The sequence below is a fragment of the Akebia trifoliata genome, chromosome 6 (assembly GCF_017979445.1).
Source record: "Akebia trifoliata isolate Shusen 1 chromosome 6, ASM1797944v1, whole genome shotgun sequence".
NCBI lineage: Eukaryota > Viridiplantae > Streptophyta > Magnoliopsida > Ranunculales > Lardizabalaceae > Akebia > Akebia trifoliata.
Genome location: NC_141380.1, coordinates 11,603,117 through 11,675,205, shown reverse-complemented (window position 1 = coordinate 11,675,205; position 72,089 = coordinate 11,603,117). Strand labels below are relative to the sequence as shown.

The window sequence follows — 72,089 nt, the reverse complement described above, 5'->3', positions numbered from 1 at the left end:
ACCAGAAGAGGTTATAACAAAGATAATAGAAAATTTAATGTAGTTGTGTTCCACAACAATGTTGACTTCCCTTAAAGGATCTTCAGCATCCATTGAAGTTCAAGAGTTCACCATACTCATACCAGCAGAGTTTAAACTAAGATGCTAGAAATTTCAATGAGATAAGCAGAATAACAAATGGCCATATCATTTATTTGGTTAACTGAGCAAATTAAACTATCACGATTCACGACGCAAAGATACAGTTGAAAATTTAGTGAAAAATTTAAAACTCACATCATCATCGGAATCACTTGATGTTGATGGTTCAGCCAAGTCCTCTGTAGCTCCAAATTTCACAGAAGGAACAGATGGCCAAGTCGCCTGAGCATGAACAGTCGAAGAACCCTTTCCTGCCATCCGAGCTTCAAGCTTCGCGAGCTTTGTTGGCAGAGATGGATCCGATTGATTTGAAGAATTCGACGAGAAATGGATGAGCAAATCATCCGACATCGCGAACCCAATGAGAGAAACACAGTTTAAACTTCAAATAAAATAAAAACCGTAATTCAGGTCGTCTTCAGCTCTACTATACTGCAGAAATCGTTCAAAAACATCGCAAACTTCCCATTTTCTTTGCAAACAGAAGCAACACCACTCCACGAACCCTAATCTAATTCTAGATTCAAAATGGACCCTAATAACATGAGCTTTCGTGAAGAATAATTCGTTTAAAGTGCACCTGTTTTGTTACAATGCGCCCTAGACATGATCAAGCAAGAGACAACAACAAAAAAAGTTAAGAGAGGGAGAGAGATTAAAAAAATGAGAATTTTAGGGTTTTGAGAAAGAGAAAATTGGGGGTTTTCTATGATGAAATCATAGCGGGGAAGGATTGAAAGAGAGAGATTCCCAGTTCTGAATCACAGAAAGAGGAACTCAAAAATGATGGAAACAAAGGTTGTGTTTTTCTTTTGTTTTTTTTGAGTTTCAATTTTGGGCTTGTATCACAATAACAACATCAACAACAAAATTAAAAGACTTCAAATCTAGTGCTTTGTTTTGTAAGTATGTTTCATCCACATAACAAAAGACACAATCTCACAAAGGGCACAAGGGATAACTTGGGAGAATGTGGGAGGTTTGTGATTTGCCCCAAGGACACAAAGTGGACAAGGGATGACTTAGGAGAATGGGGAAACTTTGTGATTTGCCCTAAAATCTTTTGTTGTAGAGTGGGGGATATGAAAAAGATGTGAGATGTGATGGATTTTGACTTCTTTATTTTATTTATTTTTTTGTCTGATTTTGAAAGGAGGTGCCCTTGATCCTAAGGGGGTAGGGGTAGGGGGTGAAAAGGTCTATGGAGTTGTGATATTGTATTTGCCTTTAATACTAATGAAATGAGGTATGGTCTTGCCCAAATTTTGTTATTTGCACTTTAGAACATATGAGTGTGTTAATAGAAATAAATATTCTTATACCAAGATGAAAGAATTCCCTTTAAAAGGGTAATTACACTCTAAAACATGTCTTGTGAGACAAGTGATTCTACTTAAAAGTGGGTTTATGAATCATTAAGAAAAGAGGAAAATATTGCCAAAGGAGAAGAAGATAGATTATTTTATGAGTTTAGATCAAAACAATGAATTTCATGTTATTTTTGTTTTCTATCCTTAAGGAGGATGTTCAACACTAATTTATATGATTGTATTGCCAAGCTCTTTTATTTCTATTTAATAACTTTAAAAAAATATAATACATCAAAACCATGAATTTAAAGAGGAATATGTCAAGCCATGACACTTTGTCAATCAAATTATTCAACAATTGACGCTCAAGATCATAGCAGTTCTAGAAAAAGTTGATCACTTTTTAATTTATTAAAGTCAATCTATTTTTTATTTTGTTGAGATAACAAACCGTCTATGCATATAATTTACACAAAACAAGTTCAATGTCAAACGGTTACAGTGCATCAATAATTTATCTTTATATTTTTGTACAACATTGATTTCATTGGGTAGTTCTCTAATGGATGTTAGGTTATTTCTAAGTTCAACAGCACCTTGATACCTCCCTGAAGGCATCATCAAAAACTATCTCACGCTACTATTTTTACGTTAGTTGGCTTTATATTTTTTATTTTCAATGTGAGTCATTACAGTAATATTGCATTAACTACCTAAAATGCATAAATTAGATGTTTTTAGTAACATAATTAGGCTAATGACGCAAATAGTTAATTTTCAGTCAAACTATTTAGCAATTGATCGTGGTAATAATCCAAAACTGTAAACAATTTATCTCAAAATTTTCATGGTTATTATGTTAGAAAGCCCATGGATTGGTTGCATTTTTTTTTTCCTTATTCTTCTTCGTTGTTTTTTTTTTTTTTTAATCCTAATGGTATATAGTAAAAGTTATTCAATTGAGTTACTTATCCCACATCAACGCATATATATAATCATACATCTTATGTTGAAAAATCACTAATTATCCTTCTATAATATATAAAATGCATTACCTAAAGAAAAAACATATAACTGGAATATCCATTCAGTTCAATTATTTAAATTTGGTTCACAGTAAATATATATTTATATAATTATTTTCTTTTATATTGGCACTATTTACATTCACAGCTAAATCATTGATGACAAATATAAGATGATGGTATAGCAGTGAAAGTGGTTTGTCTTGCTTAATGGTGAATAGTGAATTTGAAAGATGATATTCACAATTGCATGTAAATGACTCAAATGACTAAATTTGTCATCTTTATTTCCAAGTGATAATGGAAATATACATTTTTCATGCGAGCAAGACTTTCATCATGGTGGTGGCTGCAAACAGACACCCAATTACCCATTATGTCTTTATTTCTATCTACTAAGTTTAAGATAAATGGATTTAGTTTATTTATTTTCTAATGACTAAAATATAAGACTTGCCCATGAAAGATAGGGTTCTTCGTCATTTTTAAACTATAAATTTATGCTTCAAATTTAATAATGGAGAAATTGTGCTAGGGACCCAATATTAAGTGAGTACAATATTATAATTTCTTCTACAAAACTTTCATAATAGATTATTATAGGCAAATGTCATTAACATTGTATATCATTCATTATTCAATAACCCCTAAGCCAAATTATTTTATAAAGTTACATTGTTAGCTACCATGAATTATACTATTTATGACCATGATATAATATTTGATGATCATCTTTGAAATATTATTAGTTTACCTTTCTCTTTAATTAAGTTGTAGGAAAAATATCTAATTTTTAATACATGTTAATATCACATTCAATTCAATAAAAATATTTTATATATCAAATATATGGTTACTTGCCCCGGTATTCAAAAAATTATGTGTTCTATAAATGCTCATTCCTCGTTACTTCTATCAACTCCTTTTTTATCCCTCTCTCCTTAAAAAAAATTATTTTATCTTAATATAAATCAAAGTTTTTTTGTTAACTTCTAGAGTGTAAAAAAGCTCTCACTTATCAATTATAGTTTCATAGATGAAAAATTTTAAATAAATTTTATTGTTCTTAAACTATAATTGTATCATTATCATTCATCAATTATTCCAAAGTTGTGATTAACAAATATATAAAATTATGTCTTTTATTAAAACATGTGTCTTCACGTTTTTTTTTTTTGTAATTCACATAAATTTTTTGCATTCACTTATTTTTAAAAACCCTCAATTTGAATAAATGAACCTCTCATTATTATAATCATTGGTTTTCATTTATTTATAGACTAATATAAAATTCATTAGTTGATCACTAGTGACAAATAATAAGTTGTGTGATTTTTCTATCACCATTCACCACAAGAGTATTTTCAAGCTGAGAAGTCACAAACTATAAAATTTTCTATATTACTCATTTAGTATTTAAATTTTTAACATTTTTTTTATTTATTAATAATTTATACAAATTAAAAATTAAAAATGACTTTTATTTTTATCCATGTGAATCTATTCAAACTCATTGTTTAAACTTTAAATTACATCTTTGCCATTTTAAAATTGCTACTTTTGAAATTTTCTCAAATACGAATACTTTAGTGACTTTATATATATATATTCCTTCTTTATTGTCGTATTGTGATTTTTTAGACATTGATGTTCTTTAAAACACTATAAATATTGTTGATTTTTTTTTCTTGAGGGTTGACCAATGGAGAAAATTTAGTTGAGTGATTAAAAGAAAATTACAGTTCTTGACTAATTTGATGTAGCAAAAGCAATAGAAAGTTGATTGAAGACTCGTTCAAAAGTCTACTTCTATCACTATTAAAAGCATTTATTTAACAATACTATGTCCCATGACTACATTGCTTCGAAAGTCTATTTATTTCTAAAAATATTCTATTTCACATTCAGAAATTATATTTTATGTTTGGGTATATATATATATATCAAGGGAGGCGTTCGGCGCCTCACTATTTAACAGACGGTTTAACAAACAAATTTCGATCGTTGGATATGATACAAGTGGACGAACGAGATTGAAAACAACATCGTTGCATTTAAGTTATAAATTATACATTTATTAGAAGTGTCATCCCTCAAATTATTTCTATTTAGTGCTACCTCACTGTTCTCTTAAATCGAGAACAAAGAGTTTCTCTATTGACAAAACTAAAACTCATTTTTCTAAAATCGCTGAAACCTTTTCTCTCACTCTCATTCTCTCTCGCTCTTGCTGCAACTAGCTCCTTCTTACCCTCTCTCTCACTCTCTCATTCTCTCTCACATTTTCTTCATATTGCTCACTGCAACTCCATCTCACGAACACGAATGGTTGCAACACTCTTTCTCGCTGCAACTCCATCTCCCTCGCACGAACGACTGCAACTACTTATCGACGAAGACAGGTACTCTCTCTGATTCTAATCATGTTATGATTTTAATTAATACAAATCTAGTTCAGAAATTATGATTTTCATGATACATTTGTTTCAAATCTAGATACCTATTTCAGAAATTTTTGATTTTTGATTTTGGTAGCTAAAAAAATCCTATTTTTCTGATGAATTGAATCGAAATTGAGACTTAAGGCATTAAAAATAAGTATGTAAGTTATGAGGTGTTTTCCTTCTTCAAAACCTGTAGATCTGTAATATGCCAGAAAGTATTCTATGCATTTTGAAATAAGATGCTTTTATTCACCAATGTTTCTTCTCTTTTATTGTTTGAATCATCAATTTTGTTTGATTTTCATAGGAAGCAAACGAAACTAATGCATTACGCTTGGAAAATAATAAGCTTGAGAAGCTGTGGCGCCCCGTCAAACACTAACACAAAACCCCATGTCAAAACTCGAGATACTAGGTGGTACCTCAAAATTTCGGCATGATCTCCTCTGTTTATGTTAGCATTCCAATGCGTTTAACCTGCACCTGATAAACGACATACAATCCTGCATATAAACAAATAATATATAGTACTAACGGAAGTCTATATACATCTAATAACGTACAAAAATCAGAGTGCGGAAGAAGAAGTTTATATACATGATTATACAGAATTCCTCACTCTAACAAAATTCCTAACGCTCAAAATAGAATCCACAAAACTACCTGGAGGAACTAACACCACTAGGGGTAATAACCCCAATACTCACCAGGTAATGAACTTTGGTCGTCTATCTGACCCACCAGATGGTCCTCACTCACTGGTTCTATGCCCACCTCGCCAACTGCAGGCTCTGAAGCTAAAAAAAATAGGAAGGAATGGGTGAGTAACAATGGTTACCTAGTAAGGAAACAAACAATTTCTGCCAATAACATCTTCTAGCATGAACGAGTAAACATACTAACTCATTTTAACACATGCAAAGTTTTACAGAATAAGCTACGATTAACTGGTACATATAGCTAGGGATGAGCAACTAAACATTTTAAAACTGACATCACATCAATCAACAGTACTTACTATAGTATTTTCTTTATATACCAATCTAATTGATCAAATGGAGACAATAAACATGGATTTCATTTTATATATCAAAGTAAAGCAACAGATACATAATACACTATGGTGGAGTATTGGAATTAGAGAGTTGGGATTCACGACTGGATCGCTCCTAGTCGGGACATGGTACAATTCTTCTCTAGCTTTTAGTTCCTGATTTTGTGGCCAGTCGCTACACTTACCACGCTTGGTTGACCATTTATCCGGCTCAGGCTGGCGTTTGACGTGACCGTAAGCAATGGATCTCTTTTCGATGTGTCAGAACGTTCGACTACTATAGATTGTTAGTGATCACTGACTAATCATCTTCGTCTATGCCTATCAGGCGTGCATGTGATTCTCAAATATACAAACCATTCGTATACGACCACCTTTACATTACAAGTTCACTGGTAAAGATAGAGAGGAATAAACCTGGATTCCAATTGTGACTCCACACACATACGTGTCACATACCACGTATGAGCTTGGTGGTCTCTACCATACATCCCAGGATAGTACACCACTCCGGATGATATGATGCACTATCCCTTCAGGCATTCACAGACTCTTTAACAACTCACAAAATAGTTACATATATAGATTATTTTCATTTGAAAATAAAAGAGAAATTAACAATACAAGGTAGAGAATGGATATCCAGCTTCCTACTATACAAGTGTGGCCACCCGGTCTAAAATAAATAACATAACGGAAAGGTAAACAGCGCATCGCGCTAACAAAAATTTAAACAAACATGCAACCAACAATATTATCCATGAATATCTATTCACCAACCTACACACAACACAACAACGTAAAATGCAAACATCACCCCTCAGGTGTGACTCTGACATTTTACCGTTTCATACCCTTTTTCTGATTTTTACAGTTTTCAATCTCTTCAATAAAATATTCATTTTCTGATATTCATCAACTCAATATGAGTTCATTGAATATTAAATCACATTTTTCAACTATAGAATTTATTTCTATCAATAATATTGAAAAAGACTACAAATTTCATATCAAAACGGGGTCCGAATAGTGCATAAGACCCAATTTATGGAAATAACCCGCTAAAATACCCTACCCACGTATAATTTGTTAAAAATATAATTAAACATATCAAATATGCAATTTCTGAAGTGAATTTTTGAAATAACAAATAAATCCTATATTTTGGAAATACATCCAAATTTTTTTTGATAAAATCCTAAATGCAATTTTCACAATCTACGATTACTAATAGAAATTGAGAGTTCCTTACAATGTCTAGGCAAAAGGATCGAGGCGTGTGCGCGAAAATCGAGGCGATCGACACAAAAATCGAAATGGACCGAACTTTGAAGCGGTTGATTTTCAAAATCGGCCTAGTGGTTTCGAAGATCTCGACGTGGTCGTCTTTTCTCCCTTCTGCGACGGAGGACAGTTTGACCTCGAAACGGATGAAATCCGAGGTTGAAGTTTCGAAATCCTCGTATATGTATACGACTGATTATTGACGATATGGGGTGAAAGAGAAGATGAAATGAAGGGATCTTGGGTGGGTTTTGTAGATGTCGAAGCTGTAGATCTTTTTTCCTTCTACGACGATCGTCAAAGGTGGATCGTTTGCGATGAATTCGATGTTGAAATTTTGAAGAAAAAACAAAATTTTCGTTAAAATTTTGCGTTGGCTGTATTTTGACGAGTTGGAGAAGATGAGATATATATATAAAAAAAATTAAATTTTATTTATATAAAAGTTGGGATGAAATCGGTATTTCGCCTATTGTTTTGATGGATGATAACTTGGCCATTCGGACTCCAAAACTGACAAATGAATATTCTATTTTACCTAATTTTTCGTTCCAGATCTAATAGTATAGTCAATTTTTACAAATTATGTCTCTATCAAAAGTTTACATTTTTGGCCTGAGGTGATCCCTAAACTTGATGTTGTTTTCATTTTTTACCATAATTCGACTTTCTGATCTCCAAAAATGACAAATAAATAGTCCATGTTCAATAATTTTTCGTTACGAATCCAATGATATAATCGAATCTTAATAATTCTTTCTCTAACAAAAAGTCACTATTTTAGCCTGGTCCTACTCGGTAATCAAGGATTTTGTAATTTTTATATTCGGACTCGCATTTGAGCGTGCTTACAGGCTAAAGTATATTTTTCGATCATTTTGAATCTAATGGTAAGGTCAGATTCCATTAAAAATGATTATAAATATCCTAAAATTTTACCCCTAAGTCCTACTTTCAAGATTTTCTCAAAATTCCACTATTTATTTTTTCTCGAGATACGAATTGAAAATCTGGGATTTTACAGAAGCAGTTGGAAAATCTGACATGGCAATTGCATCTAGAAAAAAGATTGCGGGTATGCCTTTCTGTTGTAAAATTGGTATTCTTGTCAATTTTATAGTAAACTAATTGTTAAAAACATTTGTAAATTTTTTGGGTTGTCAACATGTTACTTTGTGTAGCTCCATATTGATTTCAAACAAAATATATATTGAGGTATACCTCAAGTAATGACTATGAAAGTGATAGTTATATTGTGAAACAACTTGAAGCATGTGGAGTGCAATAATCAATTTTTTTTACTGTTATGAATTTAACATGATCTGTAGTAAACATGTTCTGCAGAGTGGATGATGTATTCAAACCTTACCCTTCACTTTAATTATCTAAATTATTTCATTCTTGTTTTTCTCTTTTTTTTACTAGAAATGATGCTAAATATTATTGCTACATAGTTTCTTGTTATGATTTTATATCCTCGTCACTACTAGTTTAGTTGGGTTATTTTCATATGGTTTGTGACTGCACTTATCTCTAAGTGAAAAATGAAAGAACATTTTGCTATGTAGGTTTCCAATAAAGAAGTTAAGTTAGTAAAAATTTCAATGTTTCAAAATGCATTGGAAGCATTGAATATGGAGTTGGATGCAGTTAAATTGGCAACAACTAGTGAGTGCAATCAGAACACATTGCTTTTAAGTTAGCTTAAATTGTCAATAAAAAAAGAATCAGATTGTCAAAAGGAAAGACAATCCATAGACCATATTCATATTCATAGTATGCATATTCATGAGTTTTATATTACCTATAAAACTACACCCCATATATATGCATCTTCATAATAGTTTGTTACTAGTTAATGTGGCTTGCATGAGTAATGAGCATGATGATTTTTTTAATAAAATGTTTGTTGTCCTAATAAAATGGATGTCTGAAATTTGAATTTTAAAAGTCAACATTTTATGAAAGTTGAATTGTCACAATTTCTTGAGATTGTCTTTGAACATCTTGATTGAGACAGTCAAAATTCTATCTCATGACCAAGACCTTGCCTTGAGACGAGATTTTAAACCTTGACAATCATCTTTATGTTTTTAATATTAATTCCCTTATTTGTGTTGTCGGCATGTGCAAACCACTGTTTTATCTTTCGGTGGACATCTACCTGCTTGGAAAAACATTCTTGCCATACTTTGAGGTCGTGGGTTCAAGGTTGTATATGTTATGTGGAGTGTTCATCATTGGGATTTTGATAAATATGTGTTGAAGGCTACTTCTTTTGAAAAATCACCTTGTTGTGATAAAAAAAAGAAATTTGGGGTTCATAAGAATTTGTAAAGTTTAGTTTACTAATCGATTTTGTTACATTCTTGGAATCACTAATTTTAATTGTATTTCTATCAATTCTTGGATCCACCGTCTACATGTTTGATTTGTTAGTAAATGATTGGGCTTGCTTATCAACAACTTCAGTAGAGTTCTTTGACCTACTTTAGTAGATGTATGAGTTCACTCTAAGTTCCATTTTTAGATCCCCATATAACTCTTGTGATCTTACCAAATTCATTGGGTTATTACAAATGTTTTTGTTTGGCGGAGATGAATGTTGAGATAATGCCTATCCGATGATATTCATACCCCAATTGCGTAACAAAAGACGATAATATCAACGTTTGAGGATCATGTGATGGTGATTGATGAAGACACGAGGAGATGCCAATGCAAGTAACTAGAAATATTGAAGGAAGAACAGGAAAGGGATCCTTTTCGGAATTTATTCAAGAATTGCATAAATTAAGATCTCATTAACTGTATACCATTTTTCAATGGAGCTGAATGTTGAATTGTCAAAAAACATTACTAATTACGATGTTATCCACCAAAAACAAATGTTCATGATGGACTCGAAACGAGTTTGCTACGTTGGCAAAAGAGTGATGTGTTGCACCCAATAACTTTAAGATCGAAATATCAAAGCAATAAAAAATAAAATTTAATACATCCTAATTAATGAAATTAAATAGATGACCAAAACAAAGTTAACCACTACTTTTTTTTATCATCACCCATTAGCATTTTCTTCTTCTCCAAAGGCCTTCAGATGAGAACTCACTATTGAGACTAGCTATCCTACAATGCTTGAGTGGAGTGAATAGGAGACAATAAGAAGCAACCAATTGAACATGATGATAACAAACTACCACCTTCACAAATTCATAATAAACCGAAATCTTAAAGAGAAAAAAAAAACTCAATTTTGAAATTGAAAATTTCAATTATATTAACATCTACAAAGACATAATATATTCCCAATCAAAAGAAATATTCAATTTTCAAATTATAAAAGAGTGAAAGAAAGACCTAAAAAAACATTAATTGAGATGATGAACATAGATTTGAATGCATGAATTAGCTCACCAAATCTTTAGGATAAGGTTTAAAAGATAATAATGATGATTGAAAAATAACAATATAAACCTAAACTAATTGTTAATGTAACTTTTCTTTCACACTTCTAACATAGGTATCAATGAAAAGAAATAAAGATGTCATTTTATTAACAAAAAAACATGAAGAGATAACAAAATGTTAATTTTCATGAAAAATTACATCCAATATATAGAGATCCTCATAATTCCTCACAATAAGCAATGAGTGTGGATAGAACCATCTTCTCCTACAAACTTTCATTTCACACAAGGTTCAGGTAGTCTGCTCTGGCATTGAATGCCAACATTTGGCAGATCAACCAAAGGAGAGATGCATCAAGGGCAAGAAGAGCAACCAAAAAGTCTAGTCTTCGCTGTGGGACATCCATAATCAAGATGGTGATGAACATTATTGATGTAGTGAATGCTTTCAGTTATTGTTGCCCAAAGCATCATTGCTTCACAAAACACATATGCGCCCTTATTTCACAAGTGCACAAAAAATCTGAAAGCGTCAAGAGTCACACATACACAAAGAAACACAGGCTTAGACTTATACCTCAGTTAGTTTGATACAATGCAAAGTAACTTTGAGGTTGTTAAAAAAGAAACACGAAAAAAACATTGGTACGCATATTTTTATAATGAAGTCTTCTAGATTTCAATACATCATTATTAAAGCATCCCCAAATATACATTCATAAATAAGCTAAATATCAAGTAAAACATTTGGATGATTGAATTATTCTATAAAAGTTCAATGATTTTATCCATTCAAATTACCAAAACATGTGTATTTTTAATTGGAATGATAAAAACGTCTCAAGTTGGTGCAGATGCAAACAGGTCCCCACCAACTATTCCATGGATACATAGACAATCTCCTAGGCTAAATATCAGCATAATTTGATAATCTAATCTATTTCATTTTTTTATATGGAAAAAAATCTTGAACCATCCTGATAGAAGTCTACTATTGTATGGCTATAACCTCACCTAGCTGATTTTTTACCTGGGAGATCTCCTAGGTGGAACCAATTGTATGGTTATAACCACACTAACCCACTTTTCCTAGTCCTCCAAGGATAGACCAACATAAAAACAGGTTATAACTTGTAAGTGATAAGTATTCATGGCAAACTAGGCACTACTGCAAAAGAAGTTCATGTGCTAGCACCATCAGAAACTCTGATTAGTGAAGCAGTAATAGCGACTCACTAGTAAATAAATTGGTATTAGAATCGCACATCATCAGACAATGATGGCATATATAGGTACTGAACTATTTTCATGTATATATTCTTTAAAAAAAAATATTTATACCTCAGGGTTGAACACAACGATGAAAACATTTCTTCTAAAATTTGGGGGGGGGGGGGGGGGGCTCAATATGAAAAATAGAACTAATGAGGGCTCCTCAAATGATGAGTAATGCACCTATAGAGAGAAGGCATTCAAGCATCCACGTATATAGTATAAGTTCTCCTATTGGGAATATAAGACATAAATAACGATATATTGACAAATAAATAGCATTAAAGAAATCATTGTAAACATGAGTGAAAGGAATGACATTTGATTACCTTGATCTACTAGACAAAGGATCAGAATCCATTGTAATTCGATGATGCCAACCATTGAAGCTACCTGCGACCTCCACAGTTCCACCACTACCCCAGTAATCAATCTGAACCTAGAATAATCGATAGAAAGCGATCCTATTCAATAAATATAATCAGATACTAGTTTTAGCGTAAAACTATGTACGAGAACAAAAATAAGAGAAAGGCCTGAAAATTGAAAGAATAGATGCACAGCTAACAGGAAATATGATAGATGGAAAAAAAAAAGTTCTAAATAATTCTGGATTTTTTGTCTTCATAAAATCGAAAATCAAATCACAATAAATAATTCTGGATTTTTTTCCTCATAAAATTGGAAATCAAATCACAATAAATAAAATCGAAAATCAAATCACAATAAATAATTTTAGATTTTTTGTCTTTATGAATGAATAAACTATTCATGTTCACAGAATAATTCCATGACAGTGTTTGAGATTTCATAAATTCCAAAATAAATAAATAAATAACTTATAGTTCTGTCAACAACAAAGAAGTTGTAGCAAGGTCGAGTGTTGCAGCCGTTCGTGCGAGGGAGATGGAGTTGTAGCAAAAAATAGGGAGAAAGCAGTGAGAGAGGGAGTTGTAGCCATTCGTACGAGGGAGATGGAGTTGCAGCGAGAGAGAGTGTTGCAGCCGTTTGTGTTCATGAGATAGAGTTGTAGCGAGGAATAGGGAGAAAGTGCCAGAGAGAATGAGTGAGTGAGGAGAGGGTCGAGAATGAGGTAGTTGCAACGAGAACAAGAGAGAATGAGAGTGAGAAAGAGGGTTTCAGCAATAGAGAAAAGGGAGTTTCAGTTCTGTCGATAAGAAACTATATGTTCTCTATTTAAGAGAACAAGGAGGTAGCACTAAATAGAAATAATTTGAGGGATGACACTATAAATAAACGTATAGTTTATAACATAAACACGTCACTGTTGTTTTCAACGATCCATTTGTGTCATATCCAACGATCGAAATTTGTTTGTTAAACCGTCTGTTAAATAGTGAGGCACCGAACGCCTCCCATATATCAATGAATGTTTTACTATTTTTTTTATGATATGTAAGTTGGACTCGAACCCACGACCTCAGTGTGTGTTTGGTAACACTTCTGAAATCTGAATGGAGATGGCCCATACTTTAAATATAGACTTCAAAAGTAAAAAAACTTGTTTATTTAATTTTCAGACTTTAGATTTTAGAAGCTAAACTAGAAGATGTGAATCAGTGTTGGATTTACACTGGACGAAAGTTCTGATTTCTGATTTATATTTCTTTTCCTAAATTACCCCCATCTAATATTTCTTTCCAAGTCTTACCCATTATTTATAGGAACCCTAGAAACCCATTTCGTCATTTTCATATTTTCAACTCCTCTTTCTATTTTTTATCTTCTACTTCACAACTCTTTTAGGTTAATGGTTTATTCTCTCAACTGTAGGTAATCTTCTTTTGCATACTATCAATAAATATAATGATATTGTTTTAGATGTCACAAGTATATTAAATTTATGCATAAATTAATTGGTTAAACTAATTTCTGATCCAAAGAATATCCTTCTTGAGGTCAAAACCTCGTGAATTCATCCATCCTCAATACTCTAAAAATTAAAAATATTAGAGAATTTAGAATTGGATGTTAGCAAAAATGGCAAAATCGAAATTGGATTTTGTGGATTCAATCGAGAACTTTCTAATTGAATATGTGGACAAAAGCTATGTAGTGTCTCTTTTGTACTCTTCCTAGATTTTTATTTTTCCAAACTCCAAAGTAATTCTTACACGAGGTTTCCTAATAACTGACATTACTATTCCAACAAATTTCCAACTTTATTAGTTATATAATATATAATCATTCATCAAACAAAGGGAAAATTATGAAAAAAAACTAAAAAAACTAAAAAAACAAATTATTTCTTAAAAGAAACCAGAATTATTGATAATTATAACGAGGATACTAATTCGGCCATTAAACGGCCGGTCAAATTCTCCCTCTTCACTTTTCTCTCTCCTCTTAATTTAAAAAATAAAAATAACAAAAATTCAGCCCAGTCAAATTCTCTCTCCTCTTTTTTTCTCTTTCCTTCCATTAAAAAAAACGAAAATATTATATTCGGTCATTAAATGGCCGGTCAAATTCTCTCTCCTCTATAAAATTCTCATTCCTCATTTTTTCTCTCTCTTTCCATTTTTTTTTAAAAACGAAAAATATATTCGGCCATTACTTGGCCGGTCAAATTGTATAAACATTCACCACTTCTTTTCATAATATATTCGAACATTTTTTTTCAAAATTTCTCCTATTTTATAAACATCAAGATTTTAAGATGATCTAAGATCTTGATTTTAAGATCTTGATCTTGATCCTAAGATATTGATGTTGATCATGATCATGATCAAGATCATATCGTGATTATGATCAAGATCAATTTTTTTTAATTGATTTTTCTTCACATTTGAATCTATTTAATGTGATATTTGATTTAGTAAGGTTTGTCTAAATATTATTTCAATGATAGATTTAGTGGTTGTATGCAATTTTGTTTAACGGTCGAATAAGTATCCTCATTATAATTATCAATCAATTTAGGTTTTTTTATTATTATTTTTTCCATAATTTCCCTTATATTCAACCATTAAATGGTCGGTCAAATTAGTAAACAAAATCGCATAAAACCACTAAATCTATCATTGAAATAATATTTAGACAAATCTTACTAAACTAAATATCACATTAAATAGATTCAAATATGAAGAAAAATCAATTAAAAAAAATTGATCATCACGATCACGATCATGATCAATATCAATATCTTAGGATTAAGATCATAAGATCAAGATCTTAGATCATCTTAAAATCTGGATGTTTATAAAATAGGAGAAATTATGGAAAAAAATGGTCGAATATATTATGAAAAGAAGTGGTAGATGTTTATAGAATTTGACCGGCCATGTAATGGCCAAATATATTTTTCATTGTTTTTTTTTTAAATGGAAAGAGGGAGAAAATGGAGGAGTGAGAATTTTAAAGAGGAGTGAGAATTTGACCGGCCATTTAATGGCCGAATATAATATTTTCGTTTTTTTAAATGGAAGGAGAGAGAAAAAAGAGGAGAGAGAATTTGACCGGCCATTTAATGGCTGAATATAATATTTTCGTTTTTTTTAAATGGAAGAAAAGAGAAAAAAGGAGGAGAGAGAATTTGACTGGGCTGAATTTTTATTTTTATTTTTTTTTAAATTAAGAGGAGAGAGAAAAGTGAAGAGAGAGAATTTGACCGGCCGTTTAATGGCCGAATTAGTATCCTCGTTATAATTATCAATAATTCTGGTTTTTTTAAAGAAATAATTTGATTTTTTAGTTTTTTTTCATAATTTTCCCTCAAACAAATACAATATGTATACTTGATTTTGCAGAAATTTTAGCCAAGTTATTGACAGAAACTTGGTAGTGTTATTGATTTATATCTATAAAGATTCTTTCTTGGAGCAATTTGAAAATATTTTTATTAATCAGTAAAACCCCATTTTATTGTTTGAGTATAACCTTGTTAGAATATAATTTCTTAAGTATGAATTCAATTTGAAAACAATACTTTTTGGGTGTTGATTTGTCACAAGTCGAAATTAAATGTATGAATGGTTTCATTATACATAACGTGCTATGTTTTTATGTTTTTTTTGTTAATAATTTATTAGAATAAAAAAAGAGTAACATTGTCAAAATGACCATTAATTTTTAAAATTCTGTTTGTAATTAGAAGCTTTTAAAAATGGTAACAAACAACTCTTCCAAAATAAGATTTTAAATTTCAGATTTAAGAAAATAGAAAATATACTTTAGACTTCAAACTTTAGAAGTGTTACGATATATACCTTTAGATTTTCTTTGTAATATGTCAAACCAATTGAGCTACGTGTCTAAGTTCAAATTTCTGGTAGATTTTAGATTCAGTTTACTTGAATTCGTCTTGTTTAACAAAAAATTCATTTTCCAAACAAAATATTTTACTTGATGCAAAAATTTTAAGAATATTGTCATATAATTATTTTGATTTCATCGTCAGTTATCGTTGAATATATATATATATATATATATATAAACAAAATTTTCTAAAAATATTTATTATTTTTTTAATACAAATATTCTATTAGAAAATTATCTAATTTAGAATATAATTTAATTGAACTCGTATAACCAACACTATATATTTAGAACATAAATATTCACATTATAATTAAAAAGTAGTGGTATTATAAAGTGAAATAAATGACGTTGGTAGAATAAGTAGAAATTTTGGGTCTAAAGAGTAAAGAAAGTGATTGATACAATTTTCTAAAGAAAAAAAAACCTATATTGTATAAATAGTATTTCTTTTCATAATTCAAAAGTTTTAGTTTTTTTTCTCACACAAACAAAATTCTAATGTAAAAGGAATATTGTATTATAGAATCCAAGTATTTTCATAAATGAAACAAAATCTTGTTGATTATTAAGGGTTTTTTTTATTGTTGTTATTGCTCAATATACACAATAAAATTTTCTATAAAAAAATATTTATTATTTATTTACTATAAATACTCTATTAGAAAACTATATTTTTTGTAATAAAATTTAATTATAATAGCATAACACAATACAATCTATATATATTATAAATTTAATTTACAAAATAATTGAAATCTATTGGCATTTTTGTAGTGAAATAAGTTGCATTGTTAACAATAGGGTGCTGATGGTGGTTGTAGTAAGAGTGAATAGAGGTTGTTGGTCAAAATAGTAGATGAAGAGAGATAAAAAAATTTTAGAAAAAAAGGTCTATATGGTATTTCTTTTCATATTCAAAGCATTCAGTGTGCAGATTTTTTTTCAAATATGATATTTTAACATTACACACGAGAAATTTTTATATAATAGGAATTTTATTTTAAAAATAAATGTCATAAAAAATAAAAAAATAAAAAAACAAAATATTGGTGACCATACTTTAAAAAAAAAAAAATTCATATTTTTTTCATTTTGTTATCGATTATCAGTAAATACTTTAAACAATTTTTTGAAGAAAAAAATATTCATTGTTTGTCGGAAGTAACTCACTACAATCTATTTCTAAAAATATAAATATTTAACATTACAATTGGACTCTAGTGGTATTGTTGTGGTGAAATAAATGGTGCTGATAACGGTAAGATGATGATGATAACTATAGTAATGATGAATAGAAGTTATTAATATAAAATTCACTTTATTTATGATCTCATCCTGTGAAAAAAAAAATCTCACAAAAAGTATGGTGGTTTTCCTTTAATACACAACCTTCAATATAATTTATAATTAGTTTGTGTCATCCAAAATTATTAGTTAATTCCTTCGTCTTTTCCCAATAAAATATTATTCAAATTTCACTTGATTGGTTGAACAACAAAAGTAAATGGTAAATACAATTTTTCAAAAAAAAATCATATCGTATAAATGATATTTATATTGTACAATAATAAAAATAAACTACAAATATAAAAACTTTTAAACTGTAAACGATTAAAAAAAAAATTAAATTAGTGAGTAAGAAAAAATTTAAGGCATAAAGTAATTTATATAATTGCTTAAATGAGAGATTGTAAGATAGATATTTGTAAACTAATAACAATAAAATAAAGATAAATTTATTAAATTTACTAAAAAAGAATCAAATAATTTTAGTTAGTGATGGAATTAAATAAATAAAAATTAATTATTTTTAAAAATTACATTGAAAACATCATATTTGATTTTGACAAAGATACTAAAATATAAAATTATTATTACATGAATAATAATAGTTTTTTATCTAAGAGAAAAATAAGAAAAAATTTAAGCTCAAATGATTTACTATCAATTTCACAAGTGCATGTGAAAATTTTAGTAGTTCATTTGGTTTATTAAGAAACTAAGAGAAAGGCATTATATTTGAGAAATAATTTGTAAAATATAAATTCTTAATAATAATAAAAAAAGGACATGTGATATTACACTAATTATCATGGGATAATAAAAGTAATATTTCAAGATTTGAAATTGTGAAAAAAATAATTTAAAAAATCTGTAGGTATGATACCATATGTGTAACGACCCAAAATACGGAGGTCCACAAATCAATCCATGACCCAAGAGTCAAGGCAGATATTTGAATCCAAAATGTAAAAGAAAATAAAGGATTTTTTAAAAAAGGGGACACACCAACCATAGCATGAATCGTAAACATAAGGAATTTATTATCATAATACTAATTAAACACTTTTAAACATTTAAAAAAAAATGACTTGAAAGAAACCCTCATTATTTATATTTTAAAAATACATGTCAAAAAGTGTTCAATTTTCAAAATCGACGGTTGAAAAATACTTGAGTTGTTACTGGAATTAGACTATCGGACGGTAGAGAAAGAGATTTTAGCTACAATGATCATACATCAAGGATCTTCGCCGAGCCATACCTTTTTTACATTGATTTAAAATTAAAATCATATAGGAGACATTATAAAGTAATTACTTGAGATAAGTGAGATATTTATACAAGAAATATTTAATACAACTTTGTTTCAAACGCTTCTAAGAATGAAACACTGTTAAGAATAATGGACATTTAATACTAAAGGAACTCAATTTTGCTATTTGATATCAATTTTACATAGAGATGTAGAGAGTGATGAGGATGTGACCCATTAGAGTAGTCCAATTATACTTTAAACAAGTAAATATTGAATAGTTATAAAAAAAAATATTTGTGGCAAAGATGAAAATGTTAGAGATGAATAGATGTGTTACATTAGGAAAGGGGAAAAGAAAAAAAAAAAGGGAATATATTCAAGAAAATTTTGAGGAATATTTCATATATAAGAGATTTTTTATTTTCAAGCCATTTTGGGTTTTTTAACACTTTGCAAAGAAGAGCTCTAAAGGATGAGGAGATGAAAACTAAAACAAAGTAAATAAAATAAAATTAAATAAAACATCTAGACTGAAGATACAATTCATAATAAAACTAAACGACCTACTACGCATCGAAATGGTAATTGGTTTGGAAGAAGCTACAATTTTTTTGATTGAGATGAAGGCCAAGTTTGTGACTCAAAAGAATGCAATAATGAGGTGTTAAATCCAACACTACAACCATTCCTTCAGCATAACAAGAAAGAATTCTAAACCGATATAAATATGAGAAAACAATCATAATACATCAAACCCCAACATTAGTCTAATTCATTATCATATAATGCATTCTTCACATGGGAAGGTATTCTCCAGCTCAAAATTGAACAAGATTAATTTGCAAAATAAAAATCTATGAGAAGTATTTGGATTTTGTTTCATGAGGGCTTCAAGGATCTAAAACATACATATCAATCTATGCATTGAGGCATACATGTTTGACATGCTAAAGAGTATAACCATGCAAACAAAACCAAACTTGAAAAATGTTACAAAATCACACATTGCATGTAAAACATGTATTACAGGTCATTTATTGTTGATTTTTGCAATCAAAGAATCAAAAGATTTTTGGACATGTCAAGCAACAGTACCTGAAACAATAAAATGAGAAGGCTAAAAATAAACATCTAAAACAAAATATTTAGAAGGTTACAACATGTTCTGTGCCCTCTACAAGAAACTAGAAAAACAATTTGAGCTGATAAGAATGCTGAAAATCTTGTATGACAACAACAGTGAGAACAAGTCATTTTTCGTCTTATAATCAGTCAACTTATCCTTGTTACCAATCTTAAGTTCTCCAAAACCCACCGCCACTAGGGTTGCCAAACCATGGTGCCGAATATCCTTGTTGATAAGAATTAGTTGAACCAGGTGAACTGGGAGTTCCAGCAAAATGATTAGGATTTGTCCAAGGAGATTGAGAATTTGAAATATCTCCGCCAGCAGCGAAGGTATAAATTTGGTGAACCTCTTTGGTTGGTGTTGAAGAAGACATCCAAGCATTTGGTAGAGATTTTCTATTTGACAGGTCTCCCATATCACCGGTTATCCACCCATTCCTTTGCTTTAATGTCAATGCAGTCATAAACTCATTTCTTTCATATTGGGTATTTTTCATTTCATGAGTTTTCCTGAGATCATGAGGTAAAGATTGAGATCCCATGGAGTCTCTAGCTTCCTTTGGAAACTGCCAGGCAGGGGTTGACAATTCACCCGTCCTATGTTCACGCTGCAAAAAAACTTAATGGATTATAAACCTCTATGTAACCTAGAAATCGAATAAAGAAAGATCTTGAAGATGATTCAATAGCATCGAAAATCATGTGTAAGCATATGTTGATGTGTACCTTAGCATTTGTCTTGCACGCTCGTTTCAAATGTCCTTCTTCCCCACATTTGTAGCACAAAGTAGCAGTACCAGCACCACTGTTCTGCCTGGGACCCTTTGCAGATGCCTGCATTGATGGACTTTAATAAGAATAGAGTTGACTTATTTGACTTTAAGCCACACAAAAAATGCAAAGCTCGAAATTGATTATTCACCCATCCTACTGTCAGGCTGCAAAAACTTAATGGATTATACACCTCTGTGTAACCTAGAAATCAAATAAAGAAAGATCTTGAAGACGATTCAATGGCATCGAAAATCATGTTTTAGTATATGTTGATGTGTACCTTAGCATTTGTCTGGCACGCTCGTTTCAAATGTCCTTCTTCCCCACATTTGTAGCACAAAGTAGCAGAACCAGCACCACTATTCTGCCTGGGTTCCTCTGCAGATGCCTGCATTGGACTTTAATAAGAATAGAGTTGAATTATTTGACTTTAAGCCACACACAAAAAATGCATAGCTTGAAATTGATTATTCACCCATCCTACCTTCAGGCTGCAAAAACTTAAATGGATTATAAACTCTGGGGTTCAGATGAGTGAACTATAGACCACTTGGTGTAAAACCTAAAAATAGAATCAAGAAAGATCTTGAAGACAATTCAATGACATCGTAAATCATGTTTTGCTGATGTGGACCTTAGCATTTTCCGCGCATGCTCGTGCAAAATGTCCTTCCTCCCCGCATTTGTAGCACAAAGTAGCAGACCACTAGTCTGTTCAGGTATCTTTGCACATCCCTAAGTTGATGGACTTTAATAAGAATAGAATTGATCTATTGATTTTCCAGGGTCGCAACTATCCATTGCAAAAAATTCAGTTATGGGTATTGTAGGAATAAGTAATACATTATTTATGTAGTAGAGATGGATTTATAATATTTAGATGTTGAGGGGGCTATCTGTAATTATTGTTAACTAAATATATAATATAGAGATTAGGGTCACTGATATCACTCATACAGTTGCTGACGCCACCCTGCTAACGTCACCATGCAGATCTGGAGGGCTCAAACCAGGTCATTTTGATTTGGGGATTTCTGGTGATTTTTCCCCAATTTTTTTAAGCTTTTGTGATGATCGTTTGGTAGATCTCCTAAAAAAATAAGAAAAAAATTTGATTCTGCAAAAGTGTGTTGTGCGATCGATTGAGGGCTTCTTGAGCTGCTTTCTTGGTTCGATCTGTCCATATCAAGTTTCCCTAACTAATGAATCAAGTCGTGGGTGATTTGGAGAACAATTGAAGGTGCAAGGAGTTTTTTACTCCATTATATCTACTGTCCCTCCCTAATTTTTCAGTTTTTGTTTCTTTCAATCATTCCTTCTTTACTCCAATCCGGTTGATTGAAACTTGTTCGGGCCAATATGTTGAACATAGTGATTCTGTTGTCAGTGGCTTTAATTCTGGTGTAGCCAGGACTATTTCCATCGTAGGGGATTATGGTTATAACCCTGGGGCTCAGATTACTACTATAAAATTGAATGGTACAAACTTCCTAGAGTGGTCTTAGTCGGTTAAGATGTATATCAGAGGACGAGGCAAACTAGGGTACCAAACTAGTCATATCCGAAAGCCCTATGAGAACGATCTTATATATGAGAGGTGGGAACAGAAAATTTGACTGTGATATCTTGGCTCCTAAATTTAATGCAAGCTCAGTTGAGCAAAAATTCTTTATTCTTGGAGACCGATCGCCAGAACTGGGAAAAAGTGACGAGGACATTCTTAGAAACGGAATATTGCTCGAATTTATCAACTTCAACAGAAAGTTACCAATCTTTGTTAGGGGGAGAAAAGCTTAGCCACTTTTTTGTTATCGATAGCTTAGCCCCTTATTATTCAACTTTACAAGTTCTCTGGGAGGAATTGGATCATTATCAAGTGTTCAAGTGAAAACATGATGATAATGCTAAAGAATTCCAAAAGCTGATGAATCAAAATCGCGTGTTTCAATTCCTTGTCGGGTTTTGCCCTTCTTATGAGTTTGTTCAAATTCATATTTTAGGAAAGGATGTGTATTTATCCAAAGTGAGGAGAATAGGAGTGTCATACAACCTTCTACTGATGTCTCTCCAGCTGCCTTTATATTTTCTTCATCAAATAAAGGAGGATCTGGAAGGAATGACAAAGGGGGAGATGATAAAGATAAGCCACGTTGTGATAATTGTGGGAGATCTAGGCACACCCAAAGTAGTCTAGGGTAGGGATCTGATTGGCATACCAGCCAAGTTCACCAAAGGAAAACAACTCCTCTGAAGCGTCGCACCAGTGCACATGTAGTCAATCAAGAGCATCAACAACCTCTTGGCTCTTCACAGCAGCAAATTTCTACTCCACAAGTGGTTCTTACATCCATTGGTTTTACTTCTCTGCCTGAGTTATCCAATGCCCAAGAGGAAATAGAGCATCTCAACAAATTTCTTACCAAGCTTGAGGGATCAACTAGTACTTCCTCTTTCGCCCAATCAGGTATACGTGCCTCTTCATACTCTGCTTGTTCGTATCCTCACATCCCTCCTGGATTATTGACTCAGGAGCGTCTGATCATGAGCGGTATGTCTTCATTGTTTTCTTCCTATAGTTGTCATCAGGTATGGAAAATGTTAAAATTGCAGACAGATCTTTGTCTAGTGTTTATGGGAAGGGGGTGTCAAGAATGATGATTCCCAATCCTTAAAATCAGTTCATGTTCCAAATAAGCCTATTAATTTGTTTTCTGTAAGTTTTCTTACCAAGTCATTAAACTGTTCTGTCACATCCTTACCTAATCAATACCTTTTTCAGGATTTGGCTTTGGGGAGGATGATCGGTAGTGGTCAAAAAGTAGATGGCCACTATATCTTGGACTCTTCTTCATCGCCTTCAACAACTCTTCAGTATGTTAGTATGCGTCGATGTGGTAATTAAGTTATGGCATGTTCGCCTCGATTATTTGTCTTTTCCATCTTTGAAAGTTTTATTTCCTGAGTTGTTAAAATCTATGTCCGTCCTAAGATGTGTGGGGACCCTCTCTTATTGTGTCCAATGGAGGGTTCCGATACTTTATCTCCTTTGTAGATGATTACAGCAGTCAACAGATATACCTGGACATATCCCATTAATACTAGAGATGAGGTGCCTTTAAGAATAAAGATGTACCACGTGATGGTCAAGACTCAATTTGAAAAAATAGTAAAAATATTCATATTTGATAATGCTCGGAAATTTTACAAGGTGAATTAGAATAATATTTAGCTGAACATGGAATTATCCATCAGAGTATGTATGTACAATTCTCAACAAAATGGAGTAACAGAGCGAAAGAATCGTCATCTTTTGAAAGTTGTGTAACTTGTGATTATATATGCATGTCCCAAAACGCTTTTGGGTTGATGTTTTACTCAAAGCACCACATCTGAATAATCGGATGCCATCCTGAGTTCTCCAATTTCGTTCCTCGTTACAATTGTTGACTCTTGGTCGTTCTACATTTAAATTTCCTTTGTGTCTTTGGGTGTCTATGTTTCATCCATATTCTTGGTCCCAATCAAACAAAATTGAATGCAAAAGCTATTTTGGGCGTTTTTTTGGGTTACACATTAACACAAAAAGAGTATCAGTGTCTTGACCCTTTTACCGGAGAAAGATATGTCATGGTCGATGTTACCTTTTTTGAGTCTTCATCTTTTTTCAATCATCCCTCCTCTCTTCAAGGGGAGCATAGTATGGAAGAGAGTCGGTCTTCATTCATGTCTTCTTTTTCTTTTTTTTCTTTTTTCGATAGAATAGATAAAGAAGAGAACAAAGATACAAAGGGGAAGGTTGAGATGACCCTCCCAAAGGAAAAGAAACAAAAACAACACCAAAAGAACAACAAACTGTTAAGGCATTTTAATGCCACACACGAAATCCCACTGAGACAAAAAATCCTCAAAAAAGACCCCTCTAAACTCTTGAAAGATTTTGCACCAAAAAAATAAGTGCCCGAGAATTGATCTGATCAACTCACGTGCCGATTTCAACTTTCCTTGAAAAGTTCTAGCATTTCTTTCTAACCAAATGCCCCCAAAGGATCATGAATGGCATTAAGATCCAAATTATCTTCTTAGCATGACGAAAGCTCAATCCTATTTGAAGCTATTCCCCAATGATACCTCTAATGGAACCTTGGATATGACATTCCACCCCAAACAAGGAGAAGACATGATCCCATACCATCTTTGCTACCTCGCAATGAACGAGTAAATGGTTAGTGGATTCCTCGTTTGCTAGACACATGCAACACCCGTTAGAACCACAAAAATCTCTTCTCCTAGGAAGATTTTGAGTTCAAATTCTTTCCCAAACTACCGTCCAAACAAAAAAGGCACCCTTGGACCCCAAACCGCAACATGAGGGAAAGTCGACTCTCCTCTTCTACTAAGCTCTATATAAAAGTCCCTAACTGAGAATAAGCCTTTTGTTGTTGGGACCCCACAATCTCACATCATCTACCTGAGCATCTCCTATGACATTATTAAGCGAACCCATCAACTCAAAAACCTCCATCATCTCCCAATCGTTCAAACGCCTCCTAAAACCCAAAGCCCTCCTAAGACCCAAAGCCCTCCTAAGACCCAAATCCCATCTTATAGAACCACTCTCCAAAACCCAAAAGCTTGCAACAGGGTGATTCTTTTTCACGGAAAGCGCATATAACATCGGGAATCTTTCCCTCAAAGGATGTCCCCTAGACCACGTATCCTCCCAAAATCTAATTGTGTCCCCCTTATATGTGATCATTTTCTTGAATTGAGGTAAAACCTTCAAAATACTTTCCACACCCCGCATCCATATGGATTTTTAGCTACACCACTCTCCCAACCCAATCTTCCCCAAATTGTCGCTGTCACCTTCCGCCATAACCCATCTTGTTCCACTCCAAATCTTCATAACTACTTTCCGAGCAAGGCCCCATTGAGGCTCCCAAGCTTCTTGAATCTGAGACCCCCCCCCCCCCCCCCCACTTCTCCACACTTCTAGTAATTGTGAACAATGATAGGTAGGAGACTGGAATGTTGGATAACATGTTCTTAATCAAGGTTAGCCTTCCGCTTTTAAAGAGATAGTTAGCTTGCCACAAGCTCAACCTCGAGACTTTCACTACGACTGGCTCCTAGAAACTCTTGTTCTTATAAGGAGCTCCCAAGGGTAAGCCTAGGTAAGAGTAAGAAAGAACATCCGCATAGCACCCCAATGTCGTTGCCATAAGATCCACTTCCAGCACTTGGCCCATAGAATACACCTTGTTTTTTCTAAAATTTACACGCAATCCAGAAACTCTTTGTTGTTTCCAATTGCAATTCTAGTTGTGTCTTCTCCAGTTCTAGTTGTGTTTTCCCCATCTTCTTTGGCTCCATCAGGAAAGATTGTTGATAAAGGGAAAGAGCTTAAGGTTTAGTCTCGATGACAAAAGGAAATCCACCAAGAGGCTCTCACTAATCACAATAACTAATTGGAATTTGAGGAGCCAAGTACTAGTATTTTTATTCTTAATGTTGTTTATGCTTGTGATCTTAATATTCTTATTGCCTTACGCAAAGGAACACGCTCGTTCACATCACATCCTATTTATCATATCCTTCATTATCTCCTAGCTATCGTGCATTTGTTTCTCCAATTTCTTTTATTCCCATTCCTCAGTGTGTTACAAAGGCCCTTAAGATACTAAAATGGAAAGCAGTGATTCAAGACGAAATGAATGCTCTAGAAAAAAAAAATAACACTCATGAGATGGTGACTTTGCCAAGAGGAAAAAAACTAGAGAAATGTAAATGGGTATTTACTGTAAAACATAGAACTGATGGCACAATTGAAAGGTACAAGGCGAGATAATAGCAAAGAGACCCATGGTATTGGTTACACTGAGACATTTGCTCCAATTGCCAATATGAATACAATCAGAGTTTTGTTATCGTTGAAGGCAAATCTATCTTGGCCTCTTCGTCAGTTAGATATAAAGAATGCGTTCTTGAATAGAGAATTAGAAGAAGTGTATATGCATCCTCCTCAAGATATTGTGCTCCTCGGAGTGAGGAAAATTTTTATAGATTGAGAAAATCTAGATATGGGTTAAAACAGTCTCTCAGATCAAGGTTTAACCGTTTCAGCAAAATAGTTACGCGAGTGGGATACTTTCAATGCCATGCTGATTACACTCTCTTTGTAAAAAAGAGACAGAGTTCATAATTGTTCTTAAGGTTTATGTTGATGACATCATAGTGACAGGAACTTGTCCATAAGAAATACAAAAGTTGAAGTAGTTTCTAACATTAGAGCTTGAGATTAAGGACTTCAAAGATCTCAAGTACTTCCTCGGTATTGAGGTTGCTCGGTCAAAGAAAGGAAAATTTATTTCTCAACGCAAGTATGGGTTGGATCTATTACAGGACACAGGGAAACTTGGAGCCAAGCCAACAAACACTCCTTTTAATCTTATTCATAAACTCAATGGTAATGATGGAGATTTGTTGTCAGATGCTAGCTAGTTCTAGAGACTTGTACGGCGTCTCTTTTATTTGTCCTTAACTTGGCCTAGTTTTGTTTATGGTGTAAGTGTCATAAGCCAGTATATGCACTCTCGTGGAACTGCTCATCGTGAAACTACAGATTGGAAGGCAACTCCTGAGAAGGGAACTCTATTTGCTAATCATGGACATCTTAAGATAGAAGTCTTCAGTGATGCAGATTGGGTTATGGCTAAGGATGATCATAGATCCACAACTTGTTACTGCACATTTGTTGGGGCAACCTTTTTACGTGGAGAAGCAAGAAACAAATTGTTGTTGCATTATCTAGTGTAGAAGTAGAGTATCAAGCAATGGCTCGTGGTGGCACAGATATTCTTTGGCTATGTATCTTAATGGGTGAACTTGGTGTTATAGTAGAAGAGTCTATGAGATTGTATTGTGAAAACAAAACTATTATTAATATCAATGTTTCAAAAGCTAAGGCATCAGGCAAAGCGTTGGAGTCTCTAGTGTCTCAAGGCATAAGCATCATGCGCATGAATTTTTTTTAAATAAATAGTACAAAATATATAAATAATTTAAATTACAAGTAAAAATAAGATGACCAACACATATTTACACATTTATAATACTAAAATTCCAAGTTTCAATCGTCATTCAAATTCAAGTTCTAATTCCCTATAATTAAGAGTCAATAGCCAATACTCAACACTAAGAATTTCCATAATCCACCATTATAATAAATAAATGTAAAAAGTTAATATCCACCACTAAAATATAATTTGAAAACCCAATCACTTCCAATCTTCTTCTTGATTTGACCATGTGGTATCATTTTCTACAACATCCATGACAACCTATTTGGTACCTGGTAGTATTGAAAGTAAAGTGTACAAAAATATTTAAATGAAAATAAAAGTAAATTTAAAAAAGAAAGATTGATTTACAACTAAGGCTTACGCCTCAACAAAAACACTTTGGTCGCCTCACCCTAACGCCTCAACACCCTTTTAGTGCGCCTCACCTTGAGGCATGCAAAAACACTGCTTAATATGACTCTTTCAACATGACAGGACTAAACACATAGAGATAGACAAACACTTCATTCAAGGAAAAGTTGAAACTCAAGTTACGTATTTACCGTATGTGAAGTCAGAGAACCAGTTTAGCTGATATCTTGACCAAGAACCTAGACAATGTTTTATGCCCCGATTGAGGGGAAGTATAGGAATAAGTAAGAAGTCAATTATGTAGTACGGGTTGATTTATAATATTTAGATGTTGACGGGGGTTATTTGTAATTATTGTTAAATAAATATATAAGATAGAGAGAAGGGTCGATTAAACCCTAATCTCTCATCACTTTTGCCCTATTTTTCTCTCCTTTCTTCTTCTACTGATCTACAACCAATATATGTTGACGTGGACCTTAGCATTTGTCGTGCACTCTCGTACAAAATGGCCCTCCTCCCCGCATTTCTAGGACAAAGTAACATACCTAGACCACTAGTCTGCTCAGGTACCTTTGCAAATCCCTCTATTGATGGACTTTAATGAGAATAGAATTGATCTATTAATTTCCAGAATTGTAACCATCCATTGCAAAAAAAAATCAGTCTTAGGCATATGTTAACGTGGACCTTGGCATTTGTCGTGCATGCTCGTGCAAAATGTCCTTCCTCCCCGCATTTGTAACATAAAGTTGCAGGCCCTGGACCACTAGTCTGCTCAGGTACCTTTGCACATCCCTGTGTTTATGGACTTTAATAAGAATAGAGTTGATTTATTGATTTGCCAGAGTTCCGACTATCCAGCAAAAAAATCAGTTTTGGGTATATGTTAACATAAACCTTAGCATTTGACATGCACGCTTGTGCAAAATGTCCTTCCTCCCCACATTTGTAGCACAAAGTAGCAGACCCTGGACCACTAGTTTGCTCGGGTACCTTTGCACATCCCTGCATTGACAGACTTTAATAAGAAAAGAGTTTTTCTATTGATTTTCTGGAGTTGCAACTATCTATTGCAAAAAAATTCAGTTTTAGGTATATGTTGACGTGGACCTTAGCATTTGTCATGCATGCTCGTGCAAAATGTCCTTCCTCCCCGCATTTGTAACATAACGTTGCAGACCCTGGACCACTAGTCTGCCCAGGTACCTTTGCACATCCCTGTGTTTATGGACCTTAATAAGAATAGAGTTGATCTATTGATTTGCATGAGTTGCAACTATCCATTATAAAAAATTCAGTTTTGGGTAAATGTTGAAGTGGACCTTAGAATTTGACATGCATGCTTGTGCAAAATGTCCTTCCTCCCCGCATTTGTAGCACAAAGTAGCAGACCCTGGACCACTAATATGCTCGGGTACTTTTGCACATCCCTGCATTGATGGACTTTAATAAGAAAAGAGTTGATCTATTGATTTTCCAGAGTTGCAACTATCCATTGCAAAAAATTCAGTTTTGGGTATATGTTGACGTGGACCTTGGCAATTGTTGTGCACACTAGCGCAAAATGTCCTTCCTCCCCACATTTGTAGCACAAAGTGGCAGACCCTGGACCACTAGTCTGCTCAGGTACCTCAGATCCCTGCATTGATGGACTTTAATCAGAATAGAGTTGATACATAGATTTTCCAGAATTGCAACTATCCATTGCAAACAATCAGTTTTGGTCATATGTTGACGTGGACCTTAGCATTTGTCGTGCACGCTCGTGCAAAATGTCCTTCCTCCCCGCATTTGTAGCACAAAGTAGCAGACCCCGGACCACTAGTCTGCCCAGCTACCTTTGCACATCCCTGTGTTGAAGGACTTTAATAAAAATAGAGTTGATATTGACTTTAAGCCACACAAAGCATACATAGCTTTAAATTGACAATTCACCCATCCTACCATCAGGCTGCAAAAACATAATGGATTACGAACTCTAGGGTCCGGATGAATAGCCTATATGCCACTCTATGTAACCTAGAACAGAATCAAGAAAGATCTTCAAGACAATTCAATGACATCCAAAAATCATGGGGTAAATGTTGATGTGGACCTCAGCATGTGTTGTGCACACTTGTGCAAATTGTCCTTACTCCCAACATTTGTGGCACAAAGTAGCATACCATGCAACACTGGTCTGGTTACATACCTTTGCAATTCCTTGCATTTATGGATTTTATATAAGAAAAGAGTTGATTTATGTACTCTAAGCCACACAAAACCTACATAGTTTTAAATTGATTATTCACCCATCCTATGATCGGGCTGCAAAAACTTAAGGGATTACGAACTCTAAACCTCCGTATGAGTGAACCATTGACCACTCTATGTAACCTAGAAAAAGAATCAAGAAAGATCTTCAAGACAATTCAATGACATTGAAAAATCATATGTGGGTATATCATATATGTTAATGTGGACCTTAGCATATGTTGTGCAAACTTGTGCAAAATGTCCTTCCTCGCCACATTTGTAGCACAAAGTAGCAGACCCTAAAACACTAGTCTTGCTGCATACCTTTGCACATCCCTGTATTAATGGACTTTAATAAGAATAGAGTTGATTTATCGACTTTAACCCCCATGGAACATTCATAGATTCAATTTGATGAGTGGCAAAAAATGGCTTACCAAGCCAGTATGACCTGATTGTCCACAGTTGTAACAAGAAGCTTGTTCTGGACTGGTATCAAAGTCAATACAACAAAGATGACCAAATCCCTTGCAAAAATAACACTGAATTCCCTGTCCAAGTGACCAAAAAAATGTCATAAATAGAATGTAAATATCATTTTAGTTTTGAGTTTAGACTGTAGGAGAGACCATTCAGGTCTAGACCTCAGAAACCTCTATGCATGGTAAACATAAAAATAAAATAAAAAAGTACTCAAGTAAAATAATTATATAATTTATTTTCGGAAGGTTCTATGGACCTTGAGATCCTCAGGAGCATAGTCATTTGAGCATGAAAACATGTCATGCCCTGAATCTCCACATCTTAGACAGATTTTAGGATCATGAGTGCTCCCTCCATGTTTCTCTGGACAGACTTTTGCCCTGTGGCCTCTTTTTCTGCAGATGAAGCAATATCGTGCCTGAAAAGAATCGAGCAGATACCTTGACAACACATCAAACATAATGTTGAAATTCAACATATTCCACAAAATATGCCAAAATATTTTCATTTCTAAAAGGTCCGACACAAAATTTAACCTACAATTTCCTTTTGTATATATTTTGAAGGAAATAATTGTTCATTTTGGGAAATATTCTGATGAATAATGAATTTCAACCTAAGTAATCAAATCCTAAGTGTAAAAAATGTAATAATTCATTAGAAACTATTTTGATCAATAACAAACTTCTACCAAAATATTCTCTATTGAAAAAATACTCTAAAAATATTGATAAAATTTATGAAGTTATAAATTATTTGGAACTTCATCCCCCTCACCATTTGGGCATGTTGGTCTGTTCTACCAGTTGAGATTGAGTTTAGGTTTTAAAAAACCCGTAAATATATTTTGTAGAGGTTTTCTTATTAATATTTGATGAAGAAGAAAATATTTTTGAGTTCCCTAGAGATTGGATTGGTGTGAAGCCTTACTTTGGTGTGATTCTAAGGTATTTTTTGTTCTCATTAATTTTCTGTTAATCATTGATCTTCTTCCTGGTTTCTTACATTCAACTTGCCTAAATCCTAGTTTCACATCAACCAAACCCTACCCTAGCTGAGATGCATACTGTAGACACCCCATTTTTGCATCTGCCCGATTCAACAAGCCGTCACCCGGTTGTTGTGGATTCCTAATGATGAGAGTAGAATATGTGAAAATTTTCGGATGCTTGTGAGAGACCATCTCCCATTTTTATCCCTTCCCAATCTTCATGATTCCTTCATCTTCTTTATCATCGCACTCAACATAGAAATTAAGCACGCTTAGGATCTCCACACCCTATATTCAATTTAGCAAGTACATATGCTTAAGTTCACCATGCATTTTTTATAATCTAGAGACCTTTCAACGCTAGGAAAATGTGACCTCGAGACTTAGAAACAATCACATTGGAACTGAAATAGCCGCTCGTCAAAATTCAAAAAAATCAACATGCTTAGGGTACCGATTTTTCACATAAAATGACAAATTTCGTCACATGAAACAACGAATTTTCACGAAAACCTTTCACATAAAATGACAGATTTGTTCGCATAAAATCATAAAATCCATATATTAAATTCGAAAAATCGAAACTTAAAGTCGACCAATTAATGCACAAATTATTTTTTAACCAATCAATCTCCGATCCGAGTACTAAAATCGTCAACCGATCTTAATCAAACAGACCATTCTAAGTAATTAAAACCTTAACCAATCTAAAATTCAAATCATTCATCAATCAATCTCAACCCACATTTTTTTAACCAATCATGCAAATCAATTAACACAAAAAATCATAATCCTCTAACCTATCACCAATCAAGAACAAATCCGAGCCAATCCAAAGGGTTAAAAATTGAAATCAAACAAGAAACTTTAAATATCAACCAAACAAAACAAGATAACCCATACAATGGGTCAAAATCGGTAAAGAGAAATTTGTTCCAACCTATGTGAGTCCCATGAGATCATTTTTTTTTTATCGATAAAGATAATTTATTAATAAGAAAAAAGGGGGTCGAGATGACCAACCCAAAACAAAGGGGACCAACCAAACAAAGACAAAACAAAAGAAAGAGTGAAACAAAAGGAGCTCGACCATCGAGTTAAACCCGCTATAACAAACACACCCTGTCCCAACGCACGACAAAGTCTTCAAAGAATACACCCTTGAAATCCTTGTACAGTTTACTCCAAGAAAACATGATCTCCAAAACAGAAAGAATTAATCCTTTCATCGTAGAAACCTTCCCCTCAAAGATACAACGATTGCGTTCTTTCCAGATACCCCAACAAATTGCAAACAGAGTTAGGAACCAAAGAATTCGTTTAGAAAGCAAGAATGAAGCTCCCCAAGCTAACCAAGATTCCAAAACCAACTTGACTGATCGGGGAAAACAACCATTTATCCCGAATAGAGAAATAAAGTGCGACCAGATGTGATGAGCCACCCGACAATGGATGAATAAGTGATCCACCGTTTCGGCCTGGGATCTACACATACAACATTGATTTGGCGAGATGAAACCTCTTCTGATCAGCTGGTCTAGAGTTGCGAGTCTCCCTAAAGCTGCCAACCAAAGGAAAACCGAAATCTTCGGAAGTATCTTGCCACCCAAGACAATAGAGTAAGGAAATGACGTTGTACTACTTGGCGCAATGCTAACATACAACGATTTGACAGTGAACTTCCCATCCCGGGTGCCTTCCCATAGTCTCTGATCTATCGAGGAACTCTGCACATAATTATTCTCCACCATAGCAATAAACCTCCCAAGCATATCCACCTCCCAATCGTTGAAAGTTCTTCTAAACCCAAAATCCCAGTTAAGCACTCCATTTTCCACTCTCTTGAAGACAGAAAAAACTTGCTCCTTCTTCAAAGATAAATTAAAAAGCACCGGAAACGAGTCCTTAAGGGGACCATTCCCACACTACCAATCCTCTCAGAACCTCACCTTAGTCTTAGTCCCAGTCCCAACCTTGCATTTCACTCTGCTCCTAACTGCCGGAAGTCTCCTAAGGATTCCTTTCCAAACACCACACCCCAACGCACCTATCGCTGGGCCACTCTCCCACCCATTCCTACTTACACCATATTTATCCACGATTACTTTCCTCCAAAGACTATCCCCTTCCTCACCGAACCTCCAAAGCCACTTCCCCAACAGAGCAGAGTTCATAGTTCCGAATTTGCGAATACCCAGCCCCCCCATTCTTCTTGGGCAAGCATAACTTACTCCATCGCACCCAATGATGCTTTCTAACACCATCCTTACCATGCCATAAAAAATCACGACATATTCTTTCCAACTGAACTTCCACATATTTGGGCAATGAAAAAAGAGACAGAGTATAAATGGGAATACTAGCCAACGCACTTTTAATGAGGGTAACCTTCCCAACTTTCGTTAAAATCTTCGCTTTCCAAGCACTAAGTCTCTTTCTCATCCTTTCTAACACCGGCTCCCAAATATCATTACTTGTATAGCCCATCCCCAAAGGAAGCCACAAGTAAGTAGATGGAAGCTCCCCTGTCTGAAAACCGATCGATGCCGCCGCTACTTCCAATCCTTCCTCTTCACCAACCGCAAACAACTTACTTTTGCGAAGGTTCACTGGGATACCAGAAATGACCTCAAAACACCCAAGAATGCCGCTTAAGAAACTCAACTGACTTGGAGAGTAATCCAAAAAAATTAAGGTGTCATTTGCAAACTGGAGGTGAGACACAACATGGCCACCCTCCCTAGTGGAAAAACCGGACAGTTCCCCCATATCTGCTGCTTTGGAAAGCATCCTTCCCAAGGCCTCCATGACTATCAAAAAAAGAAAAGGCGACAATGGATCTCCTTGGCGTAGCCCCCTTGAACTTCTAAAATACCCTGTCGAAGATCCGTTGACCAAAATCGAGAACGTGGAAGTTGATATGCATTTAATAACCCATCTCTCGCCACACCCCATCCTCCTTAACAAATACTTCACCAAGTTCCAGTTCACATGATCATACGCTTTCTCTAGATCAACTTTGCAAACTAAACCTGGAATCTTAGCTTTACGATGCGAATCGATACATTCGTTAGCTATAAGAACCCCATCCAAAATCTGTCTCCCTGAAACAAAAGCTCCTTGAGCCGGACCAATGATATCCCTCAACACAATCTTAAACCTGGAGGATAAAATTTTCGAGATAATTTTATAAACTGAGCTCACCAAGTCCCATGAGATCATTGCTCTATTATACATGTTAGAAACTCACCCACGTCCAATAGATGAAATAGAAACAAAAAAAGAGAAAGGAGGTTCAAAATTTCGGTGATTGAAGAAGTTTCTCAACAACAAAAAAAACAGAGGAAATCTATAAAAGAAAAGAGAAAAACAAAAAAAGGGCTCTCACATTCGACTGGCTTCTTTCAATGACTCTCTCTTCTAATACACATGACAGCAAGATGGTTCTCTCTCGTTTGGACAGACACAACAAGGAACAAAACGAATAAAAAAAAAGAAGAAAAAGAAGAAGAGAGAAGGAAAAGAAAGAAGAAAAGAATAAGGAAAGGAGGGACTCACCTTGCCTCCCTTCGTTCAGCCCAGCAAAGACCCCCTCTTCTTCCTTCTTTCACCACAGCCAAATTCACCTCTATTCTCTTCCCTTCCCCACGAAGCAGCAGCCCCACTCAGTTCCAACGCCCATAGCAGCATCCCCCACCCCTTCGGCCTTCTTCTCCTCCTTCTTCCTCACGTTACAGTCCATATCTCTCTCAACCTTCTTCAAGCTCTAACCACCACAGCCTCTTCTCTCATCCATCACTTCATCACTTTCTCTCTTCCCCCTACAGCCCCACCTCAGTTTTCTCTCATGTTCCATCTCCTCCTCACGATCCCATCGCACTCCTTCATCATTGCCTCACAGTTCAGCAGACCCCCTTCTCCCCTTCGTTAAAACAGCCCCCTTCTTTCCTCTCTTCCCACCTCCATAACAGCCCTTCATTCTCCTCTTCCCACACCCAAACAGCCCCTCTTCTTTAACGCCCCAAAACAGCACCTCCTACTTCTTATGTTAGCAGCCACAAATACCCTTCCCTAACCTTCTGTTAGCAGCCCCAAACACCCTCATTCACCTTCAGTTTAGCAGCCCCCACAGCCTCCAAACAACACCTACTCATCTTTGTTTAACAACCCCTTTCTAGCCCTCGGCTTCACCAACCCACGCATCAACCACGACCCCTTTTGAACTCACCACAACTTTCTTCTATAAGACTTTCATTCACAGATTACAGCCACACTTTCTTCTCTTTCGAGCCATTAACAGCAGCACCTCCATCACTCTCGACTTCATGTCCTCTCAAACAACCAAACAATTCTGAAGGATTACCTCTGCAGTAGCCACATCCTACTTATTTGTTTAGCGTAAGTTTATTTTTATTTTCATTATTCTTGTTGACAAGTGCGCATCATGTGCAAATCATTCTACCTTTCACGGTTTGATTCTTGCTCAGTTTTTTAGTATATAAAATCATGTGACATAATTATCTTTGATCTCAATCTAATGGATCGCTCCCTCATGAGATCATGACTGAATTATGCATTTTATCCGATCACGTTTAAGATAATACCACTTCGATAATTATCCTAAGCTTAAGATGATGATATTATTTTATGCTCGGAATAATGACCAGTATTATTTTATACTTGTAGCGATGGTTAATTTGATAATTATTTTACGCTTGAGATGATGTTCAATTTGATAATTGTTTTATGCTTGAGATATTAATCAATTTGGTAATTCCTATATATGTTAGGATTTTCAACCGATTTGGTAATCTTTATGCATGATTTGTTTGGTAATTATCTACACATATTATGATTTTCACCAATTCGGAATTTTTATGTACATGTATTGACATTTTTACTGATTAGGAATTTATTTATGCACGTGATATGATTATTGATACATGTGATTTGATTACCGATTTGGAAATATTGATACATGTGATATGATTACCAATTTGGAAATATTGATGCATATGATATGTTTTACTAATTCAGAAATTTGATGCATGTGATAGAATTATCGATTTGAAAAATTTTATGCATGTGACATGTTCACTGATTTGGAAACTTTATGCATGTGGCATTTACCGATATGGAAGTTTATTGATGCATGTGATATATTTTACCGATTGGAAAATTATTGATACATGTGATATTTTTACCAATTTGAAAATTAATTTACATGCGATGATACGTTTGACAATTTGGAAATAAATTGAAGTGTGATGATGTTCTTACAAATTTGAAAATTTGTTTGTGCATGTGACCTTTATCACATCCATTATGCATGAGGCATGCTAATCGGATTTTTTTCATTTTTCATAAATCTTGCCACGTGACCCCAAGGACTTTGCATGATTCAAGTTTTTTCAAATTTATTCCTTCATTTGTGTGGAATTCGAGGAATTGCGTACTATTTGGAGGAATTTTAGCCTTAGGGTTTATTTGACCGACTTAACATAAAATAATGATGATTGGACCCTAATTGGACTCTAGGCTTTGCCCGTTGACTATAGGATAGTCTTGTATCGTAGTAGAGACCAATCACCTCGATCAGACGGGTTCAACGCGTAACACCTTCCAAAATCCATAACTCAACCCCTTGCTCATTTCTCTTACTCGTGGACCGATCCAGATCCGTTTTGGAGTTATTTTGATTCCTAGACCTAAACTAGGTGGCAACTCCCCATTCCCTAAAATCCTCCAATTTATCATGGGATACTATTTATTTTTAATCATAAAAAGTATCGAAGCGCTTTCATATACACCTAGAACCACCTCAACCGATCCACCCAAAACCCCTATATACACCCCAATCAATCCACCCAAAGCCAATATACACCCCAGCCCAAGGTACTAAATTTCGATTAGTCTAGACATGGAAATATTTTGATCAATGTGGAAATTAAAACAATTTTTGGTAATAATGGAAATGACAGAAATATTGAAGAGATGTTCATTGACCCTCTAGAAAATGATAAAATGAGCATTAAAACACTCATTAAGTCAACAAAATACAATAAACAAACATACGGATTGTGAAAATGAAGAACAACAACATTTTGCTATATATATGTGCAGGTATTGAGAGTCCAACCATGAAAAACAATAGTATTTTACATGAAAATAAGCGTAATGTGTAGCGTTAACTACAACAACTTAATGTGTAAAACATGGGAATGAAGAAACTATTAAGTATTGCATTCATGTGTTATAATATTTCTTATTTGTTTTGAATAAGTATGAAAAAACTGTTGATGTGTCCGATTAATTAAAACATGACCGATTGTGTTAATTGAAATATTTCACAAAATGAAAAGTGTTCTCCACAGAAATAAATGCAAAAAGAAACTGTCTGTTAAATTTCGTTTCGGAACTTGTGGAAATGGAAATATTTCTGTATATTTCATGGAAATATGTCGAAATTTATTACTATGCCCAAGCCTATCCACCCTTAACCATCATACCACCCAGTTGAACCTCTTAAACCTAGCTACATCCTTCAACCAAAATCCCCTAATTCAGCCCCCAATTCATTCTACAACCCTTAACACCCCCTTTTTTAGATTGAGTTGAAATTATGTTGCTGGAATTTATTCATGAAATTGGATTTTGTCCTAACTGAATTCACACCTAATTTCCATTAGATCTAACTATTTGGGTCTAAACCTTTTCTCAATATCCTTGAAAGGATCCTGAGAAATCAAATTGTTATTAGTTTGAAACCCTAGACTAGTGGAAGTAAAAGTCTTCAATTGGAGAACCTCAATTTAATATTTTTGGGTATCCAACATACGGGACTTTTATTTGATCATAAATTAACTTATAATTGCGTATTAGATTCTCTAAAGAATTTGTGGTAGATTTAGCCCTAATGTTATATTTAGAATTGACTCTTGGTAATCGTAGTTGAATCTCATCTCATCATATTAGGTTCATTGCATAGTTTTGCATCAAGTACGTTCATATAAGCACGCACGCACAACTGCCCATGTTCAAACTAGTTGGATATATTAGTAATTTATTCATACATATATAAAAATATAAAATATAAAAATTAATGCATATATATATATATATATATGCGTGTGTGTGTGTGTGCGCGCGCGCGTGCGAGTGCAGGTGCCAGGTGCGAGCTAGCTTAGTTAGTAAAGTCTTTGGGTGATGATACCAAAGACCTGGGTTCAAATCCCACCAGCACCAAGTTACTGAACTCATTAAAAACAGGCTTACGAATCATATATATATATTTAAAAATAAAGCCTGAATGTAATAAAAAATAGTTTGTTCATTTAGGCAAGTGTTCTTTTTACATATACTAAGGACTTCCCTAACATCAAACATTCTCCATCATACAATTGAGATAATAATAATAATAATAAACAAATTTCCTAGAGATCAATACTTTTTGTTTTTCTTTTAAATGTCAGTTTTTCTTGGGAATCCTTAGCAGCATTCTCCATCTCAACTGTTTCTTTAATGGAGAGCCTCAAACGACAATGTTTTCCACGTATTAATGTGCATGTAGTTAATGCAACATTACTATCCTCATCTCCATATAAATATTATTGTTTTTCACTCTCGGGTTCAAATAGTTACATTTCAGTGTAGCAGAACATTATTAATTTTCAACACTACATATGGTTATTTATCGTACTTTGATGATTTAGTAGTGTGTTTTATTTTAGTTTTTGTTTTATCAGTTTTGATGAATATTCCACACATTTCCATCATTTTCCTAAAAGCAGTATTAATTTCCACATTAATTGAAATATTTCCATTTCCAGGATGACTGAAAGACATTAAAATCGAAATTTAATACCTTGACATCAAGTACTTGTGAAAATCCCATTCCTCCAAACTTTGCCGATGATATTCTCAAGAGAAGGGAAAAAATTGATATATTTTTTTCATAGCTAAGTTAATACATCAAATAGATGATGATACACTTGATCGTAAAGATGAAACTCTCAATGTCAAAGTTGTTAGAATCAAGTTGTTTCGTAAAATCATGAGGTTTCAAGTCAAATAAGCATTCAACTTGTTGGATAATAGATTCATGAACATTTATTTTTTCAGGAGTAATAAACTATGAAAATAATATCAAAAAATGTGTCTCTATACATACGTACACACATACATACATAATACATATGTACGTTTACATACATATATTTTTTATTTATTAATTGAATTTTGTTCAAATCAAAAAAATTCTTCTTAAGAGTATGTTTCATTACGCATGGAAAAGGGAGGAAAATGAGATTTTCCATGTGTTTGATTGGCATTTTCAATTTTCACCGTCATCTAAAAGTCCACCAAAAGCTGGATTTCATTTTCCCACCCTAACCACCCCCCACCCCCAAAACAAAAAAAATGAAAAATGAAATCCACCCTTCAAATCCATCCCAAAAAGCCCTAGCTCTTCTTCTTCCTTTTTCCCTTCCCACCACAACAATATTATCATCACCGGCATCGCCACTGTCATCCATCGGAATCATTGCTGCTGTCGAGGCTCTCTCTCTCTCTCTCTCTTCTTCTTCTTCTTCTTCTTCTTCTCTTGATTTTTTTTATTGTTTTCCAGATGCAATCCAACACAAATTTTCTGATTTTCCATGGATTTCAAATTCCATGGAAATTTGATTTCCATGCTTAATACCCTTATTTTACTTTATACATAGGTTGTCAATTCAACATTGGATACTTTTCATTACAAAATGAACAGACCAAAAAAAAACATGGAATGTTTAGTGAAAGAATGTTTAGGCCTATAAAAAGTGGAATATGAATCAAATCTTTCAAAGTAGGATTCCAACCTACGACCAATCAGTTAATAATTACCAATCGTTCACCACAAAGCTATTAAGGAACAATGGGGCATTAGATCTCAAAGGCTCATGGAGTTAAATTCGCATTCTCAACTCGTGACTGCTATGAGTCGAAGCTTCCTTCGAAACTCCCGAAACTCCTTCATAGTGGCTCTATTCCCACCTCATTTCATAGCGGGAGAGTTATCGAAAAGAAGATTCTTTCTACACTTCTTTCTCCCATTCAAAACCGTGCATGAGGTTTTCATCTCACACGACTCCTAAGTGATAAAAAAAAACTCATCTTCTTTCTTTTTTGAATACCTTCCTCATGTATATAAGACAAAATCCATTCGATTTCTAAAAATGATTACTAATCCTTAGGATTAGGAGCAATCAAAAAAGCCAGACCAGCAAGATATCTCTTGGAATACTCAATATGGTGCTACAACAATTGTATCAATTTCCATGTCTTTCCTCCATCAATTAATACTAGCAGAAGCAGATGAAATTCTTATATTTGTTCGATGAAAAATGGAAAACAATATATCAGTAAGGATCCCTATTAGGAATTAGATTTTGCTCTTTGCCCCCTTCACGTAATCCGTAGTACTGCGCTCTCTATGTGTGTTCTCTATGAAGTGCTAGATGAAGACCAGGAATCAGAGGGGTGGAGGAATATTATATGGAGTAGGAATGGTATTCCACGATTTTCCTTAATTGCTTGGTTAGCAATTCGAAGGAAATTATCGACGGTAGAAAATCTTAATAAGAGGGGATTTAAACGAGTTTCTCAGTGTGCATTGTGCTGTAACCATCAAGAGACAAATGATCATCTTTTCTTTAAATGCCTATATACCCGATGGATCTAGAAAAAATGCCTGCAGAAATTTGGAATAACAAGAATTGGTATCGGGACAATCAAGAAGGGAGTGCAGGTTATTAAGAACATGTGGTTTCAGGAAAAATAGATAAATCAAATGTTGAATATAGCGTTCTATGCAGTGATATATTTCTACTGGAAAAAAAGAAGTCAAAGGTTGTTTGCTGAGATGTCCATCCAAAAGGAAGTTGTTTTAAAACAAGTGGAAGAGGCAATGAAGAACCGGTTTGATGGGATGATCGTTGAAGATAAATCTCCACAGGTAACGCTGCAGATTTTGAATAATTGGACCTGTGGCTTCTCTATGGTGCCAATTGCCATACAAAGTACATCTTGAGTACCCCCAGCGGACAATGTGCTAAATATTAATACAAATGGATCAGCGCAAGGGGTGGGATTTGGTTTCATTGGGAGAGACAAAGATGGGATAATTCATTTTGCCGGCTGGAGTAACATTGAGGAAAAAGACACCATTCAGATTGAAATCCAAGCAATCTTGGAAGCAATGAGATTTGCAAGCTCGAGGGATTTCAAACAAATTCTGATTTCTTCAGGTTTTTTATATTCAATCAATTGCATAAAGAGAGACATTATACGTTCATGGAAGTATGAAGAAGCGCTAATGGAAATTGCAGACCAAGCTCGGTGTTTTGATGAATGTGGGTTTGACTTTCAATGGAGAGAACCAAACAAGACAACGGATTTTTTAGCAAAATTGGGTGCTGTTTCGAATGAGTTTTTTATTATTCAAGATTGATCCAATGTTCCTCAAGATCTTCTAAGAATTGCAGAAGAAGATTTATCTTGTATTTACACTTGCTAGCAGTGTTTTCTTGAGAGGGGTCCTTTTAACCCCAGCTTACCAATCAAAAAAAAAAAAACCTCCAAATGAAAAGAAAAAAAGAAGGTATAAAAAGACCCTCCTGGCCCAACCTAGACACTCTAGGATCTTTTTTTGAATTTGTTCTCATTTCAAGTCAAGATTCTTATCCAAGATTTGTATCATTTGCTCATGCCATGTGAATCGCAAGAAACATGTGAAGTGTATGGCTAACCCAATAAAGAAAGTTTCATAAGGTGACTGGAATAGGCTATCATGGGATAAAAGATCTTCTTTCTAAAGAGATTTGATTCGAAAAATTGATCTTGTACGATTCCCAAGAAATCCTTCAATTTCTTCCAGAAACAGACAATTATTCATCAGTTTCTTGCATTCCGTAAATAGCCAGGGCATTGAGGAATATCTAGAAAGGCATTTCGAGAATCGGTATGATTCTATCTCAATTCGTTCCATTTGAAGAAAGGAAGGATCCCAAAGAATAGATCTTTCTTTTAGTTGTTAAATCTCCCTTTAATCTATAAATGTGTGTTGGAGGTATGGTTGAGTGGCTTAAGGCATTGGTTTGCTAAATCAACATACAATCTGTTTGTATCATGGGTTCGAATCCCATTTCCTCTAACACAGAAGTGGAACGGGCAAACGAAATTATATGAGAGAAAAAACCTCTTGGTGGAGTCCCCCAGAGGATAGAATAGCAGTATAACACTACTAGTGCTGAGACATCGACAGGTTCTCTACCCTGCGGGGATGGAAAGACAGAAGTTTTGAGAATCCAAGAGAAAGACACAATGAGACAAGTCGTTTATCATTACAATAGGTTTCAAGTGAAAGTGCATTGATGAATGCAGCCGAGGCATCCTAACAAACCATCAGACTTGAACCTTGTTCATATATGACCCGATCAATTCGATCAGGCGCGAGCCCATCTATTTTCACTCAAGCTCACATTCTTGCTTCCACTTCGTCCACACCTGCCCACACAGTACTTCTCTCTAAGGCAGAACACTCACCTACTGATGCATTTTACATCCCACAACTTTGGCAGGTCACTTAGCCTTGTTCATCTTTGGCGCAAGAGTGTTTGATCAGTGAGTTATTTGTTATTTTCTATTCCATTGCTGGATAGAACCGAAAAACAAAGTCATTATTCCTCTTCTGCGAATATCCAAATTTTGATGCCTAATATCCCATAGATAATTTAAACAATACGAAGAAATTTTGGCTGTTAATCGGAATGGCTTGTGGATATTGAACAGCTATCCTAACTAATCCAAATAAGATAACAAATACAATCCAAGAAGTAATGAGTACTTGGGCATGGATTTGAAAACCTCATATTTGCTAACAAAAATGTTAGCCTACTTCCACATTGAATATATCGTATTAAACCTTTTAGAGAATTGATAGAACAGTAAAACATTAATTGATGGGGACATCAGATCATCACCCTCTAAATATTACCATAGGAGAAGGAAATCACAAGCTTCCTTGTGGATTAATGACAGATACAGAGAGGACTTGAAGACCACATGTGCAAAATCTTTTGAAGACTCCACATTGAAGAGTGCATATGGGTTGCATTTGGATCGAGGACTTGTTGGTTGAATTAGAATGACCAACATGTGACCATAGTGTTAGAATACTTAGGATTTATTTAATTTTCTGTTTTAGACTTTATTTTGGATTTTTTTTTTTATGTTTTGGCCTTATATTTATGTTTTATTGGCCCATGGTCATAATATAGATGTTTGGGGGTAGTTTAGTAACTTTAGGTTGTCTTTTATTTAAATTTTTTAAGGTCTGAAATTTTAGGAGAGTAAAAGTTACGAAAATTATATAATTTTTGTAATTTATCTTTTACTAAGGGTGGCTTAGGTCTTTTCTCTTTAGAGTATTGTTTTTACTATTTAAGGACATCTTTATGTTATTTTATGAAAAAATTTTAATACAATTTACATAATTTCTGATTTTCCTACCTTGAGTGTTAGGGCATTTATCTTGGTGAGTCATCTATCTCTTCTATTTTCTTCTTGGTTTGCAGGTATAGTCTAATTTCTTCTTCTTTTCATCTTATTTTCATAATTTTCTGTGATTTTTCTGTTACTAAACCCTAGGTGAGCCCTTACCAACACCTTTTTAGAAATCCTACACATACTAAAACCTACCAAAACCCCTCCCAAAATTATCATGTTAGCCGCCTAGCCCAAACCAGTCCAAAAAATCCTTGTCTAGTCGACCTAAATCAACCACAAAATCATCTCTATTTGTAATCCAATAATTTACAACCAACTTAGACTATCCTAAAATCCTTATTTTTATTAATCTAACATTATTTCAACCCTAGATCAAAACTTAGAAACCTTAATTTTCTAAATCTTCTTAGATATTGTTAGACTAATACCCTAAGCTAGCTGGAAGTTCTACCTTCCATAAGATCCCTCAATTTTATATTTTAGATTCAGACCGGCGGGACTTAAAACATTGTTTAGAATTATTTGTTAGCTATTTACTAGACTTATCTTATTTCTTTGTCGTAAAATCTGGTACCTTATAATATTCATTGTCCTTGATAAATTTTTTAGCAATCTCAGAACCATCATTTTAGTTAGTTTCATAATCCTGCATCATTAATCTTGCCCTCTGACTAAAATATAACTTAAAAAGAAATTATTTTGATTCACATGTACATATTAATCGATAGATAGATAATGCCTAAGCCTAAGTACTCCATAATCAATCACATAACAATATGATTTTACACAAACACATGAAAATAGTGACAACAATTTAAATTGCAACCCTGACATGCAGCATAGAGACATTGCTGCAAATTCTCACATAAAAGCAAGATTTTTTTATAGACCAAACATAAGATTTTTTTCCTTAAAACAGAAGATCAAAACCATGCATCATGCTTCATTGCCAAATTAAAAAATTTATCATTTCTTACCAACAATCTATATTTTAAATTGTGTGCATGGACAATCACTGTTTTCATTTGAATAGACACACCATGCCTTTCTTCAAATCATAACATTTGACACAACCATGAGATGCCAATCATGAATCATAGTCGAAACATAAGATTTGAACAGTAATCATAGGATTTTTATCAAAGACAAAAAAAAATCTGTTTGGTTAAAATTTGACTTGAAAAGAGATTTCAAGTCATAAATTGTAGAATTTTAGAAACGTTGCTCAATGTGAACCATTGGGCTTTTTTATTTTTTTATTTTTTCTAACAAAACTGAGGTTTGGCTCAATATTGAACCAGTAAAATAATTCTAAGTCGAACAGCAAATTTCCCAACACTGGATAATGCAAACCTTTGCACAATGCCTGACAGTGTGCTCATAACTCCCACAAATGTAGCATGGCTTTTTCCATTTCTTTGGTATACAGTTCACAGCCGTATGGCCTTCTTCACCACAATTGTAGCACGTTGCCCGACTGATACCTGGATTATTGAAGTACCTCAGTTTACTCTGTTAAAAGATAGAAGAAAAAAGGAGGCACATAAGCAATTCATCTACTTTTATTTTCCACAAACTTATTTTGAAATCAATGAAGTTCAGCTCACAAGAAGCTTCCGTAGCACAATATTGTCTGCTATCTCAACTGCATCTGCTTCTATGGGTTTAGAGGTTTGTACAGCTCTAGCTGTATCCACCAGTTCCTCTGTCTCTACAACACCAACCACATTTGTCGTAACAATATCCTGAATCTCTTCTATGTATGCAGAATTGACCTAACGTAACAGAAATGGCCAAATGGGTTACTGTGAGAGAGATTGCAAGCTTAACATCTTGATACCCATTTTCAAATACAGCAACTTATCAAACTTAAACATAGATGATGTGTTCTGTAGCAAGTTTTTTTTTTTTTGAAAAGTAAAAAAAAAAAAAAAAACTGTATCTGCCAGTTTTTGTCCGATAACTCAACTGCTTCCACTTTTGCTTCCATGGGTTTGGCGGTTTGTACAGCTCTAACAGTGTCCGCCAGTTTCTCTATTCCTCCTACAGTAACTGTATCTGTTTCCATGGATGTAACCGTTCCCTGAAGCTCTTCTGTGTCAACAGCATTGACCTAAAGCAACAGAAATGCCCAAATTGGCCATTGTAAGAAACATTGCAAGCTTAACATCTCAATACCCATTTTCCAAATACAGCAATTTATCAAATTTAAGGCAAAATTGCAAATAAAAATATCAAAATTGGTCTAACAAAAAAAAAATACATTTGACCCAGTAATGGCCAACTTGATCAAATAGTCACGAAAAGGGATCTAACTAAAACCTTGTTTTGGGGGAGGGTGACATGAATCGTATCAAATTCAAACTTAAACATAGATGTGTTTGAGGATTCAAAAGAAAATTAAGTTCAACTCACAAGACACTCCTGTAGCATGACATTGTCCAATATCGCAACTCCTTCGGCTTCTGCTTCCATAGGTTTGAAGGTTTGGACAAGTCTAAATGTGTCCACTAGTCCCTCTGTTTCTACAACACCAACAGTAACTATTGCCATGGATGTAACAGTATCCTGAAACTCTTTTGTGTGCGGAGCACTAACCTAAAGCAACAGAAATGCCCAAATTGGCTTCTGTAAGAGAGATTGCTACCTGAACATCTCAATACCCATGTTTCAAATTTGACAAATTTAAGGCAACATTGCAAATAAAAAATCCAAATTTGATCTTATAAAAATTTCCCATTTGATCAAGCAATTATCTGAGATGCTCAAACAGTTGCAAAAAAGAATCTAATTCAATCTCCTTTTTCAGGAGGGTTGCATAAATTGAAACGAATTCAAACTTAACCATTGATGTATTTGATGGTTCAAAAGACAATGAAGTTCAACTCACGATAAGCTTCCGTACCTCAATATTGTCCGATATCTCAACTGCTGCTGCTTCCATGGGTTTAGAGGTTAGTACAGTTCTAACTGCATCCACTAGTTCCTTGGTCTCTACAACACCAACCTTATCAGTTGCCATGGATGTAACTGTTTCTTGAAGTTCTCTTGTATCCACAGCATTGACCTAAAGCAACAGAAACACCCAAATCAGTCACTTTAAGAGAGATTGCAAGCTTCACATCTTAATAAAAACTCGTTTTGACGTCTCACCTCGCCCATGAATGGGACCAAGTCGTCTCGGCCGAGTTTTCCAATACGTTTGAGCTTCTCGTTCAACCATGAGAGAAATGAACCGTGGTTTTAAATCTTGTCCAATATGTTTGACTCGTCTATCCATCTCATTGGTGGATGATACCGAGATGTATCGGACGAGTCATCTCGGTCTCGGACGAGATTTAAAACCATGCTTGATATCCATTTCTTAAGCACGGCAATTTATCAAATTTAAGGCAACACTGCAAATAATAATCCAAAATTGGTCTAACTAAAATAATCCATTTGAACTAGCAATTAACCAACTTGATCAAAGTGTCGCAAAAGGAAACTAATTCAATCCTATTTTTTGAGAGGCAGCTTTAAATCGAATAGAATTCAAACTTAACCATATATGTGTTTGAGGATTCAAAAGAAATGAAATTCAACTTACGAGAAGCTTTCCTAGCACGATATTGTCCGATATCCCAACTGCTTCTGGTTCCATGGCTTTGGAGGTTTGTACAGTTCCTGTAACTACTAGGTCCTCTGTCTCTACAACACCAACTGTATCTGTTTCCATGGATGTAGCCGTTTTATGATGCTTTTCTGTGCCTGTAGCATTGACCTAATAACCAACAGAAATGTGCAAATTGGGTACTGTAAGATAGACTGCAAACCTAACATCTCAATACCCATTTTTCAAATGACTAATGCTGAAGTGACCTCAAAATCGTACAGCATATTGCACATCCTGACATGAAAGTGTGTAGGAACCATAGCTTTTCAACGAGATACAAGTCAAAAATCATCTATGGGTCCTACACACTTTCTCGTCAGGATGTGCGACATGAGGTACAATCTTGAGGTCACTTCTGCACGACTCTTTTCAAATACAGCAATTTATAAAATTTAAGGTAATATTGCAAATAAAATTCCTAAATTTTTCTTTAAAAAATATTCATTTGATCTAGCTATTATCCGACCTTGATCAAATTGTCGCAAAAGGAGATCCAACTCACATTTAAGGCACTATTGCAAATAAAAGTCCAAATCTGGTCTTAAAAAAAAATTCATTTGATCTAGAAATTAGCCAACTTGATCAAATAGTCTCAAAAAGGGATCAAATTCAACCTTTTTTTTTTGGAGGATGGATTAAAACCGAATCAAATTCAAACTTAGCCATAGATGGGTTTGAGGATTAAAAAAAAAATGAATTTAACTCTAGAGCTCAAAATAATTAAAACTAAACGCGCATAGATTACAAGTAGACCATACAACTACTCACAGTTTTGCCTCCTTCGATCTTCTTACTCTTCTTCTTCTTTTTCCTCTTTTTCTTTTTCTTTTTCCACCCCCAAATCACCTCCGAAAGAACCGTATCAGCTCCTCCATGGATTCGATCTGCACCCACTTCGAACTCATCTGAAGATGAACAGATATCGATGATCCCCACAGAAGATCGAACTCCATTACTCGCCTCGAAATCCTTCTCTCGTTTCCTCTTCGCCTCTCGTATTCGCGCTCTCTCCACGATTCCAAGGCTCAGATCCTCCTTCGCCTCCTCCTCATCACTACTAATCAAACAAATTACTGGTTTTTGCAGCTCTTCGTGATCGAGCTTCCCCTTCATTTTCCCTCCGATCGCCATTGTTGCAGAAAACGAAGCTTTATAAGAGAAGGAACAGAAACAGAAGAAACACACCCTAAAACTTATCGATTGAGAAGAAGCTCCAAAGAACTACAAGTGGAAGGAAAGGAGATTGCATGGTTTCGAAAAGTTGGATTTTAGTAATGCCCCCTGAAAATTGAAGAGTAAGATATTAGGTTCAACCCCCTCCCGCTGGCGTAAATTTCCTTTGACTAAAAGTCAACGTCATTTTATTTTATTTTACTGTCAAATTAAAATTGATAAAAAGATATTTTAAAAATATCCCCTATAAAATTAGTAATATTAGATTTACCCACTTGTAAAAATGGAATATTAAGTTTACCTTATCGTAAATCAGCGTTGATGATTTAACAGTGTACCCATCAGGTAAGACCAACAACTAGAGTTTGCTCCTCTAGATTGTAAGTTCGAAACTAATGACCAATTTTTTATTAAAATGTCACATGTGTTATGTGGGGTTGATGCATGTGATCATGGATTAGTCTTATCGAGAATGACTAGAAAATTTAGGTTGGGCTTGTCCTATGGACTGCCTAATTGACCAAGTCCGGATTCTCTACCAACGAGGATACCATGTTTCGAAAAAAAAGAAAGATGATACAATAATGAAATTTTGATTTAATAATTTAAGTATTACAATTCAAGGGAAAACATTAATCTTGCATTTTAAAAGAGGTAAATCTAATATCATCAATTTTATATGGGTGTATTTCTAAAATATCCTTAATAAAAATAAAAGTATGAGCCTTAATTCATAAATAAAAAGGTTTGTTAACTTTGGGTCAGGGGCATAGAATTATTTTGCAAGGGTAAACCTAATATCCCCAATTTCTCAACGAGGTAGTACTAAAATATCCTTCTCAAAACCAGTATGTCATTACTTGTTAGCGGTTTTAAAAGTCAATATCAAGTATCACGTCTTGTCTCGTGGTCTAGGATACCGAATTGACTCGTTTGAGTAGTTCCTTTTTAGATGAGTCAAAAAATTTCAAATTGTAAATCCTTTAAAAATATATATTATATAATTTTAATCTTTTTTTTTTATTACAAGATAAATTAGTCTATATTCTCAGTCACAAAATCTTGACTCCCCTACAGCTCGAGCCTTCTTCTTTTCTTGGGATCTCATGTCATCCTTTTGTCATAAGCAACGGAAAAGATGCAAATGAAAGCCCCCTCTTATGGGTGCCTGGACTTTGAACACATGTTTCTATGAAAGGCCTCCTAGGTAGTCATGGTGCTTTCATCAAAAACCAACAAGGTACCCTCCCCTCCCCCTCCCCCTCCCCCTCCCCTCATGGCTTATGTAGGTTGCACCACAACAGAGTATGTCCTTTACCATAAGCTTATAGCCATAAGAAAAGGACTCAATCTTACAAACAAATTTGGGTGTGATAGGTTCGTGATATCTTCTGATTCTCAATTAGCGGTTCAAATATTACAATCTTCCATGATTCCTCATTGGCAGGCTAGCCATTTGGTCAAAGAAATCAAGTTAGGCATGGACAAATTGATAAGTGTTCAATGTTCACATGTTTATAGGAAAACTAACAAAGTAGTTGATTACCTTTCTACTATGTATTCCATTGTCTAGAGGGCACCTTAAGGCCCCAAGACTTAAGTGATGAACTAAATTTTATTGTGGAAGGTGACGTGCATGCTCGGTCCTACATAAGGCTTTAATTTCGCATCTATCTTAGCGATTGGAGGTCTACTTAAACCCCCGATTACCTTCGAAACAAATATATTTTTCTTTCATATATAATAAATGAATTACTAAAATAATAATTATTTTACATTAAAAACACAAAATCCACGACTCGACCAAGTTTGCATTACCTCAATCAAACAAGTCAATGTGATGGAAGATTGACATTGACAATTACCTCGGAGATCAGATGACTCACCTGATCTCGGAAGAGTCATCAAAAAAATCGAATTGAGTTTTAAAGTTGTGATCTTGTCTCATCATGTCTTGTATCGTCTTACCCATTATATTCACCTAACTTATAGATACTCATCATCATCAAATTCATTCCAAAACTTTGGTCCCAATTAATGAATCCAAATCTTTTCATACTGCATGGTATTATGCAATTATAGTTATACAATAATTCTAATTCGTTTCATAGATTTTATTTTTCGCTTTTTTCGATAAGCAAGAATGAGGGATTCATTTTTCTTGAGAATCCCAAGGAGTAATACAAGTCTCATCTCAAAAATTTTGCCAAAGCTTAAACAAAAAAAGATGAAATGACGAACAGTGTTGTCGTTGGTGGGGAGAGTAATGTTGGCCCAGGTAGACCACAGGTCTTCAAGGTCCAAAAATGTTGGCTCAAGAATAATCTCATGCTAGGAGTAGCGGAGAAAGGTGGTAAAGGCATCACGGAGATGGTGTTATTTGAAGAGGATAGAGTTTGCCTGTCACACGTGTTGGTTGATGCTTTGCATTTGCCATCAGGGAAGGTTTTTTGGAACAAATTTGTAGTGTTGGGAAAGTTCATGACTGCTTTTGGATATCAGAATGAGTATGGGAGGTTTATTACACTATGTGAAAAAGGCCCATATTTGACGGTCTTAGCCCGTCAAATTTTGAGAAATTTGATGGACCCTCTCGTCAAATATTCTCTTGTAGAATTTTTTTTTTTTTGACGGCCCTGGACTATCAAATTATTGGAGAATGGACTTAAAAAAAAACAAAAAAAAATCCATAGAGTATGACCATCAAATTTGGAGGTTTAACAAACAATAGCACGGTCCTCTAATTCACCAAATAATAAAAAAAATCAGAAAAAGAAAAATCATAAAACAAGCTCCAAATTAAACTAAATAACCCAAAATTAATATACATGTAAACCTCTTTATTAAGATTGAAAATTCTGTAGAAGCTACAAATAACTGACAATAAAGCAATATATGATATATATATCTTAGTGTTTTTCCATGTTGGGTAACTATGGTGGCATCGTTTCCTTTGATTTCTGTTACTTCTCCATCTATCCACGCAACCTCCGAATCCTCAGCCCACACGTGTGAGCCGACGACGATATTAACAGGAGTTCCCTGAATTAAGCAAAGATCCATTTGGTTCAGTCAAATATGTTAAAAGAAAACACAATGGTGATATTGACATTTAGAGCTGCAAATATTTGAACTGTTTCACATAGACATTCAAACAAAGAAAGATTTGATCAAAAACAAAAAAATCCATGCCATATGCAATTCATCTATCACAATAATTCCAACTTCAGAAAGATGCCCTTCTTCCAACAATCTGTTGAGTAAAGAATTTGCTTTCTCTATAGTGCAGATAGCTACAGAAGTATCTTTAGGCAGTGTTCCACCTCCTTGATCACATCTTCAATACTAAATATAGAATACGGAACCTGCAAGTAACAAGAGAGACAATAAAAATACCTTTTCTGCACAAATTGACACATATGGCAGTACAAGAATTGCCATTTTTCCAGTTGACACGATTCGTCACAACATCAAGATTTCAACAACAAAACTTTTACCAACACTGTGACGATTCAACAGCAAGATTAAGCATCGGCTAAATACCCAAAAATATATGAAATGCTTCCAAAATCAGGTGTAACTTTTTATTAATAGTAGCCATTCAAGTGCCACTCAAACCTCTTTGATAACTCAAAGAATTTCCATCAAAGACTAACACAATGACAATGGTATACATTCATAAGAAATAAGAAAGCTATAAAAGCGAGTTTTCATGCAATGAATCACGAACTAATGTTACAACCTTCATTGATGCAGACAAAAATACACAAATAAAAACCTTACTAACCAACACAAAAATGGTTCCCAAAGTACTTCAATCATGGAAGGAGCTGAGTATTCTTATAGAAAAACGACTGTTTAGCTACATGTGTTTCTTTTAAAGCACCCCAAAATTCTTAGGGGAACTAAAAACCTAAAGGTTAATTTTACTAATACAAATATTTTTGCTTATAGTACTGTCTTTTCTCTTATGTGGGCAAGTGCGCACCGTCCATAATATAGAAATCAATATCTCTTTCCTAGGCATCAGTCCACCACAGATTTAGTTAGCAATTGAATTTTAACCTCTTGCTTATTTTGGCATGGAATGAGGTAAAGCCCAACCTACGAAGCTTTATAAGATGCCAAACTATAAACAAGTCAACTCATTTCATAAACAAAGCCTTATCTCAAGGATTTGGGGTCGTATAAACAAAGCTTGTTCCTCCATTCCACTCTACCTAAAACCACGTCTACCTAAACAAACACCATCTAACCCACCATCATCATTAAAACCATATCTCAAGAGTAGAAGAAAATATACACTCAACAAATATATAGTCTCACGCATGCATGTACACACACCTTTATTGTACCAACTAGACCATACATAAATCCAAGAAGAAACCTTGTAATAAGTGCCATCCAAAAGCTTGTAATGAGGCCAAAGAGAGTGTTGAATATGACCCTGATATGTATTATTAAAACAGAGTAAATGACATAAATAGTTTTGAGACAACAATTCAAGTTTAATTATATAGGGAATAATGTCAAGCAATACTAACACTGAAATTGTGCCCAACACTATAACAGGTTTCGACCATATCGATCAGCTATAACTCCCCAAAGAACAGAAGTTAAAGCTCTTCCAAACATATATGAAGCTCCTACAACACATTAAACGCATTATAAGCCTTGTATTATGAAGTACTCAAATGAGATACCATCGCTAACACGTGCTCACCCACAAAACCAGCATAGATCCAATATCTTCTTCCCTTTCCGCAATATGAAAGTCTTGTATCTACAATGAAATTTACTTTATAAGAATATTTAGCACAAATTTGACGTGAATATGGGCAAATTGACAGAAAGATAAGTGATGAAGTAAAATACACACTTACCATGAAGTAAAGAAATGGAAAAAGAGATGAAGTTGGCAAACCAGAAAATGTATATAACATAGAAAGGGAGGTTAAGGGTTAGACAAATCGAGTCATGACAACCCAGGCCACATAGGAGCTGGTTTCATTTTTTGTGTTGTAGAGTGTGAGTTGATCAAGGCTGGCTATAGACACTTCAGATGGTTACGAATACGCCATCATTGAATGGTCGAGGCACAAATTCTTAAAAGGTGTGAGCAGAGTGAAACACGAACACTACACTATGTAACGCAGTGTCATTGGTTCATAGGCAACTTTAAGAGTACATTGTGACCATTATTCAATCACACAAAACACTTTCCTGACTAACTTAGTCAGGAAAAAATGCCTTACTAAGGCTCATCCACCTCAAAACAAAACCTTGAGATTAGTCAGGATTTATGAATCTCAATGTTTTGTTTGCCTTTTTTCCTTACTACGTTAATCAAGCTAGTCCTACTCTTATCCAATTATGTAACAATATACTCAAGTTTCTCATACAGCGAGAATAGGATCAATTGAGAATCAGTTATCAAGAAATCTCCATTAGAAGGAATTAAAGGATAAACACAAATTTTGTACTATTTTAATAGCCAACTTGCATACCTTCCCTTCGGGTTTGTTCCTTTACGGAACTAGAGGAGAATGGTACCTTCTGCAAGCACATCCTGGTCGTAGAGAGATCTCACAATTTTAGGGAATAACTTTATTAGTTTAGCATCCTCGTAGCATTGGATCTGAACTTTGTACAGGAGTTCCAGCTCCAACTTTCCACTTGTACAAAAGGTATTCAAAAGTTTTGCCCATGTTTTTACCTGTCCAAAAACACACATTCCACTTGTACACTAGGTTAATGTGAACTTCTCAACTAAACTGAGAATAATTAAAATATTACCTTAATGCACTAGTAAGGGATGATGACCTTGACAAAGATGTTGGTGACCATTTTATCGATGAAACGTCAGATAATAAGGATGCCAATGAAGATGACATTGAATTTTTATTATTTTGACCAGATGATGGTTCCTAATTTGGATTCATGATTATATTGTTTTCTATATTTTGAATAATATAAATTTTAAACATGTCGTGGGAATTGATATTAATAAGGATTAGGCAATCTTGTAGAAACATGCTCTCTGTAAAAAAGGGGATTGATTATACCTTTGAAAGAAGAATTTGTAAACCAGCATATTTGTTGTCCCAAGAGAATTCAGCAACTGCCCATTCAGTTCCACCCAAGGATACCGCATTATCTACCACATATTTTAGATAATATTCTTCACCCGTTGCTCGATATAGCCAACCAGCAGATCATAGCAGTTCATCCTGAAGTTCACCATCACATATATATAGTATTAACCAAATAATGAGAAAAAAAAACTGTTGGTGGTGAGGATTAATTTCTTACCGAATAACTAGATTCTGAAGCATAGAACTGCCTAGCACTTGTAATTGACTCGTCATACCGACCTCTAAATCTATCCGCAAATGAGAAAAACTGCAATAATTTCTTAAGAATTAAGCAAATTTTTGCAATGCAAATGATTTGCATTATGTAACCAAGCATATATCAGTAAAATGAAGAGCAATCCTGACATGGAGAAGGTTTCCATTCGTAGGTTATTCTTTGTAAATAAGTTCATCCATCATCTCTCCAAAGAGATAGATTCAAGATAAGTACATGATATGTATTGAACATTACCAAGGTTAACTATATGAAAAAATACAAGAGAAAAATGGGGGGAAAAAAAAAAGAAAAAAGAAAAAGAGAGGTAACAACTTAGATTTAAATAATGTCATAGTCAATGTGACTAAACTGTTTTTGAGATATGAACACACTTTTCCTTTTTTTTATGAATACATGAACACACTGGTGTTAACACTTTCATTAGATCTTTAAACTTTTTTCAAGGGAGTCAAGACCTAGGAAGCATGTATGCCTCTTTCTCATTATGGTAGACCTGAGAAGAATTCTTTTTTCAATCCAATGAGAAGAAAGGATGACATTTTCCACTTAGGCAATATGTATGAAAAATAATTAATAAGAATCAAAATAAGTATCAAACCAAGTATAGAAGAAATGATAATAGGCCAATCAATTTACCAATTTGGTGGAACATGTCACGTGGTAGCCATGCAATGAAGATTTGACAATTTGTAATTGTGTGTGTTTGTATGTGCATGTGTTTAGCACACATTTGTGCATAGTATCTCTGAGCATACATATCATGTTTCTTTGCAAAGTAAGAATGTGAAGGCAGTTAAAAGAGAGTTAAGGACCTCCTAACCATCACCACCATCATCATCAAAGTCTTACAACAAATGTTTGTTTAATAAGGATCTAACCAGATTCCTGTTAATCTGGATGGCATATAGATATGTGCTTAGAAGTTAATAAAACATCACTTTTATTGACAATCTACAGAGTAGAAATTATATCAACAAGATGCAAAAATGTGTGGGCATGAGAGAATTCAATTTCAGAGAGCATGCCTGATTAAAAGCCGAAAAAATATAATCTGCAATGTTGCTCATACATTTTCCGAATGCATTCATTTCTATCTTTCGAATGCCCTTATTACATTGACTATATACAAGCTCAATCTAAAGATACATTCCAATGTTGCTATCAGACTATTATGTCAACCATGACTAAACTATATATTATATGATATATTCCATAGACTGATATTAAGCTTTAACAAATCCTTATGTCATTTACCTATGGAACCAACAATAGTGCAAATATAAGACAAACTAGAAAAAATACATTAGTAACACAATAATAATACTCACCTTTTACAAGACATATAGTCCTCAACTGCTTTGTACTGTTCAGAATCATAACCAGCTAGTCGATACGACATTTTAAACCTTGCCACAAAGTATAATGATGGCACATTGAATATGCAGGCTTTCGTACTAATTGAAGTACTAACGAGACCAGACTTGAGAAAGACAGAAGAGCTTTTAAGATGCATGCACCGACATAAAAATTGCTCTAGATAGAAATGAATGGCAAAACATCTATGCAACCCACCACATAATGTTTCAAGATTCAAATAGGATTTGATAATGATGATGAAAAGGTATTTTGGAGCATGAGACCAATGCAGGTTTTCCTTTCCACAGGGAGGGTAAGTGTAGCCAATTCAACCTTCCATATAAATTGACCATGTAAATGGTGCCAATTTCATGCCTAAAACCTGCATCTTACTACTAATGTAACACCCCGGATTTTCAACTCATGTCTCGAGGAAATTTAATGGTGAGATTTAGAGGAAAATGTCGAAGGAGAGATTTAGAGTAAAATACTCGAATATTGCTATGATTAATTTTGAAGAAAACCGACTTCGCCATTAGATTCAAAAGGATCGGAATATATACATTAGCTTGTAAGCAAGTTCGAATTCGAGTTCGGAGGAAAAAGTTAACAAATCCTCGAATTTCGCGTTAAATGGGATCCAAAATAGTGGAATTTCGTTAGAACGAGAATCGAAAATATTTGATGATACCATTAGATCCGTAGTAAAAAATTATTCGAAATGGTATATTCGTTTGTCGTTTTCCGAGATCGAATAGTTAAGTTACGATCGAAACTAGAAATGATGGGGAAATTACAAGTATACCCTCAGCCCTCTTATAAAAGAAAACTCACTTTCTTTTATTTCATTTCACTTCTTCACTCTTCTCCAAAGAACTCAATTCAGCCATTTTCTAGACCTAGGGTTTGAACCCATTCCTATCAAGATCTATCCCAATCAAGTCCGAGTTGAACCTCGACGAAGAAGGCAAAGTCGTCGGCGTTGTCGAGCTCTACGTCCTCACCCCATCCAACCTCCATTTCCTCTTCTTTTCTCTTGGTCTCCCACAAAAATCAGCAAGTGGGTTTTTGTATAATCACTTGGAACCTCATCCATATCATAGGAGAGTCGTTATTGGTCATTAGGAAGCGGGGAGAACACCTTCAAAGAGGGTTTCACAACCAACCACTCCGTTGGCACCCGAGTTCAACCACTTTCGGAACTTCGAGCCGCCTAACATTGATCATTAGTGTTGATTCATCACCATTGACGTCCACAAACAAGTAAGGGACTTCCAATTCTTATTGGTAGCTTTAGATTTCCGAAATGTGCATTTAGGGTTTTGAAACAAAACTTATTGTTTGCATTTAAATCGTAGAAATTGGTGTTTGATTTCAAATTCATGGTAGAAGTAAGTGTTTTGTTTATGCTTTATCGAATTTCGATAACAAAATCGTGGGTGGGTCGAATGGTTCGAAGAATGGAAGAAGAAATCGAAAAAGGGATCGAAAAACGAAAAAAAATCGTGAGTGAGGTTCAGGCTGTAGGTGGGAAGGGTCGGTGCCACCGGCACCTGCCTAAGGCATTCTGTCAGTCCCACCGACAGAATGTTGCTTCTGCCACCGACGAAATCAGGAAGCACCTGAAAACTTTGTTCTGTCGGCAGGACCGTCGGTCCCACCGACACCTGCCGATGTGTATTCTGTCGGTTCCACCGACAGCATATTGATTCTGCCACCGACAGACACAGTTTTGACCAGAACAGTGTTCTGACTCTTGGCTTGATCTCCTCACACCTTATACACTATTTCTCACCCTTCATTTCATTAAAAACATTTAAGTAAATGTTCCATTTACTTTAAGTTCTTTAATGAAATTAAGGTTTTACCCCCCATTTTGGAACAATGGGAATGGTTTCAAGATCCAAATCTCAAAGGATCAAAATCCGAATTTTGGTTTCAAGAACAAAACGTATTTTTCGACGTTTTCGGCAAGTTTTCAAAATGAAATAACTTTCGCGTTCCTTTGAATTAGATTACAAAAACTATATGGTGTCGAATCTCATGATCAAGACTTTCATTTCGAAAAATCCGTTTTTAATTTCGAGAACTTTGAAAAATTAAGTTTCTAACACTTAGCCAACTTTTCACCAGCTTTCTCTATTTTTAACAGCTTTGGTCCCGTGCATCATTGGGACCTTGTTTGTGAATAAACTTTGAAGGTTTTCAATGGAAAGACCGAAATAATGACCTTGAAAGATTGAAAATGGATGGTTGATTTGAAAATATGAAAAATGAGAATGTTGAGAGAATGGGAAAAGGGAATGAACGGTAAAATGTCAGAATCACACCCGAGGGGTGATGTCTGCATTTTACATTGTATGTTGTGTGTAGGTTGGTGAAAGGATATCCAGGTTATTAATGAAAGGGTTGCATGTTTATTTCCGAATATGTTAGCGCTTGCGCAGAGTACTGTTATTTATCTTAGGCCGATTGGCCACAGTTGCATGGTAAGAACTGGATATCCATTCTCAACCCTGTTTTGTTAATTTCTCTTTTGTTTTAAATGAAAAATCATATATATACGTAGCTATTTTGTGAACTGTTAAAGGGTTTGTGAATGCTTGAAGGGATAGTGCGTCACATCATCCGGAGGGGTGCACTATCCTGGGATATACGGTAGGGACCACCAAACTCATACGTGATATGGGACGCGTATGAAAGTGAAGTCACAACTGGAATCCGGGTCCATTCCTTTCTTATCTTTACCAGTGAACGTGTATTGTAAAGGTGGTCGTATACGAGTGGAGTGTCATTTGGGAATCACATGCACGCCTGATAGGCATAGACGAAGATGATTAGTCAGTGATCACTAACAATCTAGTAGTAGTCGAACGTTCTGACACATCGAAAAGAGACCCATTGCTTACGGTCACGTCAAACGGCCAGCCTGAGCCGGATAAATGGTTCCGCAAGCGTGGTAGACACGACCAGCCACAAAATCAGGAATTACGATGTTATTAAGGAATATCATGTCCTGACTGGGAGCGATCCAGTCGTGAATCCCAACTCTTTAATTCCAATACTCCACCACTTGTATTATGTATCTGTTGTTATATTTCGAATTATAAACTGAAAAGCATGTCTATCATTTTAATGTCGTCAACAGTATTTGCATAGAATGGAAAATGTGAAATGAGTATGGATGATTGGTGCTATGTGAAGATTTTAAACTGTTTAGTTGCTCATCCCTGGATATATGTACCAGTTGATCGTATTTTATTCTGTAAAACCTTGCATGTATTAAAATGTTCAGTATGTTTTACTCGATCATGTTTAGGGAGGGTTATTGGTAGGAATTGGCTGTGGACTTGCTGGGTAACTCTCGTTACTCACCCTTTCCTTCCTATTTTTTTTAGTTTCAGCACTTGCAGCTACCGAGACAGGCGTAGAGTCAGTAATTGTGGAGCATCTGGTCGGTCAAATCGACGATCAGAGTTTATTGCCTGGCGAGCACTAGGGCTACATCCGTTAGAATTGTCAGTTTCATCTAGGATGTATGAGATTTTTGGATTGAGAGTTTAGGCCTATGTTAGAGTGAGAGTATTTTGTAAGCTTGTATATGATTAAATCTTTCGCACTCTGATCTATCTACATGTTGATGTAATTAGCCTTCCGCTATTCATTTCCTGTATTTACAGCTTTATATACAGGTTTTGTTATAAATTGGTTTATCAGGTTTGAGTTCCGTGAAACGTTAACATAAACAGAGGAGACCATGCCGAAATTTCGAGGTGCCACCTAGTACCTTGAGGTTTGGCATTGGGATTTGTGTTAGCGTTTGGCGGGGCGCCACAACTAACGAAACTTTCTTTGAGGGAAAATATGTGAACTAATTAAACAATGGAATTTACCAAAAGAAAAAATAGATTTCACTATTGTGATAAAATAAAATTTTCACAAGGCGAAGATTTTGACATCCTTGGCAATAGAATCTGCGTGGTTGTATTTACATAGATTCAGTTAGATAATTCTTTTCAACACCCTTATGTAAAATAGATTGAAATGTTAGTAGTCAAAAAAGGTACAAATTTCTAGAACTATGGATGAAAATAAGAAATCAAATTTCTAAGTGAAGAAAGAAAATGACTGAAAAGAGCAGACAAATTGCATAAAACAATAAGGACCTGATATTGTATCTGAGGAACCATCAAGGGACTTCACAATTCCAGTGAGTATAAGAGGGCCCATTAGCTTCAACTAATCCATGATTGCCTACGTAAATAAGACAAATGAAATCATTATTATGATTTTAGAAAAATAAGGAATACAAGATCATTCCATATATATATGATCCATTTGCAATTTGCATATGAAGTATTTCAGTGCAAGCATATAAAGAAGGCAGTTGTTTCCCAAATGCGAATACATGAAGAAAGCACTTTTCTAACATTTTCTAGTGTAATACTAAACCACCAATACATATAATTGTGTAAGGATATATTATTTGCTCAAGTAAAAAGTTGGCCATCTCAAAATTCATACTCTTAAACAGCATTCCAGGATCTTTCTGGATTTTGTATTTTTTTTAGGTAGGTAAGTCCTTCCATGACCTCCTAAACCTAATCATCTATTCCTAATTTTCATACTAAATAAAATTTAGCTTATAAATAAATATGTATCAATAATAAACACAAAACACAGGTAGAAACAGAATCCCAAATCTTCACATAAAGTTCTTACAAGTTTAAACACCCACATAGTGAATTCCACAAAAAGCAAACAACAAGAAGCAAAAAAGTAACAAATCACTCCCTAATTACATTTTCCCATCTAAGCATAAAGTCTTCAAAAAAGAAGCCCCTAAACTCCTTGAATTGCTTGCACCAAAAGAATGGTAATCCAAGAGTACTAAAAATGATTTCATGCATTTAGTCTCCACCCCTTTGAAAGTACGCGCATTCCTCTCCTTCCACAAACCCCAACAAATAGCAAAGGGAATAAGTTTCCAAGGAATCCTTGACATTCCACCAAAGGGTGAATGATCCCACCCGACTAAAAGAGGGATAATCGAAGACGGAGTACACCAAAACATATTAAACAAGGAAAGGAAGTGTGTCCAAACCTGAAAAGTGACCTTACAATGAATGAAGACATGATCTACCGACTCACCATCAACTCGACATAGACAACAATAATCAGTTAAGAAAATACCTTTACGCCTAAGGAGATCAATTATAGGGAGTTTGTTCAAAGCTGCCAATCATAAGAAGAAAGAAACTTTGGATGGGGCCTTAGAAGGCCATATAATGGAAGAAGGAAAACACACCTCAAGGAGCAAGTAGAAAGAGCTAACCGAGAACCACCCATCTGAGAAATTCGAAAAATGACCCACTTTACGAATATAATTGAGAATCCCTTGATCTCTAAGGGCCTGATTGATTCAGCTGCCAGAATCTGCTGTCAACTTCTGCTGTCAGAATCTGCTGTTAGAATCAGAAACACTGAAAAGTTTGCTTGATAGAGCTTTTTAAAAGTGTTGTGCTGTGAGAATCTGATAATTACTGCTTGATACAGCTTCAAGAATTTGTTGTATTAAGGTAAAATGACCAAAATACCCTTAAGGTTGATAATGCACCCAGAATACATTAAAAATTACCAAAATACCCCTATAATTATATAATTACACTAAATATAATAAAATTATATAAAAATTAAAATAATTATTATTTTAATTTTAAAATGTCTATAAAAATTATAGAAAAATTTATATTTCTATAGAAATTTCGACAGCATCTCCTCTTAAAAATGGACATATGAAATTTTCCTGATAAACAAAGCATTTAAAAATCTCTCCAATATCAAATTTATGATTCTTAGTGTAAAGGTTGAGTCGTAAAGGACAAAACCCCATCAAAATGTTTTGAGGCGACATGAGCCCATGTTGGACGCTGTTATATAACGTTCCCAACGGTCAGATTGGGCTTACAATACTAGAAGGAAAGAATTTTTTTTCACCACAATTGAAATATGGTTGGGTAGTTCTGTATGATTACAACAGTGAAAAATGAATCAAGAAAGGCCAATAATAATATTAAAAAAAAAGAATTAAAATAAGCAAATACAACAATCAACTTATTATTAAGATGTGTCAACCGTATACATGAAAAAATGGGTTCAAGGTAGAGAAGAATATTTGGGTCCTTAGTCCTTAGTCCCCACTCATGTTTAACTGTATACATGTTTAACAATTCTAATTAGAATGGTTACAAAACAGCCCTTAAAACTCTTAAAATCCCTAAGCTCCATTAACTCCAAAAACAATTACTCATGACTCTAATATATAGGCCAAGAACAACATAAACATAGAAATTAAATCCCTTGTGAAAATTATATTCCTTCCGAAAACTAATTTACTGATTCATCTAAAATTGCTTCCTCCAACAATCATTCTAAACATGCACATAGCCAAAGGAATGTCAACCCATTCATTCAGAGCATCTCATGATAGTTCCTATCATTCTACTCATCTAATCCCTTGCACATCTACAATTCAAGAGGCCACCCTATATATCGTTTGAGTTGTTCCACCAACTACGCAAAGTGAAAACTACATATTGAGACCTTTGTCACGCAAACAACTACTTCAACAACGCCTGAGTAACACCTTTCAATCACAAATATGTTTTTTCACCCCACTAACCATCTTTATAAATAAATAAAAATACAAACCACTCCTTAACATCTAAGGTGGAATCTAAGCATACATGTTCATAGTATAGGCATGCGTTCATAGTATCTATCAAAAAAAAGCATGGGTATACCCATAAATTTATGCTCGCATTCGAAACACACTGTGACAAGCAAAAATACCATTAAAAAGTGCTCCCATATGATATGTCTATATACTTGATCATATAGGGCATATCTATATACTATATCAAAGAAACATAATTTACATCTTGAACATTTTAATTGCTCATAAATAGCCCTAAAAATGAACACAAAAAACATCCACAATTTGGAATGGAAGAATATTTGGGTACACCCGATCAATTGAAATGGTGAATAAAAATAAACAACAAAAATATACAACAATTTCTAACCCAATCAATTGGTGAATATTAATTTTTTCTATTATAATTTTTTAATAAAAATCTAACAAGAAATTGAAAATTAGAAAAATCCTAACAGAAATTTTTATGTTAATCGAACATTGAAGTTGGAATTTCGTAAAAAATCGAAATCCATGACAGAGAGAGAGCTCACATGACTTCTTAGAAGCTGATGTGCGAATGAATCGAAAGCCGTTGATCGGAAAAAGGGCAAACGGAGAGATTGAGTTCGCTTGGACTTGGAATCGTCGTCGTCAATGGCGTAGATTGGACTCGGAGTCTTCAATGGCGTCTAAATGCAACTGCTGTGCGTGCTTGCTGTGCAGGTGAAGAAACCAAACGATTAGTAGATCTTAGTTGCAGAGAGAGTAATGGGTTACGATCGGATTTCAAGGTCGTCGGTTTAACCAAGACAACGTCTTCTTCGTCGTCGATGGGTTACGTTCGGAAAATTGATCGGCGTCGTCGAGGTGGGTCGCCGTTAGCTGTCGAAATCGATGAGAGAGAGAGACTGATGAAGATGAAAACAGTCGAAGTTTTAATCGTGGACTAAGTGTGTAAATTCGATAAATGGAGAAGGGTAAATTTGTCATTTCACTCCGACGCGTTAAAACTCAAATGTGCGAAGCGGCTCACATGCACTTTTCAAAACACCGTTTTTTTTTCATATTTGCGTTTACAACTTCAAAACACCGCGTTTAGAAGCGATATCTAGCACGCGAAATTTCGTAAAATCCAGCTTTTTAACGCAAACGCCGGTAAAGTCGCGTTTAGAAGCGCAATCAATCGGCCCCTAAGCTTGTTACTGTATTGATTGAAGAAAAACTGGTGACAACTTATAACATTAATTTAAAACTAGGCTTCTTTTAATGGGGAAACAAGGCAATAAATGGGAAAAAAAACTTACCATCCATGAAAAAAATTTCCATCAGAAGATATATAAGTTTCTATTATAATAAGGTTTAGATCAGTAAGAATTTGTACAACTTCAAGAAGTATTCCATACTTGTTTGTGCTATCCACCTTCATCACAAAGTAAATAAAAATATCAAACAAATCAGAAACAAAGGTTAACTGTCCAAGCCCATAAAAATGGAAAGAAAACAAGACTTACTCTTATAACTATAGCAGTCTTACAAGCTTCATTATCCATTTCAACCCTATAAAGGTTTTAAAAAAAATTTTGAGAAAAAAAATAGAGTTGAAAAACAGTGGAATATCATGAGTTAGGTTTAAAGTGACTTTCCGATACATTAGAGAACCCGAGAGGCAAATTTTATGAACAATCAAAAGTCTCTATAATGCTTTCATTACCTCAACTAATGGAAAATAAAACCATATTACCTGATTATTAACAATCAAAAGTCACTCTTTAATACTTTCATTACCTATATTTATAAGAAAATAAAACCTTATGACCAAAAAGTAATGAATAAGTAACAAATCCCAATAATCTATCTAACAATGATCAAACTACCTCCTACATCTTGTCACTGTCATTGAGCTAAATTTTCTAATCAATTTTGAGTCTTAAAACATCAAATTTTCGATTGAAGTCTCGAAATAGTTCTACTTGTCAAGGTAAGCTTCCAACAAATATGATGACTTCTTAGTCAAACATCTATGTACGTAAAAATGTCTTGCCATCTGAAAAGTGATTGACCAATCGCACAAAACCTTCAAGCGCTCCCTATGTAATATTCACATATATTAGTTGTATTTTATTTTAAATAGGAGTTTACAAGTGTGGCCACTCCACAAATCTTGATGATGAGTTGGAAGACAAAACCATGGATGCTCTTATGTGAAGTATGTTGCTATAGGTTTGTCAAATCCTAATGATATCCATATGCAAAGGTGAAAATTATAAATCAAAATAATGACCATCAAGTCTAATGCTATCGATTTTTCTATGGGAGAAAAAATGACTAACCTAGAAAATCAATAAGGAAGCGCATCAATATGAAAAAAAAAATCAACAAACAAAGCATCATATATGACACCCACTGAGAACAAAAAAACATATAATAAAAATTAAAATATGTAAAACATCACATAAATGATCTATTTTTATCTAAAATATTAGCTAGAGAAATGCAAATAATTTCTAGAAAATCAATAAATCTGAGAGCAATGTTAAAACAATGAATATATATATATATATATATGTGTGTGTGTGTGTGTGTGTGTGTGTGTGTGTGTGTGAAAATTAAATAACGAATCAAACAACCCTACAACATCCAATTCCATATCATCGACTGATCACCAAAACATTTAGATCAAGCATCGAAACAAAATCTCAAGTTCAAAAAAATTTATGAAACAACTTACCTGATCCCCAAAGCTTATAATGTTTAATAAAACCCTATAACATGATAACGAAGTAATCGAATCAATCTCTTTTAGAGATTAAGAACACCAACAGACTATCAAAATCTCGCAGATTTCAAAAAACTCTGAAAAAGATCGAGAGGAGAAGAAATAGTGTTGATGTTCATGTATCACGCTTTAGAGATTAAGAACACCAACAGACTATCAAAATCTCACAGATTTCAAAAAACTCTGAAATAGATTGAGAGGAGAAGAAATAGTGTTGATGTTCATGTATCTCGCTTTTGTAAATTAAATTAAAATGACATGAAATCGTAATCGATGGGGAAAAAATCGAATAACAAAATTACCTTTCAACTAGAAGGTAAATACATTTGAGAAATAAAAAACCAAAATTAATGCATTTTGTGGGATTACAAATCCTATATCTCATCGTCAACAACCTGAATAGGGTTATGGATCTATAAACCTGAGAGAGAGAGAGAGAGAGAGAAAAACTCACCTTAAAACACAATAGAGAACTTCTTCTTCACTCCATCATTTCTAATGTTGAGAGATCGAGCGATAAGATAGAGAAATATTAAGTGACCAAATAGAGGGAGAGATGAGATCGATCAAGAGACGAGATCGAGGAAGACAGGGAGGGAGAGGGATAGAGAGAGAGAGAGAGAGAGAGATTGAGACAGTCGAGAGAGATCAGAGAAAGAGAGGAACAAAGAGTGATCTTTGATTTTGTTCTTGATTTGTAGAGAGAGAACGCGGGGAAAGACGAAAGGAGAGAGATTTCGTTGAAGGCTTTGTTAGGGTTTAAGCTTAGAACAAGTTGAGACAACGAGTTCAGCAATTGTGGACACGAATTCGTGGTTCATTGGCCGCGGAATTTGAGTAATAAAATTTGACGGGCCAGGCCCAACAATTATTTTCGCTAAAATTTGGGATTTTCATGTAGTGTTAAGATCTTTGAATTGAACAAGCTTGTCAAAGGTGGAACCCATCGTTGTACATCTCAGAAGGCAAGCAATGGGCTGGGATGGAAGAATTTGTTGGATGTTTTATTAGGGTGTGAGGTTGAGGCTAATATTGTAAAAAGATATACTCCACTTGCTCAAGGGGCTGCGGTGTGGGTCTAGCTAGTACAAGTCCAAAAGCAGTTCAGGGCCCCTCAGACAGCTTTGATATCTAGAGGAGGGCCATATTGTACAAAGTCGGGAGGGCATGAGGATTTTTGGGAAGGTGTAATTGAAGCGTTGATTTGGCATACAGGATACTCGAAAATTTTCTCGTTATTACCTTGTGGGACAGATTTGAAAGTCTTCTTGTGCTCCACTAAACGGGATTTTGAGTTTTTTGAAGGTTTGAAAAGTGTTAGAATCCATGACTCTATGGTGAGGCTTTAGTTGTGATTTGTTAATTGTGATAGTCCCATGAAGAGCTAAGGAGCTGGATTGACATTGTTGGCTTCCTTTCCATAACTAGAACTTTGAGGTATTTAATTCCATTGGGGCTTTGTTAGGGGGATTGATCGAAACAACAAATGCCATGGAATATCTCAAGGCAGTGACATTAAAGGTGGGTTGGATAGTTGTAGGCATTCCTAAGTGGTTGAAAATACTAAGGTGCTGTTTGTTTGACGCTGATTTCAACACTTAATGTTGAATGCAATTCAGCTTCAGCAATATTTCGGAATTAGCGCGTTTGTTTAACGCTGAAATTCAGTAAAAATCGCTGAAAAATTGGCCTACATTTTAAGTGAAAATTTATCACTTAACGCTGATTTGTTATGCGCTCAGCACCGTTAAACATTTGGGTGGACAAGTATGCCCTTTGAACTTTTAGAAAATTACATCTTTATCATTTAACCTAAAATCCCATTTCTCTACAAAGAAGGGACATTGAAGCCAACAGCCATAGTCACCGAGGGTTGGTTATCGCCGAACAAGATTCATCGCCAAATGAGGTTCATCATCGAACGAGGTTCATCGCCGAAAATCCAGGTTTCTGATTTCTCTCTACCTTCATTTATTTCTGTCGTTTTCTGTGGATGCTTTCTTCTTCTTCTTTACCTTCAAAGATAACAGATGAGATAGGTTTTTCTTTAATTTCTCACAGATTGAGATTCTACAAACCTGGTTACCAAAAAAATCAAAATCAGCACAAAACATAGTTCAACACAGAATCAATTTTTAACAAACAGATCGGGGTTTAATTAATCGAAATTTACATGAACAACTAAGCATACCTAAAAGTGCAGAAATTCTGTGAAATCAGTCAGTAAGAACAAGAGATGAAGAGATCTCTCTTGGATTAGATTATATGCGATTTAAGTTTCGAAAACTTTCAGACAGAAAAGACGCCCAAAACGTCTCTCACTTTCTCTTACTTGCTTGCTCATTGTTTATTTCTGCTGATAGATCCGACTTTTAGTCAAAGCCTATGCTTATCTTCTGAGATTACTAATTTCTCCTCGTCCTATGTGTGTTTTGTTATGTAACAATACAGAAGTTGTGTGTTTTGTTATGTAAATCTGCTAAGTGTTTGATCAATTACCCAATAGAGGTGACTATTTTGTAGTTGTTATGTTGGTGTTGAAATATGGCTCTAGTTTTTCATTTTTCATGTTAATGTGATTTATCCATGATGGTTGAGAATTACTGTATTTTTTTTTTAAATAAATAAAAAAAATTTGGGATCATTGATCCATTTTCGATGACTTTTGTGTGTGGAAGTTATTTGCCATTTTCACTTCTTTTTTGCCAGTGGTTTGTTTGTAAGTTATTTGTTATTTTCACTTCTGTATATAGGGAATTCTCTTCCCTAACTCTTTTTGGTTTATCTTAAAGAACTATTTCCCCTCTTACCCAAACTGTACCCTTACAATAAAATACCAACACTGCAATTGGATATTGCAAGGATAATCTTTACTGTTATAATAAGAAAAGGCATTTCTCTGCTATGTGCATTTTTATACCATTCACCACTTATCATCTTATGCTTTATCTCCTCAATTTTTCTCTCTCCGAACTTTAGACCTTCAGGTTGAACTTGAAACAAGTTTTCGATAAAAATAGTACAATTGTTGAAATAATATAGTTGACATTGGCCTGGCCTAACAACTTATATTAATATATGTTACATAATAATATTATAATTATGTAGAATGTGCCGGCTAAAATGTGAAATGTTTCATTTTCTTAATTGTAACAAAAATGAAAATCAAGACAATTTTGAATGAGAATTGTTAAACAGACACACAGAAGCATAGAGTAAGAGAGATGAAAAACAGGTCATATTATCGCACTAAATATGGAAAACAAGTTGGATCCATGTCTAAATATTCTTCTGCAACCTTCAACACATGAGAATCAGATTTATTGTATAAGATTACAAAACGCTGCTCAAAGAGATGAACACTCTGAGCCTTATTATAAAAGAGATTGGAAATGTCACAATAGGACAATACCCGAACGGATAAACGAAGGAGATCAAAACTTCTTGATGAAGTCGTAAATATGTGCGCTGATTTCATCGGGCTTTTCTTGCTGGATGAAGTGAGCAACTCCTTCCATTACAACTACTTCCTTCAGGAACGGCACGTCTTTCTTGAATCCATCTCCATTTACATATTCTTTTATACCCGGCATACCATACACCAAATCCAATTATGTATGGTTAAAAATATATTTTAAACTTAAGGGTAAATTTAATTTGAAAATTTGAATTTCAAACATAAATAATGGTAAGTAAATAGTGCCTATTACTTGCAAAATAACAGTCACTATTTAGTTTGAAATTTGTTATTTACCATAATAAAAATTGGTTAAATAGTATGATATTTAATGTCCAAGCGATCCGGAAATAGGTCATGGACCGGGGTTATAAATCTCAAAAATCAGGGTGTGACAAATACAATAGTGTTGTTATATCTAAGTAATGAAATACACCATATATCTCAAAAATCATGCTTATTGTTTTGTTATTAGATATCATTACAACTTCACAAACTAACCTTCAAAACATATTTCCTAATCTCTACCTCAAGCTTCAATACATTAAAACTTGCCATTAGTATTGAAATACACCAAATATGATTCAATGTATTTCATGTATCATATTATATTTACATCATAAACTATACTAATAACGATGTCTAGAAATAATAAACCTTAAAGCTTCCTAGGAAAGTTTGGCTCTGCGAAGCATCTTTCTAATTTCCTAGGTGTCCAATTCCCTTGGAAGTTGTTGTAATAGGTCTAAAGTAGTCAGCCGACTTGCATTCTTTGCATTTATGTCCAATGGGAAAGAAATGTTATTGATCTTAACCAATGTTTCCACAACTTGCAAAGATTTCAGCATACAAAACCATACATACCACCATTAATGACTTGGTACTTTTACTTGTGCCCCGGTCCATGGTGCTGTGAGCTCCCAAGTTCTGCCAATAAATAAATAAATAAATATAGAAATTATTATTCAAGGTAGGGTTGTCAATGGGCGGATTAGGCCATCCTTCATTAAGCCCAAAACTTAATTGAACCCATATGGGCTCGGGCTGAGTTTCAAAAAGAAATTGAATCTAGAGTGAACATGGAGCAATTACATAAATAAAATTAAATCTCACGAAACAAAACAAAGTTCTTAGGCTGCTTATTTTTTGTCTTGATTTTGTATTTGTTTTTCCATGCATATAGAAATTGATTACCAAAAGTTGCATTTTTTTTATTTATACCCAAGAAAGAGATGTGTCCGTTGTGAAAATTATAGATTTTTACCTTGAGATAATTTTAGATGAACCATTCTCCTCAGATTAACTTGTGATGATGATGAAGCATGGCTTTAAATCTCGGCCAAGTTGTCTTGGTATTGTCCACCTATGAGACGAGTTGACAAGTCATCTCAAAGACGTGGTTGCTTCTAATTCTAAGGCATTTTTAAGAAACGAAAATGCAATCATATTGTTGGATGTGATTCTGAAGTGGAGTTTTGATTCAAATTATTTGCTATCTATTTTCTTAATTAGGTCTTAATTCTTTATTTGTTAAGAAATAAGTAGTCTTCTTTAATTATTTATGCCTTTAGTTACTAGGTGATATTTTTTTTGTTTAATCAAACATTTCAAATGTTTGTTATTGATTAGATATGCCTCCTAAAGAAAAAAGAACAAATTGGACAACGGAGCTTAAGAATTTATTTATCAACTTATGCATTAAAGAAGTCAATCAAGGTGGGAGGTCAGGAGGGAGCTTGAAATCCCAATGTTGGATAAAAATAATTACTAAAATAAAGAATATTACTAAAGAAGAGTTGACTCAATGATAACTAAAAAATGAATGGGATTATCTAAAAAGATTCTACGGTGTTTGGGTGAAACTTATGACCACCACTGGTCATGGATACAATGCTGAGACGGATACCTTCGATTGGGCGGATGAAAAATGGGATGACTTCATTAAGGCAAATTTCAAAACTATTTTTTTCTATTTTTCTTTCAAAATGTGGATGAAACATTCTAATTAGGTTAAATACATTTCATGTCACAGAAATATCCTATTGGGAAATAATTTCTATGAATACATTGAAGGATGTGAAGAAGTTGACTATTTTATTTGAGTGTACCTTGGCAGAGGAAAACAATGGATGGGGTCCACATCGAACAGGATTGCCTGTAGATTCTTCTACATCCACAAATTTGAATGATGATAATATACCAAATTTGGATGCATTTAACGAAGAAGAGGAAATGACCATACCCACAGCT

At 34.3% G+C, this 72,089-nt stretch overlaps 2 protein-coding genes and 1 long non-coding RNA gene across 16 annotated transcripts in view; all 3 read right to left on the bottom strand.

Annotated features, from left to right (window-relative positions):
- TSL (Protein kinase superfamily protein) overlaps positions 1 to 1,205 on the bottom strand; it is a 19,623-nt gene extending 18,418 nt beyond the window's left edge. Inside the window, exon 1 of one of the 2 annotated variants that reach the window (XM_086445845.1) lies at positions 277 to 1,205. In XM_086445845.1, the coding sequence (XP_086301971.1) occupies positions 277 to 492 (216 nt within the window). In that variant the 5' untranslated portion in view covers positions 493 to 1,205. The remainder of the gene's footprint in view (positions 1 to 276) is intronic. The other variant, XM_086445846.1, reaches the window with a different exon arrangement.
- An 18,651-nt stretch (positions 1,206 to 19,856) lies between these two features.
- LOC147400224 (uncharacterized) lies at positions 19,857 to 49,296 on the bottom strand. 9 transcript variants are annotated; one of them, XM_086445836.1, is made up of 19 exons: positions 48,777 to 49,295; positions 47,943 to 48,116; positions 47,259 to 47,420; positions 46,769 to 46,951; positions 46,323 to 46,466; positions 45,961 to 46,128; positions 45,707 to 45,865; positions 31,073 to 31,234; positions 30,771 to 30,884; positions 30,562 to 30,669; positions 29,841 to 29,948; positions 29,633 to 29,737; positions 29,421 to 29,528; positions 29,209 to 29,316; positions 28,996 to 29,103; positions 28,786 to 28,893; positions 20,943 to 21,050; positions 20,615 to 20,722; positions 19,857 to 20,496 (listed from the first exon to the last, which is right to left on the bottom strand). In XM_086445836.1, exons 1-19 carry the CDS (start codon positions 49,137 to 49,139, stop codon positions 20,056 to 20,058), a joined length of 3,039 nt encoding a protein of 1,012 aa, XP_086301962.1. In that variant the 5' UTR covers positions 49,140 to 49,295; the 3' UTR covers positions 19,857 to 20,055. The 9 variants fall into 9 exon arrangements, with proteins under 9 accessions (XP_086301962.1, XP_086301970.1, XP_086301964.1 ...); XM_086445844.1 differs by lacking the exon at positions 48,777 to 49,295 and adding an exon at positions 47,507 to 47,751 and having other exon boundaries at positions 47,943 to 48,083; XM_086445838.1 differs by lacking the exon at positions 20,615 to 20,722.
- Positions 49,297 to 51,959: 2,663 nt separating this feature from the next.
- On the bottom strand, positions 51,960 to 54,886 carry LOC147400223 (uncharacterized). Of its 5 annotated transcripts, XR_015179240.1 has the most exons (6): positions 54,065 to 54,634; positions 53,905 to 53,964; positions 53,726 to 53,827; positions 53,526 to 53,628; positions 52,374 to 52,546; positions 51,960 to 52,223 (listed from the first exon to the last, which is right to left on the bottom strand). It is a non-coding gene; the product is annotated as an uncharacterized LOC147400223 (long non-coding RNA). The 5 variants fall into 5 exon arrangements; XR_015179239.1 differs by having other exon boundaries at positions 52,374 to 53,628; positions 54,065 to 54,637; XR_015179237.1 differs by having other exon boundaries at positions 53,526 to 53,827; positions 54,065 to 54,632.
- Between the last annotated feature and the right edge of the window lie 17,203 nt (positions 54,887 to 72,089).

What these genes read in the sequence shown, in the direction of transcription:
- LOC147400224 (XM_086445836.1), bottom strand. Translation starts at nt 49,139, where the DNA reads ATGGCGATCGGAGGGAAAATGAAGGGGAAGCTCGATCACGAAGAGCTG. An exon ending in TGTGCACAACAATTGCCAAG is followed by an intron (nt 29,529 to 29,632) that starts GTCCACGTCAAC and finishes CCATCAATGCAG; the next exon opens with GGATGTGCAAAAGTACCCGA. An exon ending in CGTGCAAGACAAATGCTAAG is followed by an intron (nt 20,497 to 20,614) that starts GTACACATCAAC and finishes GTTTTTTTGCAG; the next exon opens with CGTGAACATAGGACGGGTGA.